A 70,844-nucleotide genomic window follows, 5' to 3' on the forward strand; every position below is an offset into this window, starting at 1 on the left:
TAGCTGCAGTGGTCTATAAGGTTACTGCTCCTGCTGTTTGCTGTCAGCTCAGTGCCAGAGGTTTCTGCCCTGTAATAAGAGTCGGATGATTCAGTTCACATTGAACATAGAAAATACGTGAAACGAGGCAGGCACTTAGAAATCTAAGAGATTACTGCTTTTTAGCTCATTCTGATCAACCAGATCAAGGTTTAGACTGCACCTTTCCACTTCTGCAATTCCATAGAATTGGTTCTGAAAGCTCAATCCATATTTCTTTCTTAATGTACTTCCAGTTTCCTCCAAAATTACCATTTAAAAAACATAGATATACCTCAGTCACTTACAGAGAAGCCAGACAGCAATTTTACTTATGCAAAACTCAATCAATTTCACATTTGTCGTACTAGAACGCAGGAGGTTTTTTATTTATTTATTTATTTATTTTATTTGAGACATTGCAGAGCTTTCTTACGATACACATTGATGGGGTTTCCGGTAGCAGGCTTTCAAAAATAATTAGAGTGATGAATCATAATCAGGAAGAAATGGCTCTTACATCTATTAAGACAGTTATTTAAAAAATGTTTTGATGAATCATGCAAAAACGCTCGCAAACAGGATTATACTTTTTCATCAATATATTTCTTGTTTTTCCTAAGTCTTAAGAAAAGAGCTGGTGCTTTTAACACTTCAATTGAAAAAATATTTACAGCAGACATCATAAATGCTACACTGCAATTCAGACTGGCAAAATGGTGCTGTTTCTCTGCTTTGGCATTCACAAACCTTGCTGAGGGTTTCAAATCTGTAAGCTCACAATTTGGATGTGTTCAGTCCTGGATCTTCAGTATGCTTCTTTTTTCCAAATCATTCATTTCCTTCAGTATAAGGGCAACATTGTATCTCAGTTCTTGAAACTTTGCAACAGGCACCTGAAATGGAAGATTCATTTTAGAAAACATGAAAGATGTTAAAAACTTTGGTTAAGGCTATGGACAGCGAACATCCCGCAGTGTCAGCCCACTCTCTCTCAAAATAAAGATTTTTTAGACTTTAGACAAAGGATTTTAAGTAAATAAAATTCAGTTAATTCAACTAAACCATCTTTGACCACTGGGGTGGGAAGAGGAGGAGAGCAGGAAAAAGATCAATTCTATCAATACTGAAACACTGTTCCCAAGGAGTTACATTTGTACTTTGTAAAAGCAAATCCTCTCACTTCTCCAACAGGCCACAAGTTTGAAAGTGCCACAAGAAGGTGGCTAAAAAGAGTGGACAAAGGAAAGGAGTCCATGGAATCATTTGTTTAAGGAGCTCAAAGGATTTGCTATGACTTTTCCTTTCAAGTATGTGGTCATGCAATAAAAGCAAGAATACAGGGCAAGAGGCGAGTTACATTTTTTTTTAAGAGGAATTATGCTGCAGAAAGTGGGAGATCTATGCTAGTGATCCATTGCTCTAGAGAACATACCAAAATGTGCAACAGCATTTCTTTCATAAATAACAGGGCACAGGAGAAATAGGAGAGCAAGCTCCCCACACTAGTAAACAAAAGGAAGAATGAAGTGACAGGAGAGTCCTGTGCAAAGTGTGGTGCTGAGTACCACTGCAGCTTTTTAAAGCTAGCAGTGATACTTGGTAGAGAGAAGTATGAAATTCAGCGATACTTCCAATAGTGTAAAGGCAATGAGTTTTCACTGTCTGACTAAAGAAAGGAAGCTGTGTCATTCTACAAGGACAGGAGTTTTTAAATGACCAGGAAGAGAATGAAGTTGGAGAACTCGAGAGGTTTACACTATAATAGTCAGTTAGCAGAGTATATGAAACTTTGCTGCTGCTTACACGCTGCTCATTTACATCAGGTCATTTGAATGTTCTGTTTTACTGTAAGTTAGGAAGAGAGTTTCTTTAGGATTTCATAAACTGGAGCTGCTATGACCTCCACAAAACCTCTTATTTTTCCTGACTTTTAAAAGCCCTGAAGTTATTTCAAATTTCATGCAAGTTATGTTCAGTTTGCTTGCCTATGGCTGTGTTGCAGAGCAAAGAGGAGTTTTAGAAAGCCCAGCTGTGGACCACATACTTTTAAGTAGAGGGAGTTGGTAAAGCATGCTTAATCAGATGGTTCCTTTGCAGATTCTGTAACTGGGTTGTTAAACCCTGAATAAGCCAAGTGAGAAAGACTTGTTCGTACAGTAGGAAGCTGCTAACTACCCTGTCTTTGACCAGCTTTGCTTCCTGAAGTTCTAAAAAATAAATCACCTCCTATTAGAGTAGCTGTTAAATAACAGCTACTAAAAATGTGACTGGGTGAACAGAAGCAGTAAATGAAGGTGTTTCACAGGTGGTCTGCATGTTGAAGGAAGGCAAGTTTTCTGTGCTTAATACTATACCATCAGATATGGAACAATTGTACTGGGTTACACAATGCATTTTCCATACTGTCTGATGCCAGGAAAGAATTACTCTGGAATGTAAAACAATGGCTGCTGTGATGCAGAAAGAGTCTTGGATTGGAAGGAGACACAAAGATACCCTGGAACATCATGGAGGCTACAGAAGTTTCAAGCAAATCCTAGACACACTGCTTGTCCAAACTCGCAGGAGAAAAGAATCAACCCTCAAAGCAAGAGGGAGACTACTGGGGAAGAGACTCAGCAGCAACCTCAGAGGCAAAGAGGACACGGCACTACTCTACATAGCTGCCATAGCTACTCGAGATAAGAGAGCCAGGAATTCTTTCATGAGGAAAATAAATGTGTTAGTAAAGTGCTCTTCAATCTCAGTAAACAAAATACATTATCTATACACTGAAGGTAAAAGATTTAGATTAACTATATAAGACACGTTTTCAATTGTGCAAGTAATTAACATTTGCAGCAATTTATTAAGGGTTATGACTATCACAGGCAATTTTAAGTCAAGGTTTGATGTTTATCTGAAAGATACATTGCAACTGACTCATTGTAACATGAGTTGCTTCAGGGAAATCCAATGGCTTGTATTATACAGGGAATCTGGCTGCGTGATGGCCAGAGTCCCTTCTGGCTTCATAACATATGAAAGAAAGGGAAGCGCCTATTGCTAAATAACAGCAGGTACATCTTGTACACCATGATTTAGGATCTCAGGCATATCAAACTCCTGCAAAGTCCCAAAACCCAGTACAGAAATGTTAAGTCTAAGAAGGTATTTTGCTTTGTGAAGCATGAAATAAGTTGGGTGCTCTTCAGTTTTAAGAAGACTGGAACTATTTTGCTGCTATTCATTTTTATTTTAGAACAGTGAAACAAACATCTGTCCAGATGTACAAGCATGTCTATAGCTTAGAGATCTGAAAACAATCATTTGCCACTACCCTTGTTTTCCATTAGGAAAAAGGGGCAAGGTTCAGGTACGTAAAGTTAGGGCTTGAGTGAGATTTGTGGAACCAGCCTTTCAGACCCAACTCTGTCACTTAACTTCTGTCAAACCTCGACTCCTTTTCCCTTTAAAGCACTTCGAGGTTTGCAAAAAGGGCCATCCAAGAGCTAATTACTGTTGCTTTGACATGAGGGCAGAACTCTACCTAAAAAGCAGCTACAGGACATTCTCATTTTACACGAGAAAAGAAAACCGAGGTGGTCACTACACTGTAGTAAAAGTTAGAGCAACGTGCTATAGATTAGGTGAAGCCAGTGTGAGAGAAGAACTCCAAAAACAAACCAGAAGCCTAAACTGAAGGAACAGAAATCACAGAGCTGACTTCAAGATAATGCCTCTATAAAGGAGACTCTCCATTCCTCACTCTGCTCCCCCAAACACTTGTGACTAACACAGGGAATACTGGACAGGCTACCATATCCAGGTTAACGAAAGCAACAGATGCATATCAGAAGTGAATGTTGGATAAGCACGTGGCTGACGCAAGGAATTAATGCATGCCATGCAGCAACATGGGATGAAGTTCATGAAGCGGCAAGTGCTGTGTAGTGGCAAGTGTGTTTCACTGCTCAAAAGTACGAGACTGAATTTCATGCAAACACTTGAAGTGAAAGAATTTCCCACATCAGCTTACAGAACTGGATCAGATGTATACTTGTTTTTACACTAAAGGAACAAATGGCAATGAAAGAAATATTGCCAAATTCTTCTTACACTGAGGTCAAAATTTTGACACTAAATCATCAAATCCAAAATACTTGACCTATACAAACACACGCTGCCCTGCCACACCCTCTCCCCAAAGTTATGTTTACATAACTGGTTGGTCACAACCAGGAGTCTGACTTTCTGAACAGTTGGACTGTTTGGGTACATTTCCTTTTGAAATGCCGCACCACTGGCAGGAGCTGTGGAGGCAATGCTTTGGGTAGAAAAGTCTGGTTACATTGTAGTTACTCTCTCCACACACACCTGATTTTATACAAAATGTATTTTCAGATTTATTACATCTTAGAATCAATTTCCTCATTACTCTGACTTGCCAACGTGAATATTTTTTGTTGTGCCAACTAGCAGAGCATAAAATATCCAGCATACAAAAGCCCCACTTTCATCTTTGGAATTGATTATGCTTGAGTTAATCTTCTTTTTTGCAACAAATATATAAACAGGACTTCCTAAGATGCTTCCATGTTTCAAACACAAACTCTTCAAGCTTGCGTACTATTCTGTGAGCCTCAATATATCTCCCAATTTACAAATGGCACATCCAAAACAAAAGAGGCCTTGAATTCAAGATTAATTCAACTAAACACTTGTATCAAATGATACAGACATGGTGAGGTGAAGATGAGTGTAAGAATTATAGTGTCATTTATATGAGAACATTACCGTGAAAAGACTATTTAATGCACACCAACTATGGTTTTGCATTCAAACTGGATACAATACATTTTCTTATCTTGCCACCTAGTCCTGGTTAAAACCTGGTTTTACAAGATTAATTGCGACTAACTGCTAAGACATAGAAGAGGCCTCATGCTTATCTACACTGATCATAAATTTACATTCAGTTTCATAAATTGGGACTATTGATTAAGAGGCTAACGTGATAATAGCTTCAAAGAGAAGACAAGCTTTAGGAAGGAAAAATGTTGTTGCTGCAACTCAGAATTGTAAATGCTAGGAAAGTAGCTGGACAAATGGACAGCAGGCATTTATTCATGCACAGATTTCAAAGATCAGCTTTTCAGAAGGTTAAGAGGTATGGTCGAGTTATAGAAATACGAAGTCTGGTCTCTGTGGATCATGCGAAAATTGTACCCATAGTCATTATTTCCTTTGGAAGAGACTCAACTGGTGGGGGGGGGGGGGGGAGGCAGAAGATTAGTGGACTTTCCTTTACCATTGCAAGCCTGAGAAGCCAAATGGATGGAACAGCCTATTAAGTGCTGTTAAAACTTCTGAGAGCACATCTGAGCGCAGGCACAGACCTGGTGACAGAGTAACGTTAGAGCAGTGCACAAATGTGTGTGCTGGCACGGGTACCCACTGCACTCTAGCCAGTCCCATGCTGCTCTGTAGAGCACAGGCTAATTTACTCTGCTTCCTTGTCTACCCTGAAGACACAGACTTTTTTTTGACAGTCTTCTACCATGCCAAATTACTCTCAGTTATGTGAGAGTAATCCACCATCTCATTCGCAATTCCCCTATGGATCAGAAATGTATAAAAAGTCCTAAAAAAGCATCATGCTCTTTTCCCTTATGATATATATGCTACAAAACTCAAAATGCTGCAATACCCATTGCTCTTTCAAAATCTTGTCAGTAAACTCACTATGATAAAAAAAGATCAAACAGTGTAAGTTCTCCATGTGTGAGACATTTTAAAACTGTTCATAACAGAATTATCTTCTGGATTTATGATCTTACATTAACCCTGCTAGTTAGCAGGACATTCTGTATGTTTGTGAATAAAAGGAAACTAAAGAGGTGAAGACTATGGTTGCTCACATATGATGCTTTGAACCAAACTACAGATTTATCCTAAAGAGGTACTAACTGTAGGAGACAGACTTATTGGGTATAGAAATCCTGTTTACAGCCAGATCTTTGGTATCCAGGTCTAAGCAGCAGCAAAGAGCTGATATAAGAGAGAGCCGCATGGCTTGTCAGATATCTACAATTCTGCACGCACTGGACAGGCTCACCAACACATTGCTGCTGCAGAGTAGCTCCAGCAAAGGGTCCTCTCTTACAGACTTAAAAACAAAAACCAGCAACCAGCCAGCCAAGACCAAGAGTTGACATTACACACCAGGAAACAAAGTCCCAGACCAAAGCAATAAAGAAGATCTGGTAGTTTTTATTTTCTTAAGTGAAACTCACTGTGCTGTAAAGGGTTAATTTGAAATCCACGGCATCATTTAAGTTCCATGGAATCCCTCGAACAGGACTTTGTGAATAGTCCAGTTCTGAGCAGCACACAGGAGAGAATGTGATCTTCTGTGAAATGACACCCTAAACATTTTGTAGTGTAGCACAGAAATTATGCCTGCCTCAACAGCTGTCTTCTTGTGAAACATTTTAACAGTAAAATCAATCCATTCCTTTCAGCCCACAGCCCTTTGGTGCGTCCTCCAGACTACTACTAACATATGAACTGAAGCCAAAATCTTTAAAGACTCCAAATGTAATGCCTGTTGTGCACTGAACTCCTGTACGCACCACCGTGTTATTTATAGAACAAACAGCATTCCTTCTCAAAGGTTAAAAATATGGATGAATTTATGCCATTTTCTGGCAAGCCATTATGTACAATGTCATAAATACTGCCACTGACTAATTTTGAGGTAAAAAGCACAGAGGTTTTTTACTTTCTTTCTAGCAGCAAGGTCTATACTGAGAAAAAGAGAATAAAACTACCTCTGCCACAGAAAAGAATGTTGTCAGGTAGGAGGTTTAGTAGTTATCATACATTATATAAACTACCCTGGTAATTTTCCTGCTATCAAATACCATCATCAGGTCTGAAGGTTAAGGTTGATAACAATACTGTAAGATTTAATCAAATCAGATATTATGGAACAGCAATTAATATTCTTCTAACAAATGTGGTTTCAACAAAATGTGCCTAGAAACAAGATATGAAATTACTTTGGTTGGCATTTGGTTATATGTTGTGTGTGGCTACACTGAACTTGGAGGATTCCAAAGCAAACCAACCAGTGAAATGCACTGTTTACAAAAGCTTTAACATTTCTTATAGTAATTCAACTTTCTAAAAAGAACATCAAGTGGTTTCTTTTTATTTATTACAGCAATCAAACTTACTTCAAAGCGATGAGCTGTCCCATCTGAAAGCTTCAACAGCATTAAAATGGATGGTTGAAGTGCACGGGCCAATGAACTGAAATTAGAACATTATTAGTATTACAACAACATATATTGGCAGTGTGATTAGTACAGCATTATGCATTAACAATTTAAGGTGTTCATGTAGGCTTTACACAGAACATATGAATAATTTCAATTATACAGTCACGTATCTGGCTGAATAGGAGACTCAGGAACACAGAATTCCTGTCCAATTTACCTCAGCACTGAGGCAAAAAGAATCTTTTATTGTTTAATAATTGCAGGCTTAAGAATATTTTCATTTTAGATAACAATCAATTTAGTGGAACTGTGGTAGGAGTGAGAGCTGACCAAGTACTACTAGCAGTAAAAATAATGCATGCTGTTTTCTTGTGCAGTTTACCCTGTTGAATTAACCCTCCCCATCCCTTCATGCTCTCAACTGCCATCTCAGCTGGGGAATAAAGCTCTTCCAGACTTCATCCTAAAGTTTCCCCCCCAAAGAGGGGAAATGAGTCATTCTTGTGCAGCTTCCGTCAACGGATGCTGCCAAAGCCTGCTCAGGTACTGACAGGCATTAGAGCCGGAAACCGTACCTCTTCTCAGAGGCTGCTGCTGGATGATAAACAAGAATTCCCAGAGGGAGGTTGGTTGGAAAGGAGCATAAGAGGAAGGAAAACAGAAAAGGAAAATGTAGCATTTCTGTGTTGTTTGGAAAGTGAATCATAGGATTTGCTTGCAGCTTGCAGGCATTGTGCCTAAGGACGTTTATCTGTACATTTTGCTCTCTTACAGGTAAAGATTTTTCTCGTGTGGTATTTCTAGCACTGCTCATCTGTGAGTCAGCTGAGCTTGCAGCCATCATAATTTTCACTTAGGAGCTTTTTGCTTGGTTTCAGACTATCCCCAGTCACGATGGGCATCTCAGCTGTAATGGTGATGAAAGTGCACCTTCTCTTTTGTCCAGCTGTTCAGGAATGCACTAAGAAATCACCCATGCTAACAATTTAAGCTACTGACAGATACTGGATCATCTTCCAATTTCTTTCATTCTGGTCAGTCTCGGTTAGACCTAGACAAAGACCAAGAACCGCACTGATAACAAGCTTCTATTTCTTTACAGCTGTAGCCAAAGATCCATCTCCTAGCTGCCTCTGCTGTGGCAGATGGCAAGAAGCTGCTCAGAGGACAAGAGGAGCAAGAAGCTGCCAGAACAGGCAGGAGGATCACAAAGGCCTTTACTCCTGTTTTATGAAGAAACTAGGAGGTAGATCAATGACCAATTGCATGACTATGGCAATGTAAGGGTGCTGTTCTGAAGCCTCTTTTTGTAGAGTCTACAGCAGACTGTAAGGGTGATAAAAAGTCATTTTAGTTAAAACATATGCAACGTACAAATGATAGTCTACTGGAAAAGCTGAATAGATGATTTCCCTCCCCCAGTGAAACCAAAAGCTTGGCTGGCTGGCTAGCTGGCTGAGGCTCAATCCATCTAATTGCTTCCATCATCTCCGAGTACTGGTTGAGTTGTATGAGCCCATCAAACTTTAAACTGTTGAAGAGGGACTCAGAATTTGAGTGAAGTGTTCTAGCAGAGGTTTTAGAGATCATAGCAAACAATGGGCATAAAAATGTATCATTAGAAGAAGATGAAAACAGCAGCCAGTTGGCAAATATGTGCAACAGCAGCAACCTTCTGTATATAAATTGACTTCCACACTTTAAAAAATTCTTTCTGTTTCTTACCATTTAATGTTGCATGCAAAACCCTAACAGAAAGATGCATTTTAACATTGTTAACATTTTAAGCAGCACAGGTCAGTTTAACCTTTGAAAAGTCTTTTCTGTGGTCATGCAAGATTCCTTTCTTTACCTTGTGGATATAGCCACGTCCACTCTCCACTTAAAGTCCTGGACACTTGGCAGCCTACTTCTTTGTGCTGTGCCTTCAGAAACAGGACGTCTACCAAGTAAATCAGAAATGGGAGATTAAAATGCAAATTCATAAAAGAAACATCAATCTAAACAGAAAATAAGATTCTTCATAAACCTGGACAGAACTGATTTCTCTTCTATATCTATCCTCATTTAAAGAAGCTTGAATGAGTGGAGGTTTTGTGTATTTAGGATGTTTGTGCTCAGATTACCTGTTTTTCCTATGCTTAACTATGGTCCCTGTTTAAAAAGACAAAAAGACAAGCCACTATTTCCAGTAAACTGAGGTCACTATAGAGTTTAGTAAGAATCATCGTGGTGGCTGGCATATCTATTATTTCAATTCTAATGAAACTAGCATAAAAAGGGATCTTCATGCAAACCCAGCACAAACAGCAGGAAGAAGCAGGTGGGAACAAAAGACAGATGACTCTAAAGCAAAAGTTGGAATAAACTCACTGTGCTCCTTCAGCAGAAAGCACCTAGTATTAGCTAGCAGCAAAGCTTTAAATATAATGATATGAGAGTGTACTCTGAAGCATATAGTAAAAAGTCACACAGTGGTTCTTGCTAAAATCTTACATACTTTACAAACTAAGTTCCTTACGTAGTGTTCACTGCCAACCCCAGCATAACCTTTACAATTTTTGTCTAGTCTAATGTGTAATAAGCCAAGACCTTCATTTATTACTCATATTGCAGCAAGAATTAGGCTCATCAAGCCTCAGTTTATTTCTACAAGGAAATGCAGTTGACAGTGATTAAACTTCAGATGCTTGACAGTCTTTAAAATTTTAATAGCATCTTAAGCTCCTGGTAAGTAAACAAGCCAAATCTGATACAAAGACATAACAGCCACCCATTTTTAAGTATACATACAGAAATATCCTCAGAATGAGGTCACTCTTCTGGTCCATTAGGGAGCTAGTCTGGACTTCGTGTTACTTACCATACAGATAGAGAGGTACTTTTTTTTTATTTTTAAAGCATCCAGTGTCTCTGTAAGTTATTTACGGTGCATTTCAAAGCTACGCCAGCTAAAGGCAGGATAAGAAATGGTACATCCTTTATCCATGGTGCTAGACATAATCTAATTACAGACTTTACATCAGAGAGGAATCTTCGCTGAACAAATCAAGAACTGCAGGAATGATAGTCTAACATCCCTGCTTAGATTCTTGTGTGCAAGTTAGCTGATGCCTTTAGAAAATGCCTGGAAAGATTAATGATTTGATAAAGTGCACAGTACTGACAGGCTAAGATCCTCCAATACCCTTGCATGCAATAAAGGGAAGAATTTATCCTTTTCTTCTTTGGGGGGTGAGAGGGTGTCATAAATGACACACATTCCTAGTAGTATGGCAAAGGAATAAGCAGAGAAAATAGATCAGCTCATTCTTACTCACTGTCGGCTACTGGATAGGAAGTAGGTCACCACAGCTGGGTGCAACCATGAGAAGTGGGAGCCCAGAGCTGTCATTAGCAGGATTAAACAATAAGAACAGGCCTTTCCCTCAGTGGTGAGTTGCTGCCAGGGTATTGCTTAACTTGGGGAATGCCTGAAAATAGCCACACTGCTGCCGCTTCTGTAAGTCACACTAACTTCCATCAATGAAAGACAGTCCGTTCAGTTCAGCACCAGCAGTTTGGGGGAAGGAGTACAGAGAACAAAGATATTCTAGTTAGGGGTGGTGGGAAAGGTCAGCAATGCCTGAACACAGATGGAGTTTCCAAATTTTGTTAAGTTATGGAATTTCTGTGGCCAAACTGCAACGCTTTAGTTCTGGTCAGGACTATACTTCAATACCAAGACAGGGTCAGGCCTTTTTCAGCTTAGTTTCAGCTTCTGTCAGCACCTTCCCAGTTTGGACAGGATTGCAACTGGAACTGCAAGAATTCTATAAGGATGACAGAAGGTGCATTGTGGCCAACGTACAGGGAGTTATACAGGCCATTAATCAAGCCACTGACTTCTAATAGGAATGGCAAAATGGAGCAGAAGAGACTCAATGGGTCTTATATCCAAAACTAATGGAATATAATTATATTATATATTACCATATTATACGGTAAATGCTCTTTGCCAACAGCCACAACACACTGTCAGCATATGCTGCAGAATGCAGGACTTAAGAGTGAGTAAGGCAACATGGATCAATTAGAGATGATCCAAATTATACTGGGAGAAGGATGATACACCTGCAGACAAGAACAAGAATTCACCTGCCAAAAGATGCAACAGAAGAGCAATTGAAAATGAAGCATTAGAGAATTTGGTGCAGCAACTGACCTAACAAGATCAAAACTGAAGACAAATTCTGGATGGTTCCCTACACACATGACAAGGTGTACCTAGCAGGGCGCTGAGCAGGGAGAATGTATAAATTGGTATGTTTTAAACTCTCAAATAGTACACAGAACCCACCTCCATGGTAGAAACTAAAGCTACACTATTAAAAACAATTGTAGTACATTTATTACAAGCTTTCAAGGGGGGGAAAATTATGGTACTCCATTTCCTTAAAAAAAAAAGTTTTAATTTCCTGCAGTTATTTGATAGAGTCAATTTGGTAAGATGTATTTCTTCTGTAGTCTATATAGCTTGAAGGATCTGGAATTGTCGGGACACTGAAATACAAATGTTAACAGCTCTGAAGTGCTGGAAATTTATTTAATGAACAAAATGGGGGGGGGGGAGGGGCTGGAGAGAAAAGGAAAAAGAAAAAGCCAGGAAAGGATTAAAAAGCTCTGAAATTGATTTTTCTAGGTTTCATAGCTCGTACTGAATTTTTGATCAGATGCTAATACTTCCCTTACCATCACTATCATATATATTTACAACTCAATATGCATATGTATGATTCAGTGTTACACTTAAGATCATAAAAGCAGATCTGTCTGGAAATCAACTCTGAGGTGCTCTTCTCTGTTCTCAAAACACAGAGCAAGATTACATTGGATAATCACAGCTTCTGAAATGAGAAAAAGCTAAATTTTCCAGCATCGTGATTTCACAGCAGAAAACAATCATGCATGCTTCAACTGACATCTAAATTTATCTTCTTTCTCCACTGCAAACAATATTTCACTTTGCAACTATGAATTTTGCATTCTTAACACCTATAATTCAAACAGAAGGGCAAAGAAGAGAAGAGAAGGCTAAATTTATTTTTGCTACAAGAACCATTAGCTTTAAGCCAAGATCCTAACCAAACAAATTAAATATATTTTTCATTTTGGTAGCACCATTCAGACGCTTGTGAAGGTAACCAAAGTATCATGGCTATGATTATGGGGATTCCACGCAGAACATCCAGAGCAATTCTAGGCTAGTGATGCTATATGCTGAGTGACCTCAACTCTCAAGGAGGAGAGCTTTGCCTATGCAAAAAGTTCAAGCAATTTCCAGATATAAAGGAAACTAAATACAGTTGAGCAGAGAACCATAGAGAAAAAAGAAATCCCTAGAAGGGGCACAAGAGAGAGGCTGTTCAAAAAGTTATTCATTTAGTACACCCTCTTGAGCTACTGAGGTATATTACGTGGTAAATGAATTCCAGCTAGCACAGCACTTCATATCACATATGTATCATCAAGTCACCCAGTATGAACTCTCAAGTCAATCATACATTAAGACTTGATGATTAAATGCAACCTGAGAAAGCTTCCAAGAACCATAGCATATGTAGCTTGCCTCTCAACAAAGCAAGTCTTTCATTTTCACTCCAACTTGCAATGGTAATGATAAAATACTTAATTCTGCAGTGCATTTTTCATCTGTAGGTATTCCTGCAACTAACAGAGGATACAAGACATCAGTATCTCCATCCTACACAAAAGAGAATTGATGGAATTAATCAGAAATCTTTCTTGGTCAACCAAAGAAGTTGTTTGTGCTCACTGTACTGAAAACAGCCCAGATCTGGAAAATAACTGCTTGCCCCCCAGTTATATGCACACCGATTGGAATTTTCAAGCCAGTGAAAGAATTCAACAATAAACATCCCATCAGCCCAGTTGTGGGTAACTCATTTGAAATCACTACTGCTGCATATAGCTTTTTGTAACGTGTATACACCTCTGACATGCCTGAATTTGCAGTATGACTTATAGTACAGTCAAAATGTAATCGTATTGAACAAAAGAAATCCAAACAGCATAGTGTTGGGACCAAGTTTTTACAGAAGCCAGGAATTTATTTTTCTCTCTCTATAAAAGATAACCTTTTTTTGTATTTATAAAAATATTTGCTTACTTTAATACTACTGATGGCTGTTGATCACAGAAAAATTGAAAAATGGCAAAGACAGCTACTTGCTGCATATATGGCCATCATTTTATGTTGAATCAAATTTATGGAACAAATTTTGTTCTTGTTAATTTAGAGAATTTTGCCATTCCTTCAATAAGCCTCAGGTTTTGCTAGCAAAGGTCTGTGCAACACTGCTGGCTGCACACTGCATGAAGCATGAAAGTACTAACCTGTTACCAAAGACTATACTGGAAAAGTCCGCGATGAAATCTTCTGGTATCCTAAAGAAAAGAGCAACAATACAAATCAGTTGTGTTTCGTAACCACAAATATATGGCCTTAGCTGCAAAAACTACTATAGAATGCAAAAAGTGTCAGCATTTTCCATTTTCCCTAGCTTAAAATTGCCATCAGTTCGTAAGCAACCACTTCAGTATTGATTTAGTCTAGGCTCTGTTCTGCTCAGAATGGTTCTACTACTTTTTTTTTATATCAGGAACCTTAAGAGCTCCATCTTTCTTTCATACCTAGGACAATCTTTTTTTGTTAGAGCAGACAGCTAAAATGGCAAGAGTGCATTTCAAAAGAACTCAATATTTGCCTAACTGTTCTCTCGGTAAACTCAAGAGAAGTTTTATTGGTGGCTCTATGAGCCAAAGTGGGCCAGCAATGCATGCTTTCAAAAATCCCAGCCTACACATTTCATTTCACTTTTACTTTAAAGTTTAATGAAAAGAGGACAGAATGAATTGCTTCCCAAAAGTGAAACCAGAGACCCTTGTATAGCTAAGAGTGCTTGCGAAAGAATCGTATCTAACATGGGGAGGACAAGCATAAATTTGATTGGGACCATGAATTGAGAATTGGTTGAACAAACTAACTTGTATCTCATGCACTTTTTGCCTCTCCACTACTTTACTATTCCTCTGATATTGTGGCTGCCTTATAAACAAGCTGTTGTTGATTTTCAGTTCAATATATCAGGCTGTGAACTGCAGAGACTGCAGAGTAAACAACATCCATTCAGCTGCCTTTGCCACAGGGACAGTAGTCTCCCGCAGGGAAGCAGGTTGGACAAGTGCGAGAAGTAACCACTTCAGTTGCCACCGCTAAATCCAGCACTCATCATGAATCAGTGCCCAGAGACATTACTCACCACTGCCTTGAGGTACACAGCAGTATATCAAAGAAAATCAAAGCAAACAAGGCAGTGACCTGTCCTAAAGGACTTAGTGTCTAATGATGGGAGAAAAAACAACTCATCAACTCACAAAGTGGGAAAAGGAAATGGTAGTTATTAGAACTTGAATCCTTAGTGGAAGAAATAGAGTTAAAACAGATTTTTAAATGAGACTTGGATAAAATTGAATTCATATTAACCAGGTAGTTATCTGAGGCATACTGGGCAGTGAAAAGGAGGAACTAGACAGTGCTTTTTTGGCTGCATGCATCTTTCTCTTCGAAGAGACAAGACTCTAGTTCTGCAAACACTGCTTGTGCAAGCATGTTCCCTTACCCACCCCTAGGATGACCAAATATCCTCTTTATTTAGTGGAATAGCTGGAGAAAGGAGGTTGTAATACGATTGTTAATTATCACCATACTTGTTCAATTGTAAGAGTACGTATTACTAAAATGGAAGCACTAATGCTACCTTTAAGCTTGCATCGTTTTTGCTGTGCAGTTAACAATTCTGTGGAAAAATCTGCTCCTGGCTCAAACAGCTTATACTAGACCAGTCACAGACTAAGCAGATCAGGTACAGAGCATGGTGGGGTGTAGGCCCAACCTACAGATGGTGATCTATTTTCAGAAGATTTTCTGAAAAAGAACATTCTGAAGAAGGGATTCAAAGGGTGAAGAAGAAGGTACAGGGACATCCCAATCGCATGTTACTGGCCTGAGCCATAAAGCTATTAAATATCCTGAGAAGGAAGGGAAAAGAATGCACTCACAATTTAGAATGAATTTATTCACAATAGCTCAGCCAGTTAGGCAAAAAAGAAAAAAAAAAAGAAAAAAAAAAGAAATAAAAAAAGAAAAAGTTTAATTTGAAAGACTGCTACTATTTCTGCTGCATGCAGTGTGCCTGGAGAAAAAGAGTATGTTGTGATATGAGACAGCAACTCAGGGAAACCAGCAGTACTGATCTAATTAAAGAGAAGTGGGCATGTCTCCCAGCTTCTCTCTCCACTAGAACTACAGACCAAGACCAGTTATATCACCAGGACACTGAGAATGACAAGACTTTGTATGGATGGAATAAGACAGGCCAATCTTTAGCTTCACTGAACAAAACAGAATGCAGAAGAGGTGGAAACAAGTAACATGGCTCAGATTTCAATCCTCTTAAGAATGTATATGACAAAAAAAGAAAGAAAGAAGCACTTTTTCCTCCCTTAAAATGCAGAATGCCTGCCCAGACACTGGGTGCCAATCATGCCAACAAACTGCTGTTCAACCAACTCCACATGTTCTTCATGCACATGATCACAGGATGACCCACAGAAGTCACTGCAGAAGGGTGAGTGTCTGAATATTAGTAGATGCTTTAAAAATAAGTAGGTGTTTCATCTCCAGACCTAAGTGCATTGGGAAACACAGGAAATGACATTTCCCATAGGAACCAAAGATGATAAAGGTGCCAAAAAATTTACAAAAGTGCCACAACTTGAGAGCAGAATAAGCTATTTACTCTTCTAGAAGTTTAGCCACAAGGTGAGAACTACTCACGTGTGTGTGTGTGGGGGGGGGGGGGGGCGGCGGTGTAGAAATGGAAGTTAGGGAGAGTCCAAATAACTTGTAAGAATCAAGTGGATGTACCAACAATGAGCAGCAAATAAAACATACAAGTCTGCAAACAGTTCAAACATACAGTTACCTGAACTACTGCTACTATATGCAGTCACATTAACCAGAGCAAGAAGGTGTGCATACTACTGCAGTCAAGTTCTTCTGGTAGTAATCTAGGCTAAATCTATAAAAAGATCATCCAGACTAAACAGTGTCTTCATATTAACATGAATAATCCATTAAAGGGAGAGAAAAACAAACAGAAATACAAGAGTACAAGGCAATAAAATGCAGTCAGATGACAAGGACAGAGGCCTGGGAGTCTGTATTTTTGGATACAGCCATTGTGCACAGCCAGCCCTTCCAGGGGCTTGTGACACTCCTGTTTATCAGCTTTCTCCACTGTTCAACAGAGGAATATTCACCTACCCCAGAGACCCTGGCATGGAGCTTTTACTATTCTTCATTATTCCTTGCGCACTCTGAATGCACTCTGTGTACACCACAAAAACCCCCAACTCCCACTGGGTCAAGAGAAATCCATCAGTTTCTTACTGACCCAATTTAACCTGGGTGTGAACTCTGTCATGTGCCAGAGGAAGCAGCTTGAGTTTTAGCTCACAAGGCAAAGGGGAGGCCAAACTCCAGCAGTGAGCTGCAGACAAAATTCTCCCAACAAGTAAGGCACCTTTTACCATGGGCCCTAACTACACCTGGCACGTCTGTCTAAATCTGCCCCTTTAATCTGCCTGAAGTTGCTTGGAATTGCTTATGACTGCAGAGCAGAGTCTGAGGAGAAAGCCAATTTGCAGGCCAACATAAAAACAAAGATGAAAAAAGGCAGATTTAGAGACGTATCTATCAATCTGTATCTCCTAGGCAGTAATGAGAATGCTAAGAATCTCAGGAAATTAACAAGTTGCTCTACAGAGTAAAACATCAAGTGCAGTTCTCATTCTCTCTTGTTATTACCAAATGTGGAAATAAGGGAGAAAAGAAAAAAAAAAGATTGTTAGTGTCTGATGTCTAAGTTTTAGAACATGAACTTCTATTCAGAGATGCTCTGAATAGACTGATACCGATTTTGACTAAGTCTGTGTAACAAATGTTATGCTTTGTTGGCTAATTGGCACAAGAGATCATAGCTGAACAATGTGGTAGGATTTCACTAGTGTTATATCATTGGCCTTTCAAAGGAAAAAAAAAAGTAGGGCAGTTTCTTAGCTTCTAAAATGTTATCATTGTCTTACCAAACATGTTAAAAAATATTGCGGGACCAGGTGGGGGTGGCAGAGAGAAGGTCAGTCACATTTGCATTAACCTACATTATGGACTAAATTAGACCGATCTCCTGAGCATGTGAAATTCGTTGCTCATGTTTGGTGCCAAATCAAGTCTTATACAACACCTGTCTTTTTCCTCTAGCTTCACATGACATTTGGTAAGAGATGTATTACGTGCTATTTACATGTAATTTGTATACCAAGCTTGTTGTGCAAAAAAGTTGATTTGGGGAAGTAGTTACATAAAAACGATGAAAAAAACAAATGAAATAGACGGGCATACCTGAGCTCCTTCAGGTCTTCTTTAAAAACCTAAAGACAAGGAAAGTAAAAAAAATTTTATTTTTATTTTTATTTTTTTTTTAAATAGGCTGTAGTCCTGAAAGCTGATTTCTTATAAAATGAATTAATAGTGGTTACTTGTTTGGTACTTCTCCCCAAAAGTCTTAGTCTCAAGTGGTGGTAGGTTTGACATTACAGGTTAGATTTTGAAAACAATTTCCATAAACATTCAATCAAATTGTGAGAAATTAAAATCATAAATCTCTTGATAGCTTTTAAGTTTTAAAACCAGTGTCCCTGCCACTTCTTTTATGTATCTATCCATAACACATTCTTCTTTTAGAGTAATTATGTGACCTTATTCTTGCATATGCTTTGCAGTAACTTATTTAAATAATGGGAACAGAAAGGAAGTTGCGAAAGATAAGCTCTAAATGCTAAAAGCTAGCAGATTTCACTATGTCTGCTGCAACATGTGAGCTTTTCCATTATGCCTGTGTAAATATGAAAACAGCATCTTAAACAAGAGCAAGGTGCCAGAAGCTCATAAGTGGCTCACTCACATAAAAATAAAGTGAAGAAAGAGTGTAAGGTAAAATAACATAAAAAGGAAATAAAATAGCCATAAAGAAGGAATAAGGAGTTGGAAACATAGCAGGTGTATCTACAGTCACACAGAACATCAATACCATAACCACAAATAACACTTTCTGCCCATTCCCACTATATTGTTCTGCCCATAAGACCTTCCTTCCTCTATGACAAAAGTCTGAGGAAAAACAGACACACAAATGTGAGAAGCTAAGCGTAAACAAAATAAGTGGTAGTGCGACACAATTATAGTACGAGAGAGTTGAGCCAGAGAAATAAGATTTTGCAATGCTTGCTTTTTGGGTTTTAATTCAAGAGTGAAAACAAACACACACAGTAAACAAAGGTTCTGGAGCAGTAAAAGACATGGAAACCTCTTTCCCATAGAAGAAATACTCTTCTGACAAGTCCACTGTAAATCTATACAACATGAAAAGTAATCATCTCTGGATTTCTAACAGTTTCTTCCACCTGCTTTAATTTGGAGTAACATTTTTGTGCGGAGCTCCCCACCCTTGCAAGTAGGGTCTAAATGGTAACTCATTACTGACGCAACTTCAACTGATCAAGGCCCTGAGTACTCCCAGAACTTACTTCTTGCTTGAAAGTTGATAAGGGGAGTCTCAAAGCTTCTCGAAGAAGGGTGTACATGCCAGAAATGAGGAAAGCAAGCTGCTCTTCTGAGAGATTAGTGCTTTCTGCAATCAGCTTGACAGATTCTTTGCAATCTTTTCCTTCCAATGCATTTACAGTGACTGTAAATAAGAAACCGATGCAAGATTCTTTTACAAAGAGGAAGACTCAGATACTGTGAATATGAACATAAATATGTCTATAATTTTACTTGACCTAGTGTGTTGACATTTTTCCTGATATGAAACTGTCACTCCAGGTCTCTGTAAATACATCCAATCATTCACCAAAGGTCAGTCTCACAATACTTTATCAAGAGAATTAAATGAATTATGCTTTTGCCTTGTAAAATTGAAGATGTTTTCACTGTGGAATTTTGTTCCAGCGGGATACAGGAAGAAAGTTTTTCATCACTCACTAGTTTAAACTCAACTTGAGCTTGTATCAACAAACCTGCTTATATCAGAAGTCTGCTTGCAGCTTAACTACACTTTCTGATACACAGGATAAGAGAGGACTGAAGACAATAAACAATTCAACACCGTTCTTCAATGTTTCACGTATTAAATTTACATTGCAACGTCAGCAGTGACTAAATATTAAATGAGCAAGCAGGCAAAACTAAACCTCCGAGTCAGGTAGTTTGCACAACTGCTGATGGTACAAACTTTTGAAGGAAATGACTGTTAAGCCATGTAGCAGTATCAGACACTATTAACTGGTCTGGTTTTATCTCAAACTGCTGCATCCAATTATTCTTCCTTCTTCCACATACACACTGACTTATATTAATTTCTTTTTGTTGTGTCAGCCTCTGTCCTGCAGTCTGATCAGTGTGAGTGGACTGCTGGAGCCACAGAAAGCCCCACTGCGGAAAAAAAAAATGACTACCCACTTGGTCCCATTGCAGGATCATGGAATTAGATTGGTCAGTTACAATGTGACATTTACTGTTGTGAATAAAACATGAAAAGGTAAAAGTGGCTAGCAAGTCTTACTAAAAGCAAAGTCTAAGAGATTAGCTTAAAACTAAGGTTAAAAAAAAAGAGTTTGAATTGAATTGCCTTCTTTTCATATTAGGTGGGTTCCAGTGACTACTACCTTCTATTTCTGGATAAGTTTTCTTCCTTTTTCAAATTTTTAAGTACACAAAATTCAGTGCTGATCCTGGATCACTGATATAGCTGGCTGAATTCATCTGACATGACCCACAGGGCAGGTTTGGCACAAATCTTCTAGAAGGTGCATGATGCTAGTACCAAACTTTCCACACTGTCTGAAAAAGGTGCTGCCCTAAGCCCAAGCAACCACCTTTGAGGAGAGGAGAGACTCAATTTACTGGAAAGGCTAAACACAGATTAGCACTGAGGTCTGTCTGTCAGATCATGCCCAGAGCAGGAAACAGGTTACTGTCTACTTAAATACAACGTTGATCTGTCTCTACAAAGAACAGCATTTTGGTTACAGTTTTTAACCAGGCAGCTTTACAGTATCTGTTGTATTCTTCCTATTGACTGACCTTATGAACTGGCTAAAAATCCACATCTTCTTGTGTAACCAACTTCTATTATCCCAGAATACAAGATTTATTTACTTAGTAAACCTCAGGGAACTTAGAAATATCAGCTGTATAAATATTTCTCACAGTAAATCTGGGGGTGGGGGGGCGGGAAACACCCAAAAACATCCTGTGAAAATCTACTTGCTGGGTTGATTTCTCCCTGTAGAAGAAAATATAAGGAAACCAGGCTTTAAAAATGACTTATTAGGTGATTTCATCACACCTAGGATAATACCAATGTATAAAAAAATAACTTGTGAGGGAAGTGAATTAAGTATTAGCTGAGCTCAGTTAAAGGAAGGAGCTACAGAAGCGCAAAGCATTATCTGCAACAGAAGACACTGTAACACTCCTAAGGAGTCAGAGCTCACAGACCTTTTGCTTGTAGTCTCAAACTTGTACTTGCAATTCAGCAGAGCCTGTAATAACACTGGCTAGATAACCCCGAGACTCTGCTACATGTGATTTTTATATGTTAACTCAGCAGGCATATGAAGCAGCACTTTTTATATTAGGTACTGTTTAGTGACAGTGTGACAGCAACTGTCTTAAAAAGACAACTTGGTGCAAGTTCCAGAGCAATTTAGATATAGTCTATTAAAATCCATCACATCTTCAATGGCAACCAGTCCTTCAAAGGAAAAACTGCTGGGCCCTGCGAGCTGTTTATTGCAGACCAAGAAGAGCAGAGGACAACTGGAGACTTCTGCTACCTCTGCTTAACCTGGTTTCCACTGGCTCTGGTGGAGACAGACTTGGTGAATCAACAGGGCAACCTTCACTTGCTCTAGCTTCAGAAATTTTTGAAAGAAGCTTCAAATATTTTTGAAAGCTTGCTTGCTCCCCCTGCAGTAAGAAGCGTTTATTGCACACTAAGTTTAGGTGATAATTTACAGTGAAATTAAACCCACATGGGGCTTAGGAGATGATCAGACTTCCTGCCATTAATTATTAATAACTTCTTTGTCTCCATTGCCCCTGCACTAGACTGTAAATACAGTTCTTCATATGTATTTACTCCTGCCCCAAATGCCCTGGTCTGTAGTTGTCTTACTCTCAATTATTGTAAAGAAATACTAGGCACATTGCTCCATTTCTGATCCTGTGCAGCGACGCTTCTAAAGAAATACATATATATTTAAAGAATTGTCAGCTCTCGGATCCTTTGAATCCTTACTGACTCAAATCAAGAAGAAAAATTCCTGAAGTTAAGTTAGCTGGGAGGAATGCACGTAAGAATCAGAGAGCTACACCGTACTGTGGAGCAGCTGGTCTCATCCCAGCAGGCTGTCCTGCAAAGAGCTTCGGTTCTTTTACTCTTTTAATCAACCCTATTCTGTGATTAGTTTGGATACTATAATTTAATCAAGGTGAACAAGTGAAAGACAATAGGAAACAGCGATTCTGATTTAGGTGGTCAGAGGCGCCGTGAGAGCACCTCGCCAGTCCTGCCTTACTGCAGAGAGAAGCCTCACAGATAGCACCAAGTCCCGGCTTCAGCAGGAGACGCCTTCGCTTCGAGGTTCCCTTATTTTTTCCTGCACCTTACAAAAACGTACATGGGGCCTCTGACTTTCCCATCACCTAAACAATCTGCAAGGGACTCAGCCACGGCGCGAAGCCTGGGGAGGGGATTTCGGTGGTGCTTGGGAGGGCTTTGGGGGCCATCCACAGCCGCCAGAATCAGTGCCTCAGTCTCAGGGATTTCAGAGGAACACAGAATACGACCAAGGAAAAAAGCCTAATTTTATTCAACCCCCTGAACACGGGCTGAGCCTTCCCTGCAGCGAAGGCCCTGGAAAGGCCCCAGGAGAGGGGCAGCCCCGCCTGCGGGCAGCAGGAGGCGGGGGGGCGGGGGGGGGAAGCGAGCAGCGGCCCCCCCTCCCGCCGCGCCCGGCCCCGCACGCGGGGCGCCCCTCGCCTCCCCGGGCTCGGCCGCGAAAGCCCCGCCGGCCCTCGGGGGGAAACGCGGCGCTGAGCAGCGGCGCTGCCGCGGCCCCCGCCACCGCAGAGGCTCCGGCCAGGGCGGGCGGCGCCAGGCCGGGCGGGGGAGCGGTCCCCGCCGCAGGGCCCCCGCGCAGGCCGCAGCGGGAGGGCCGGCCGTGCTCGGCTCCTACCTTTGAGAAGCCGCCGGAAAGTCTCCTTGTCCACGTCCCGCACGGCCCGGGCCATGGCCTCCACCTCGGCCGGCACCCGCGCCCCCAGGAAGCCGCCGCGGCCGCCACCGCTCTCGCTGTGCCCGTAGGCCATGGTCTTGCCCACCGCCGCCATGGCGGCCTCGCCCCGCCCAACCGCCGAGGCGCGGCCGTTGCCGGGCAGCCGCGGCGGGGGCGGGGGGCGGAACCGGGGGCGCGGCGAGGCGACGGGGGGCGTGGCGAGGCGGGGGCGAGCCGTTGGCCCTCCGGCGCGGCAGGGGGCGCGGCGGCGGCGGCGGCGGCGGCGGCGGCGGCGGCGGCGGCGGCGACGGCGACGCGGGGCCGGAAGGCGCCCGGCGCGCGGACAGCTGAGGTAAATCCTGGGGCCGGCGCGGCGCTGATGGCGGCGGCGTCTGTGGTTTGGCTGCTGCGCGCGTGAGGCGCTCCCGCCGCTGCCGCCATGACCGAGGAGTTGTACGAGAAGTTCCTGGCCCCCGACGAGCCGTGCCCGCTGCTCTCGCACCAGCACGCGCCGCGCGGCGGCAGCCTGAGCCTCAGCGAGGAGGGCTGCCTGGACGTCAGCGACTTCGGCTGCCAGCTCTCGTCGTGCCACCGCACCGACCCGCTGCACCGCTTCCACTCCAACAGGTCCGGGGGCTGCGGCTGGGGGGCTGCAGCGGCCGCCGCCTCCCTGCCCGCCTCGGGCGCCGCCGGGCCCGGGCCGCTGCTCGCTGGCTGCCGGGGCCGGGCCGCTGCGGGGAGGCCTCCTGGCCCCTGCCCGCCTCCCCCCGGCGCGGCCTGTGTCCGCCCGGCAGCCCCGCGGGTGACGCTCGCCGCGGGCCCCGTCGTTTTTACGGTGTATTTACGCAGTTGCGGCTTTCTTAAAGCTCTGTGCAGCTCTGAGCGCTGCAGGGGGGTCGCGTTATTCGGGATAAGGAAAAGCAGCCTTGGCGTGGAGATGGAGCGGAGCTGCGGCGGCTCGGGATGAGTCAGGCGGCGTTGTGACTGCACCGGCTCCTGCAGAGACGTTTCCATCCCCTGCTGCTGATTGCGGGTGGCTTGGGCAGCCTGCAGCTTATGCAAAGTCTGTACTCTAGAAATTCAAATGTGCTGCTGCAAGGAAGCGCTAGTTGTGCTTATGGAAACAAGCCCAAACCGTTTTGCTTACCCAAGAACCTAATCCTGTATCTATTAATGTATAGAATTAAATGTGTATATATCAGTAGCTTTTTTGAGATCCATTAATGAAATTTAAGCCTTGAATATACATGTGGGATGCTTTCTGCTCCTGTTTGAGTCACAAAATATTTTTGTTGGTTGGCTGTGCTTCCAGTACACTGCAATGTGTAGCTGAGTAATAATGCAGCCTCTCAATTGAATTTTATGAAACTATATGAAAATTACATTTTAAAAACATTGTTTACAAGGGCAAGCTCTTAGTTGTAGGTTCTTAAAATGGTTCAACACAAAAAGTCTTGATGAAATCCAATGCACCTTCGTGCTCTGGTTCTTGCACCAGAAGACTCGCATGTAGCATGAACACTAAGATGTTCTGTATTTCTAGCAAATCCGTAATATAAATGTGCGATGCTGGTCAAATCTGCCTTTCACTCGCTTCGTAGGCTTCTCTTTATATGTTGCCTTTCATTTCTGGGTTACCCAGGCTTGTTCGCTTTACAAACCCAGGCACCGAAGGCTTCTTAACTAGGTATTTTCCTCCTTTGGGCAGGGACATGCCCTGTCTTGCACCGGTTAAGCCCTTGCAAGTGTACTGCTTTACCTGTGGTATTTGCAAAGGCTTTCTGTTTTTCAAAGGCACAGGTAGTAGTAAGATAGTTCCCACTTCTGCGAACCTGCTTCACCCCAGCAGCTGCAGCAAGCCGCACTGTGGATGAGAGGGCTGCCTGCCTGTAACAGCAATGGTGGTGCATACCTGGGGCATCTGTGCACAGCCAGGTGGCAATGGGGCTCTCTACCTCATCCTGTGTTTTAACAGGTTCTGAAACTTTGTTCCTCCTATCTTTCCTTTCACCAGTATCTAATAATACTGAAACCGTACTGGTGTCCAAGCGTGTACTATGTCACCACTTCCATGTGCTACTATGTACTGATCGATTGCCCGGCCCCCCAGAGCAGGGGGATGAGGGATGCCGAAAGGGAGAGCAGGAGCTCCTGGAGCTGCAAAGAGAAATGTCTTTGAAATGATGTCTTTAATGTTGGATAAATTCACTGCTGGCCAAACAGGAGTGGAAGAGAGCGCATCACTAAATGTATTATTTATGTAGCCAGCCAGGTATGCAGTTTAAATAACAAAGCTGAGTACCAGTCTTTCTGGATAATGGCATTGTTCAGCTTTTGCAGTTGGAATAGGGAAGTGTTTTTCTAGTTAGCCAGATCACAGTGGCTAGACTGATGGAATAGGAATTGATTGCATGGGTTTGTGTGGTGAATTTTCAAAGCCCTCTTCAAACTGTTTTGAATTGACCATATTGCAGTGCTCTGCTGACTCATAGTTGTCTCAAGACCTACTTTTCAGCAATATGTAAAACAAATCCAGATATGGAGACTGATTTCATGAGCTCTTTAAATTCTGACTTACTGTTATTGAGTGAAAACTTGTTCTCTGAAGTCTGAGTCCTCAAATACTTTCCTTTAGCAACAGCATTAACTAGCTCCTACATTAAATTCTGAGGAAGAAGTGTTCTGTTTTGACACAGTAGGGCTTTCACATAGGTCATTTTTCCATCTGGCACTGTTCCATTCCAAAGGCGTGTCCAATATTCTTTGCATTCAGAATTAAAAATAGCAAATAATGGGCATGGATATATCCATGCCATGTTTCTCTAAGTATGAATTTTGTGTGGGATTATCATTGGAGAATTGCTCTTTGACTCCTGTTTGGATTAGCAAGTATTATACTGTCCAGAAGCCCAACTGATTTACTTCTTAGCTTTGCTCATTTCAGTTTATTTTTTTCAAAAAAAAAGGTTTAAAAATCCCAATGTATAGGAAACTGTGTTTTTAGTTTAGTGTATTTAAAAAACAATTTATGTGCTACAGGAACCATGGCCCTAGGGTGGAAGATCTTAATATATTAAGATAAAGGTGTGGATATACTAACTATGTATGGATTTTTACTTGGGCATTTTTAATGTCAAATTTCCTTTGGCTTTACTTATGGACCTTTTCAAAAATATTAGAATACTTCCTTGTACATAATTATAACTTATTTCAACAAAATCTATGTATAATATTGTTGACAAGTGAAGTGGAGATAACTTGGAGATTCAGAAATAAGCATTTTTCAGGATGAACAGTGCCAGTATCTTTGCTGATTTCTATTATTATGGCTTGTTTTGCAGGTGGAACTTGACTTCTTGTGGAACAAGTGTAGCCAGCTCAGAGTGCAGTGAGGAGCTGTTCTCATCGGTTTCAGTGGGTGATCAAGATGACTGTTACTCCTTATTGGATGACCAGGAGTTCACCTCTTTTGATCTGTTCCCCGAAGGCAGTGTCTGCAGTGATGTCTCTTCCTCTATCAGCACATACTGGGATTGGTCAGACAGCGAGTTTGAATGGCAGGTAAATGATTTCCATTGTAAAGATAAAATTTTGGATTGACTGCTAAATGCTGAGTTTTGTTTTAATTGAAAAATCCTTAGCACTTGTTTCTTGATAGATGCTGAAATCTAAGGGCAGATACCTGAAACTGCAATGATAAAGAAAATATTTTGTTTTATTTTGTTCTAGAGTTCTTGGTCTGCGGTAGGGGTAAGGTCAGTTTCTCAAAGAGGGGTCGTTACATATTATGGTTTCATGGTTTTAGTGACCAATGTGTACCTTGTAGCCGTGAGCTTAGATCCTGTGTATTGGGGATCTGCGCCGCTAATGAAGTGTTGTTATAGGTGTCTGATTGCAGTGATTTAGCAATATTGACTCTTCTTTGGAATGGAGCTGGCAGTAGATAAAGCAGAGAAGCTCTTGCCATAGCCAATATGCATCTTCTTTCTGTGCCGGTGAGAGTACAGAGTTCACTTTGCATCTCCCCAGGATGGGAAAAGCATGAAAGTGAATCTTGTGCTGCTTTCTGCCTGGTCTGTATTGTGCGCAGTCCTGGTCAGGTATCTGTAGTTTGTGGTTTTCTTCTTTGTACAGCAGTATTTCAGTTGAGATATGCAATTTTTCATATCATAGGCTTTGACGAAGTGTCAACATATATATGACTGAAATAGGAGATATTGTGCTTTGGGATGTACTGAAAGATGCTTTCAAAACTTGTCATGAAGGCATAGCTATGAAGTCTTCTAAATGTCGTCTCAAAGACTGAAAACACTGATTTCAAGAAAGTATGAATGCTGCTGCAGAGAAAATGCAAATGAATTTAAGAAAATATGTACTGAAATTAGTTCTGAATTTCTTACTGTTTTAGTTTAACTGCTAGTCTCTGTATGTATGTTGTATCAAAGAAGTTGCAAGTGCACTTATATAATGCAGCCCATAGAAACAACTCAGACTGGATCCCAATGATTCAGTGCTTCGCTGAGTTGTGAAATTTTAATTGCCTGATAAACTGTGGGATTATTTTGAAAAGAAGCAATTTCTCACATCTTCGTTAGCTGACATTTTTTGATTAGTAACTAGGTTTTTTTTTTTAAGCAAGCATTTGTTATTAAGAGATGTACTTGATTGGATTTGCAGAATTTTAGAAAGACTTTTTCATAGCTTTTTACAGTGTTATCTGGCAGACTCTGAGTAATCCAACTGCCACTTTAACTGGAGGTGCATTCCTAAATTATGTGTTAGTTGTGTAAATGAAGCTAAAGTTCTGCAGTTGCTTCCAGGAAAATGATGGTGATTTAATTCAATTGTCTTGTGCAATTACTGGATGTGGTGTAAATTAGAAACCTACTTTAAAAATGATCTTTCTTAAACTATAGTTATGTTTTAGAAAGGGAGGTTTATATTTATTTGTAACGGACAATTTACACCCTTCATGGAGAATGGACATGGTAAAATGCTTCATTTTTTCTGTTGTTTCCTTGAATGCAAATTTTCAGAGGATTGATAAGTATAGAAAGTATGGCTTGAGTTTGCTGTATGTCGGTTCTAGAAATTGTTGTAAGATTACTCATAACCCTGCAGTACTTGTTTTAATTGTTAAGAAGTTTGACAGCATGCGTAGATAACCAATGCTCTGCTAATTTGACGGTACGTTTTGAATTGTTAATAGTGTTGGAATGACTTTAAACGTGCCTGCTGTATTCTAAGGCTTTGTTCTGTTTCTCTTGCATATTACAAGTTGCCTGGCAGCGACATTACAAGTGGGAGTGATGTACTTTCTGATGTTATACCTAGTATTCCAAGCTCTCCTTGTCTGCTTCCAAAAAAGAAAAACAAGCATAGGAATCTTGATGAACTTCCATGGAGTGCAATGACAAATGATGAACAGGTGAAACTGTCTTTTTCCTATGCAAGAACTGTAAGACACGGAAGAATTTTTAATTAGCACTGCATCTTAAGACATACTGGTTGCTGTAGATTTAAATGAAGCCCTATAGAGTAGTACTTGATTTTTTTTTTTTTTGAAACTGAATTTTCTTGTCTGTTGCCTCTGTAATAGGCAGTTTAACACGTACTTTTCCAACCTGAGTTTGAAGATACTCAGAAATGAGGCAAGAATCATAGGAAGTGTGATATCTGAACGTTCTGCACTGCTGGTTCCTTCCTTTTATTTTTGTTATTCTTTTAGAATCAATAATACTTTAAAAGTGACCTGTCTTTCTCTGGATCCTAGGTTGAATATATTGAATATTTGAGTCGTAAAGTCAGTACGGAGATGGGCCTTCGAGAGCAACTTGACATTATTAAAATTATTGATCCTACTGCTCAGATATCACCTACAGATAGTGAATTCATTATTGAATTGAACTGTCTCACAGATGAAAAATTGAAACAGGTATGTTAAGATTTGTATGTGTGCCTCTACATGTGTCTGTCTCTTTTTTTTGCTCTCTGGCATCTAGTGTTCTTAAAGTCTCCTACAGGTTCATGATCAATTTTTTTTGCGTAATCACTAGATGCAGGTAGATACAGCAGAGCACAAACTGATATTGTCAAGGAGAAAACCAGAGTTCAAAAGCGTGTTGTAGATATTGGAGCTTTACATGAGAGACTTGATTATATAATCTCAGTAAGTGTTAGAAGTCTAGCACTTGGTTTTGAAATGCTGGCATGTACATAGTGAGTTATGCCCTGGGGCCAATAATACTTATAACTAAATTTAATCCCCTTCATAAGCAACAGCTAGTTCAGGGTTTTAATTTCCTCACTGAATGTAAATTAGAGTTTAAAACTGCAGTGGATTGGAATTTGTTGGGGGGAGACCATGAGCTTCATATAAGGGATATAAAACAATGCATTTAAAGATGTTATAAATTGCATTTTGTAACAGAGAAGGATTTTGTAACTGTTTGGTATTAGAGATATGCTATTGTCATCTTAGTTTTCATTAAGTTGTGATGCATTGTTGGGGAAAGACAGCATACAGAATTCAGGTGGGCTGAACTCCTCTGCATATCTTTATTTTTTGTGAATATGATGAAAGCAAAGATTGAAAATAGCAAATGTTTACTGCTTTTATGGACTTGGCCAATTTCATGTTTCAAGCAGTTTATAAGTATCATCTTAAAGTAGAAAGGTACTGCTTTCCTTATGGCCACTTTTGTTTGGGTATACCTAGCAAAGTAAAGGTTTTTAGTATTTGCCTAAGTAATTTAATTCAGTTGAAATTGACTGATGTTCCTGTTTGGTGGTGGTGTTATAACTTATTATTACCTAGCAGAAAACTGGGAGCAGGGGGAAGGGGGACCCTCCCACTCCCACACAAAACCCTGCTACATAGTTTTCTTCTATTTAAGTTAACATTGAAGATGTTAAGCCAGTAGTCCTCTTGATGATTGTCAGATGGCTTGGGATTTAATGAGCCACAGCAAAACGTTTAAAAAGTTAGTTCGTTAGTTAACTGAACTAATCCAAGAACTTGATCATTATTAATAGGCAAACTGTATTTTAGCATGAAGCAGAGTATCCCAATACAGTATTTATCAGGCTTTAGTAATTCTGCTGCCTCTGTCCTGAAGGTGAGAAACTATATCAAGGAACATGGACCTCGACAACGATCTGCCAGGGAAAGCTGGAAGAGGAGTAGCTACAGCTGTGCGAGTACCAGTGGTGTGAGTGGTGCCAGTGTCAGCAGCAGCAGTGCAAGCATGGTCAGCTCTGCAAGCAGCAGTGGTTCTAGTGTTGGCAACTCTGCTTCAAACTCAAGTGCCAACATGAGTCGAGCACACAGTGATAGTAACTTGTCCACAAGTGCTGCTGAAAGAATCCGGGATTCAAAAGTAAAGTTTCTAATCATGTGCATGTGTATTAATCTGTGTAACTTGTTAAAGTCACTTACGTGATCTTGCTTGGGATACTTGTACGGAAGGCGTGTGATTAGTAGCTGTGGATCTGCTGAAATTATCTAGCTAAATCAATGTTGACTGCTCTCTCTGACATGACCATAAGGAATTTAAACTTTTGTTCTTCTCATCATTTCTCCTGTAAGTGAAAGTCTGTTGATGTTTGTATGTGGTAGATCTTCTGACTGCTTTTGGTTGTTCTGAATAAGATGAGTGCTTGAAGGGCTGATGAATCTAATCTCATTCGTTGAATGAACATGCAGTTTTATCAATAAAAGTTATTCAAGATTAATCAATCTCATCTAGACATAATTTCTGGATAGTAGAGACTCTCTTGGTATTTTCAACTAGAAATTTCATCGGGCTTTTTGAATCTTCTTCAATTTACTCTTCCAGCATGTCTCATGAGATTACTTGGTGAGGAGGGACATACTGAAGCATGATTCAATAAAAGTAGTGCTGTGGCACTTGTCCTGTCTCCATAATTTCAGTTTCAAGTGTGGAGGAGAGGAACAGTTCCTGCTTGCTCTTCAGCATCCCAAGTTGGACTTTGGTTCGATCTCTTATTGTAGGATTGTAACTTTTCTTCTGTAACAAAGATTCTCTGATCAAAGACTCAGCTATGCAACATAACAGGATGATGTTGTGCCATATAACTGAGACATGGTGAACAGTCTTGATCTACAAGGTAGAACAGAACTTATATACTCATCTAATGCAGTCAAAGCTGATTCAAGTTATAATCAGCTTATTTACTTTAGTACCAAATATGATTTTGGATGAATGCTTGTACCACCTATGAGAACTCCATTTCAGTTGTTTTTCAGAGCAGATATTAATTTAGAGGTTAATGTATGCTTTTATGTTTAAAAAGCAATTTCTAATTTACAGAACAAAATCTTATTTTTTGTCTTGTCTCTATTTTGGCAGAAACGTTCTAAGCAACGGAAACTGCAGCAAAAGGCTTTACGCAAGAGACAGCTGAAAGAACAAAGACAGGCTCGTAAGGAAAGACTGAGCGGATTATTTCTTAATGAAGAAGTGCTTTCTTTAAAAGTGACTGAGGAGGACCATGAAGGAGATGTGGATGTTTTAATGTGACAGGGGTGAATTTATCAGTGTTCTTTCTAAGCCTTAAATGTATTATCCTTATTGTTTACATATATTTCTTGACCAAATTTTGATTAGTATTAACAATATAAACCAGATCCTTTCTCAACTGTAACTTTGGTAAGACGCTAAGTGTTGAGTAACTTGAACTTTTTGAGGCTAATTTTGCAACAGATACTTCAGAAACTTCATTGACTTCTGAAAAGCTGCTCAATAGATACTATTTTAAGGAGAAATGAATTTGGCTAATATGCTACTTACCTAAAGAAATCAATCTAGGGATGCTTTTGGATGACACTAAGCATGCAGTAGTATGCTCCAGCTTTTTTTTCCCCCTAGTTAACGTTACACTTGGCTTATTCTCTCTCTTCCTTATTTGTTATTGGGAAGGCTGTTCAGCATGAGAAACAAGTCTTTAATTATATAGGGTTTTCTTTGATCTTGTTCTTGGATCATACAAAATCAAAAACACTGTGATAAATCTCCTTTCTAGAAGTTGTTATTGTGATTTTTCTCAAACTACACAGAAAACAAGAAGCAGGACTTCTAATGTAGAGAACGTGTAATACAAATGATACTTAGTAATATAGTTCTTTAGGAAGCATTTACAATTAAAAAAAACCTTGCAAACTTAGTATTTAAAAAGTTATTTTGCTGCTCAATATTCTATAGTCTGATTGTTACTAATGGTTAACCAGCACATCCCTAGTATTGCTATTAAGAGATTCAAATAAAAGCATCTTTATGCATTAGAAGTACACTAATCTTCAATTAAATTGTCTAGGACGCTATTTGCAATAGTTAAAAATGCTACTGGAAAAAAAAGTGCAAACAACTTTGGCTTTTTTTTTTTTTTTTAACCCAGAAGTATATCTAAATATATTCATTTTGCTGGCAAGAGAACTTAATTAATGCAGCTGTGCTTTTTAATTATATGTTAAGTCACTTTACCACCTAGCAGAGTATAGGTTTTCTTTGTTGGTTGTTACATCATTACTAAAATGTTCCAGAACTCTGCTTTTGGAATATCTCTTTTTAAGAAAATGGGGCGAACTTGGGGCTTTTGGGTAGGGAGATAGAGAATTTCACCCTGTTTACTAATTCTGTCAATCTGTGAAGCGACTTGTCTTTATTTTGGAAGTACTCGCTACAGGATTCCTCCTCTCTCCCCTCCCCCGATAAAATTGATGCTTCTAAATTTCAGTGCCAAATTCAAAGGGTTACAAAAAATATTTTCTAGATTTGAATTTAGGTGATTGTTTATGATACTGGTGCTTCTTTGCTTCCATTTCACCCTTGTGAAGTAAGGAGTTCTTCAGTTTGGGGCCACAGGTACTTGTAAATGCAAGATATAACCTAATCCTGTTGAATTGCGTGATTGACTTTATATAGGGGTGGGACTATTCACGTCCATTTCATAAGTGCTGCACACACTTAGCCCTGATGGTGGCATTTTAGTGGGCTCCATTTAAATTTCATTTAAATTTACATGAAAATTCATTTAAATTTCAGTCTAGGCAGGCTGTTAAACTAAGTTGGGGAGAAACAGTATTCTGTGAGTGGTGAAGTGCTAACTACAATGCATTTGAGATGTACATCAGAATAAGACCAAAAGTGAAAACTGACGTGTTTGTAGGAGATAATGAATCTAACTAGCACTTCTAGGACCTACCTTACCATCAAGGTATGGGCATGCAGTTCTGAGTACAAACTGCTGGTTGACAACCACTTGTACACTGTTGCAGGATGCATTAGATTTCCAGAATGGCTGGAGCATGTTTATTTCGGAGGTGGTATCCTATGTAGCCTCTGAATAATCCGAACAGTAAAATATTTAAACTGTAGCCTCAGAAAGGGCTTCGATAAAGAAATTAATGAGGTCCATGGTCAAAATAGTATATGTAAATTTGAGCACTCTCAATGCCACTAGACCACAGGTACGCAAACTTGGCCAGTGACCACTTAAAAACTAAGTAATGGTATTTTAAACTCACATGCTCCCTATCCCATATTGCCAGTCACTTGGCCATTAACCAGAAGCGACTGTTACTTGGTGGTGTCCTCCTTTCCTCCTGTAGAAACAGTATTAAAAACTTCTTAACAGTGTACAAATTCTTGGGAATGTAGATTGACTTAAATGTGGAGTTTATCTTTAGAGTCTCAGAGGAAAAAAATTGTATTGCTGTCAATTTGGCTAGTTTCAGGGTCCAGTTGTTGAACTCTTGCAACTTAGCAGGGCAGTTATGGAGGAATTCATCATGAAGCATTTCACTGTCTTTGTGCTGTTACAGTTCAGCAGAACCTTTATTTTCTGCAATGGTTTTGAAATATGAATCTCTGTTCTCCTCCAACCCCCCAGAAAAAATGCACACTTGATACTGTGGAGCACTGAAACTCTGAAATGAATTGTAAGAAGGGTGCAACACCTCAGTGTGGTGGACTGTGGAAGTGTCACTTTATTCTGTATCAGCAGCTCTTCAGAGTTTAAAATCCCTCTGGCTTTGTTGAGACCCCTCTTTCTGGAGAGGTACAGCTCTTTCTGGTCACCTATCTATCAGCTTCCAGGGAATATGAAACGAGGGAGGGATAGTAGTTATCCTGATACTGGCGTGAACAGGTAATTAATCCAAATGATTAGGTGGTTCCAGTCACTGATTATTGTATTGGATGAAAAAGTCCTGGGTGCCACAGTAGCTATTAGTGGTAGCTCATCTCCAGCTGGGTGCTTCAGTCACTTGTTTAACAGTTCAAAGGAAAAAAAAGTGAATTTCCAGGAGCACTGCACAAACAACTTACAGCTTTGTAGTCTTCTAGTTCCAGGAGGTTTATAGCTTAAGAATACAAAACTGAAAGTTCTGATCAGAATGCAGATGATCTTTATGTTCTTGCTTGCCTGAGTGTTGTCTTTGCCAAGTACTTGGCATTTCAAAAAATCGGACCTGAAGTAGCTGTGGTATTCCAGAGTGGTTGCATCCTTACTTTCCAGAGTGCTCAATGTTATATCCGATCTTTCGTAGCTCTAGTGACAAACTTTGCCCCCCCGCCCAAGGTGTTTTTGTCAGATTCTGGGGCCTTTCCTTGCAATGTGCTGGATGCTTACAATTTGTGCTGGATACCTGTGGCGTCAGTCTAGCAGTTAGGTTTAGCAGTCTGTTGTCATTCTATAGCTATCTGAACACGACAGGTTCCAGATAGCCCTTGCTGCTCCTGCTCTGTTTTACAGGAGGCTAACAGCCAAAGCAGCAAAATAAGATTTAACTAAAATTCTGAGTTCTTTGCAGTGCTTTTTAAAAAGGAATCAAATCTCTGCTTTTTCAGTGATGGAAATGTCAAGCTTAGAAGTAAAATAGAGACAAACAAAAAGCTAGTAGTTGTATGGCTCCACGGTACTGAAGCTATGTATCTAGGTGCTTTGAACCCACTGTATTATGAATGTAATCAGTTTACACTCTGTAACATTAACCGTTTGCTTCCATGGTAATTCTTTCTCTATAAAGGCTTAGAAGGAGCACTGAAAGTCTGATTGCAAGAGGACTGTAAACAATAGAGAAGATTCTTTTTTTAATATGATTTTAAATATGAGGAAGAAAACTAGCTGCCTGACAGACCTGTTTAATTTTTGTATGTATATCTAACTTCAGAACCCTTCATCTCTGTTAAGACATTAACTATTTTTCTTTATATGGAAAACTTATTAAAGGGTGGTTATATGTTCAGCATGGGATGCTTACTGCGAAGAGCAAGAAAAGTCTTGCAAGACTTGTCTGGGTTTAACTTTTAGTTCTTATATTGTGGTTTGAAACCTGTGAAGATTACTCTCTGGGGAAGAAAGCTGCTTAAATTTATTCATATATGTTTACATCAGAGTGCATATTAGAGAAGCATATAAAAATGGCAATATTTACTATTCATCCAAGCTAAATGGCCTGAGGCCATTACTTTTTCCTAGACTCTGTGAGCTTTGAAATCAGTTGACACCTTGCTCTATAAATAGTAATAACATGACTGTTTGGGGGTGCTCTTGAAGTTCACTTTTTATAAGCCAGACTTTCATGGCCAATATTTTTAGATTTATTGATTTAATGTTCTTGAGTTTACTGTTCTTGGGCACAGAAAATATCTGGTCAACATGCAGTTTTCCACTTAAGGATTGGAAGGATTGCTTATTAATATACCAAGTGCAAATGTTAGTGAAATTCAAAGCTTGTCTATTTTGACTATTAAGTCTCATTAATCATACCTGCATTTCTCTCTTATCTGGCAAACTTTAAAACATTTCCAAATTGCAAATAAATTCTTAAATACAAAGGAAAAATGTGATGTTGAAGCCTTGAATATAATTCATAACCAAAGCAAGGAGAAAATAGGGTTTTGTGGCGTGTGTGGGTTTGGGTTTTTTTGTTTTTTTTTTTTTTGCTTTTTTTGTTTTTTTTGGGGGGGAATAGGAGGTGGAAGGTTGGATAGGTAATTAGAGTGAATGGAACTGATTAAATCGAGGCTTCTCTCTCTCTCTCTCTCTCTCTCTCTCTCTCTCTCTCTCTTTTCCTTCTTCCAGGTTCTCTGCTAATTGTACGCTACAATGCACTTTTGTATAGAAAACTGTCCTCTGTACATTCTGTACCTACTTTCCACAATGTTTATAAGAGACTTTTTTTGAAGTTGTGAAGGATTTACCAATAGCTGCAATGCTGGTGACTGATGCTGTTTATTTCAAGCTTTCATTGTATTTGAAAATAGTCATGTGCATATCGAAGTACGGGTTGCAATTAAAACTGACAACATAGCAAAGATGTTCTGATGAAACTATGTGGTATCTTGCTCAGAGCAGGAGGGGTTTATGCATAGGGCTTGTGTACTCACTGCTTAGGCAGAAAATACAAATAAATGTAGCACATATCAACTATCCTTGGTGTTGGAAAGTAAACCAGTCCCTCCTCACTAGTTCAGTTTTGGTTATCCACAACACCTGGTCAGAATTGTTTCATAGGAAAATACTTGTTTGTTCTGAACAATGTAACCCAAGATCCTGCACCAGAAGCTCTCTGCCCTTAGTTGTTGATTTTTATGCTGAAGGATTTTTTTTTTTTAAGTTTTATTTTATTCTCATATTCTTCCTCCTCCCTCCCTTTTTTTCCCTCTTTTTGTCCTCCGCTCCTGGACATAGGAAGTCTAATCACTTCTGTTTCCAGTGATAACTCTAGATCTTTCCTCAATGTCACTGTCAATGTCCGTAGTCATCGAACTCTCACTTATCCTTTAATACTTAAAATCCCTAGTGGGACTTTCTTGTAGGCTGATAACTTACCATGCTCTTGGAGTTCATCACACGACTCCTGTGTGTCAGTGTATCATAAATCTGGATCTCATTTGCTGGAGCAGAAGCAAGTATGCTCGGGGGTTTTGGAAGCTGCACATCAGGACCGGTGGCACCTGCGAGCACGAGGCAGTGGCTGCGGCTCTGTAACAGCCAGTGGTTTGAGTGGGCTGCAGTGAGGATGCCCTTGCCAATGCCTCTACGTTCTGTGATGCCTCTGAACTTGCGACAAAATTCATCTTCTTTTGCAACGTCAAGTGTAACATCATGAAAATTTTTTTCGCCCTTGGAATTTGGCAGAAAAATCCTGAAAATCTGGTAAGAGAATAGCTAATTTAGGGATGTATTTGTCAGTGATTCAGACAGCTTCTTGCGTTGCTTCAGGCATATGAAATGCCTTGTTCATCCTAGCGAAGGCTCTGATTTTTGTTTGAATTTTAACTTCCGTAAGTGCTTGACATTTCCACCCCCAGCCTGTTTCTGGAGGTATTAAGGGATGGAGGGGGACAGATGGGGGCAGAAACACTGCATGTCGCAGCCAGTCTTGTCAAACTGTCAGAGACCTCTAATTGTTGTGGAGGTTGTGACTGGGAAGCTGCAGAATTTAACTACAGAAACTATTGCTCTGAATATGCTTTGCATTTGCTCCAGCACTGTGCTCATTTTTCCTCTACTTTTACCCAAGAGGGAGTGACAGTGGAGGGTGTTTTGCAGCAGCAGAACAAACTGAAATATTGCTAAGGACCTTGACCTGTTGTAGTGGTCCCCAGTGTTAGGATTTATTGCGCCCTGGATAGCATCTGGAAGCTGCGGGGGGGCTGATGCCGGCACTGCGTGCACCGCAGGCTGCCAGCGCGCTGGACCGTGCCAGGCTGCTGGGCCATGCCGTGCCGTGCCCGGCAGGCGACTCCTGAATGGACTTGTGACCTTTCCCGGCAGATCCCGCTGTAGCGGCTCCTCACTGAGGTAGCGGCTGTTGGGCTGCGCTATGATCCTGGCAAGTGGCTGCCTATCTGCCAAATGAGGTCACGTAGGCACAACTAAATACCGCGTTATGAGACTCCTACTACCCCTAATTAAAACTCTTCTAGTTCCTCTCTCAAGTGTACCACGTTTCAGTACCATGAGATTTTCTTCTGTGGCAGTCAAACGTTATTTGGGCACAAGCTGAACTGAAACTTCCACGTTGACAAAAAATTCATTAAACTTTGTTTCAAATTATAGGGAAAGATGGCATTGGTTATGAGCTTGCTGTCCTCAGCGCTCTCTTACTACTGGCCTGAACTATATCCAACCACTTCCTAGTGCTGAAGTAGCTCGGACTTGGTTCTTAGATCCCCCATCAAAGGTGAAATATCTCTGATGTTAACTTGTACATCCTACCAGATGCAGAAGGAAACGTTTATCCGCCTTGTTCCAGAGCATTCATCCCTTCTGAATAGTTTCTCTGGTGCCGAGATAGAATTTAAGTTCAAATCTGCGTCGTGGTCTGAGGGCGCGTTTCCCCTGCCCTCGTGCACACCGCGGGGGCTTGCGCTGGCCACGTCGCTGGTGTGAAAACTTGTTTCTTGTAACGCAGGCGACTTTCCTGAAGCTCGGTTGTGGTAATTCACGGTGGCGGTGGGACCTTCCTAGCGCTGCCGGAGCTGAAGGAACTGCCACATTGCTACCGAGTTTCTTTTGGAGGAAGAATATTTATTGCTGTAGCTGAAATTTGGAGTGACTACCGATTTGCTGAACTATGCTTTTAAAGACGAGTCACTCACCAGTGCGTGTTTCCACTAGAGGGAGGGCTGTGGTCATGTTACCAGCCTTGGAGACCATAGCCGCTAAGCTTGCTTTGCAACGTGCTTTTAAATTTAAATTTTAAATGCTTTTTTCTTTGTTCCTTTATGTTCCATTAAAAAAATTATTAGGGAGATTAATTTCTACTCTTATGCTGTTTTTTCAGGAAAAAGGTGCCTGTAAATAATTAGTTTTATAATAAAACATTTTAAGTGACTAGGGGGAAAAGATCTACTTTTCCTATTAGTGGTGAATGCTACTTTCTGTCTGCTACTGCTTATTGCAGTTGAAAGATGGAGATATATTCCTGTTTAATGTTAATTTTTGTATACTTACTGTATTGCTACTTTAAATTTCCCAATCTTTGTTTTGATTTCAGCCCTCTTCGACGTGGACTGTGAGTTTTGCTGTTGAAAATCATAAGTGCTGCTAGAAAATGAGCAGTCAGTTTTGAGTGCAGAGTCGCAGGAGGCAGATACCTGCCCGTCACTGTTTTGGGGAGGGCGGGGGGAGAGAAGACATAGCTTGCCTACCTTTATGTTTTTGAATGATAACTTTTGAATAGGGGTTTGGGGCTCCCTTTGGAGCAAGGGAAAGTGCTGCTTCTACTGGAGCTGTTTTGTAATTAAGGCTTCATTTTATTCTCTCCCCCTCCCCCGCCTGTCTGACAATCGTTCACTAGTATTAAAGAGCTTATTAATGCATATTACAAGCACAGAGAGCATGTGAGGTGTTCGCCCTGATATCTCGGGTTCAGTCTTGGAGAAGGTCAAGCTTTAAAAGGTCCTGTGCAGAATTAGGAAGGCCTTGAGCACCCAAATGTGACTCTGCAGCCATGCCAACAGCTGTCATCCATCAATAGCTGCTGTAAAATGTGAAAGAAAATAAAGTTCTAGTCACCAAGCAAAACACTTGTTCAGACAAATTGTTGCTCGGTGCTTTATAAGCTATTTGGTTCAGAACTTACACATCGCTCAGGCGCAGAGATGCTGTCTTACGTGCTGTCATCGAGCCTCGAGTGTGCTGGTTGTCTGGCAGGGTGGTCTAGGGCTGCTCATGTCTAGCTGCTCGGTTAGCCTGGCTCCCTTAAGAAAAAGCAGTGTCTTCCTTCTCAGAGGAAGCACCATCGTGCAAATCCTGTGACCCAGTTAAGTTCAGCTTCACAGCATATTTGGCCACTGTTTCTGGAGTATGGGGAGGACCTATGCCAGTGGCTGAGTCCTTGTGAAATCCTGGACTCTCTAAGCCTTTATGCTATCTTTCTCTCTCCTGATTAGCTATTGCGTGAGCTTGCAAGAAGATGACATTTTTCTGCCCATATCAGATGGTTAAATGTTGCTGCCTGAGTTTAGCCTGAGTTTAACAAGCTACGTTGTACTAGTGCTTCAAAAAACCCCTTGCCTGGCTTCTAGCAGCGGCGTGCTGCTTTGGCTGTGGAGGAGCGGAGCTGGCTTGCCGCTCAAATGCACTGTTCCTCTGAACCTGGGGAGAGATCGAAGGGTGGCTGGTTCCTCTGTGACCACAATGTGAAGTTTCTTGGGAAACTTGCTTTGCTTATCCCTCCTTACTGATGGCTTGTGAATGGAAAAAATATAGAGCAAGTGGTGCCAATACAAAGCTAAGGTGCCAAGTTTAAAATAGCAGTTTAGCAACATCTGTATGGATGTTGCTGTTGTAATGTGGCTTCTGTTAAGGTAAGCTTCCTACTCGGGCTCCCAAGAGCAGATTCTTAAATCAGTAATTCCAGAATAGCTCCCCTAGGAGAAAATGTGTGCCCAAGTAATCTTGTAAGGAGGGAGTAAACTTGTCAAAGATTGTAGAGTGAAGTGCTTTCAAAAAGCAATATACAGCTGTTAACAGCTACATAGTTCCCTTAATTTTTTTGTTCTTGTCCCCTAGTTCCTGTCTATCCCTATTGAAAATAAGTAGCAAATACAACACAGCAGTGATCAAGACTGCATAGGAGCTACTGAAAAGATATTCTTAATTGATCGTAGACCCTCCTGGTTACTCGGGCAATTCTCATTTCTTGGTATTTGTTTCCATGCTTAGGTAGCTGGGAGGCAGTTAATCTAGGTCTCAGCTGTCTTTTGTTCAGAGTATAAATTGTTCAGTTCAGGAATAAATTGATTAGTTACAGGGTTTTGTTTCACCCTCCGTTTCCGTTTGTATGTAGTAGGAGCAAAGGAAAAGCTGAAGCACGTTCTTTCCAATAGCTGGTTAATTCTCCTCTGTGGGTGACTTCTGTTGGACATAGTTTAGGTCACTTTGTAGGTCTGGTCGTTATCTCCTGCATTTAAGGGATACCTAAAGATGTAACACACCAGCTACTAGCTGGAGGAGTAGCGGAAGTATGCAGGAACTAGCGAACTTAGCAGCAGATTTATGCGTTGAGCAATAAGTGCCTCCCATATGGGACAGGTCTGTGTTTATCCCAAGACCTTGTACTTTACCTTTTTCCGGAGCCAGAGCACTGTGCACATTCACCCTCTGTTGGCTGGTACCCTCTGGCGATAGCATGAACTGCTTGGCAATTAGAGGTCATTTTTGCTTAGGACCTCACAGCTCTCGGGTGGTTGTGCTTGGCAGTGCCTGCCTGCGCCTCTCGAAGAGCAGAGCTTGGGGGTTTTGCCACCAGGTCCCTTCGTTAGTGCTGCTACACTGGAGAATCAGACTGCAGTTCTGGTGTAAACCCTGTGTTTTCCAAATGACTATGTGATTCCTGGTATTACAAACGTGACAGATCAGAACAAAAAACATTTTTTATGTTAGGTGTAAAAGTTGCAAGTTACGGTCCTGATTATGACTTTCCCCATAGAGTCAGGAGTACATTTATCTAGTCAGCTAAGACTCCCTTCTGAGAGCATATCTGATCACTAAGGCTGATCAAATTGTCATGTATTTATTTAATGTTCTTTAAATGACTGATATTCAACCAACTCTGCTTTAAATTAGTCCCTGTTTGGTAACACATGGATCCAATGCCTGTCCCATCTGCGACTGGTGCAGTCTTCTGCCCTGGAGAATTACCCTTTGCAGGCTGGAAATGATCACTCCAGAGACAACTTATATTGATTAATTTGGTGGGCAGATAAAGATGCATGCGTGAGTATAGGCAAGCATTTAAATTCATTAAATTGAAGATGAGGGAAAAAAGTGTCATAGCGCTAGCAAGCCTTTATGAAGCCTGGAAGAATATTTTCATCTGTTTAATATTTAAATAAGGTGATTTTTATTTACCAAATAAAGTATCATAGTGTACGTATCACTTACAAACATGTTACTCAACAAATCCATGCACTTCCTCCCGAAACAATTTAGTTCATAAAACTGTTTGTAGAAGTTACAAATGTTAGTCAACCGAAAATGAAGCAGGGTCTAAAATCTTAGAGCAAACCCATTTGCAGACTGATAAACCCATTTGCAGACTGATAAAATGAGTGTAATTTATGGTCTAGATACCTTATTGGCACATGTATTAAAATTCTGGAATATATCTATTTTTCTTAGTATTGCATTAGCTGTAATTTCTATGTAATGCTTCAATTCATTTATATATTTGCACAGTATGTTATCAGATAAAAAAGTGCCAAAATGTGTATAAGGAGGTCATCACTTTAGCTTAATTGCATACAAATTTCCTGCAGTCTCTGATGCTTAAGACCAATAACGAGACTGCTACAGCTAGAATAAACGCATTAGCCTATAAATTTAGAGCTTCTACCTGCTTTGCAAAGGGAGAATCATCTCTAAATGAGCCTAGTAACATTGATTTGTGATTAATCATTTTACTTAGTGAGTCATCTATGATCACAGTACAACAAAAATGTCATGTTTGCTTAGTGGCATTAACTCCATTTATCTTCTCTGCATTCGGAGAATTGCCTTGTTGTCAATGTGGGACTGGGAATACAGCTGAACAGTTCTGTTGTTAAAAGACTTATGATGTCAGTTTACCTAAAGCTGAGTTTAGACAAAAAGTGATTGATTTTTTTGGATAACCGTTCCCTTCCTTGAAACTTAATTATTCTATCTGGTCAAGTCAGAACACTTACAGTAATGATCTTGCATCTGCCAAGTCAAAATAATTTAACTCTGAAAATGAGTGTTATTCTGCTTGCTTCCAAATTTTGCTTTTAAGGCTATCTTTGCAAGTTAACAAATACTCTTAACTCTTTATGTTTGAGACTACTTTGCTTTATGTTTTGCAAAGTAAACCCAAGTCTCCCATTCTAGTAAGGGGTTCAGCTTTGCCATGTTAACACTGCATTTCTGGTTGGATGCCATCAGAATGGTTTTCTGAAAATACACTGTCAAAGAGCGTTTATGGGAAGTGATAGGCATCATCTCTAAGAAGACTTTTCTAAATTGCTATACATTATGACATGTTATCAAGCCTTGCCATCCCCCCGCTCGTTCGCTCCTTCCCTTCCATCCCCCAGTAAAGACTAGAAAGAATTATACTGTTATTCAATAACACTTGCATTGTTCAATTCAGGACATCAATGTGCTAGGAGTTTTTTTGTTTTTTGTTGTATTTTTGTTTTTACAGTAACTCTTGTTCCAGAATGTCGTATTGGCAAGGATCTGTCTCCCTCGTCCAGCAAATAGAGCACTAGGTCTACAAACTAGACGCCTAATGTCCCGTGATCGTGTCATTGCTCCTTTGCTCTGTCTCTTGGCAGTGTGCTTCACTGGTTTTCCTCTTCTACTGTTCAGCTGTTGCGTTCAAAATGAAGCCTTTCGCTGGATTTGTTTGTACAGCACTCAGCATTGTGGCACCCAGATCTCAGCCAGGGCCTCTGCTCGCTGCCAGAAGAGTGAAGGTGAAGGTGAGTCCCACTTGTGCGATGCTGCAGCCTGATAGACATGTTTGCTGTGAGCGTGCTTGGGGAAGGGTAGGGGTGTTGAGAATACCAAACATTTTAAAGGATTCCCAGTGAAATGGAACTTATAAAGGAGATGAACGATTGCCCCGTAACAGCTGGATGTTGTGTTTTGTGCCAGAAGTCCAGAAAGGCTTTGCTAGCGTAAATATGCCCTAAGTAATACTGAGGATTATTCAAATATCAAGGAGTAATATCTATATAAACTATAATTAAGCTATTTTTTTGTGCCACAGGGTAGAGCAGGCAAGAGGCACAGTATAATTCATGTTTTCTGAAATGCAGAAAATACCAAAACCAAATAACAAGCTACATAACATAGGCAGTACGGCAAAGCAAAATTGTAGTTAACTTGCTAGACCAAGATCCCTGATTTTGTTCAGGCACCAGAGAGACATTCTTAGCAAAGCAGAAACCAGCACGTGCAGAGCAAGCCTGCTCTGTAATTGAAGGTTGGGGAAAGATGAGTTGCAAACGTTAGTGCAGCTAGATTCTATTTTATCCAAAATAGTGTTTTTGCTGATCTGCATACGTCGCTCAGATGACAGGAGGGAAGCGTGTTGAGTATCGGATGGGGGGTGGGGAGCAAACCTTGTGGCAGCTTTGGTTTAGAGAGCAACATGTGTGCACAGAAGGTGTAGGGAGGATGCAAAATTCTCACCTGCCCTGCATTGCCCACTCAGTGTTTAAAAAAATTGAGTTAGATCTCCACATCAGAAAATTACTTTAAAAATCACTAATACTTGCATGCGTGCATAAATATAGCTGGCCTCTGGTTATGGATTTAGAATGTGTGCTTTCATGGTTTCTTGCAGCTACGAAAGCTGAAAGTTATCTTTAAAGGAAGAGACACAGTCCTGCAATTTAATAATGGCATCAGTGAAGCTTAAACAAAAATACTGCTTACAGTGAATGCTTGCAACCTTGGATAATGTGTCTGGAGAAGGGCATTTCAGTGTGATAAATCTTGAATTTGAAGAAAAAAAAAAAAAAAAAAAAAAGAAGAAGCCTAGGACTAGTTGCTGCTTCTGTGGTAGCAGTGTTTGTTTTCTCTAACTTCACAACTATGATTGCCTGCTTTCTGTGCAGTTTTTAGTGATCAATATGAAAATTCTGGAGTTGTTTAGCTGAAGTAAGCTGAGTCATTGGACCTAATAGTCATTTGTTTGACTAAAAGGAGCCTCTTGTGATCTGATGACTAATGTGGCACAAAGATGCTAATGCTCAGTGTATACATAAATCATTAAATGCTTAATTTGGATTTGGAAACCTGAGGCAACAGTATGCTCTATGGAGAAATATCTGTGTTTATCTCCTTATATCCTGAACCAGCTGTCTACAGAGACCTGGAATTCATTAGAAAGATGAATGAAAATGCTGAACTAAATCTGGGTCCTCTGTTCCAGGAAAAAAAACAACAGTTCTTAAAAGTGGAAAGGCATGGAAAACCAGAATATGGTCTCCTCACTGAGACAGAAAATTTTTCTCTTAAGCAGGAACATCTACTAATCTAGACAGAGGTTTTACAGTGCTGGCAGAAAAATAAATGAAAATTAAGAGGACTTTGAGGCCAGCTGCAGACCTGAAAGCCTCACTTCAGCAATATTTCAGCAATATTTCATAATGCATCTTCACCGCATTTCTGTAGTGAAGTCTAGTAGCACTGATGAGGGAAGTACATCTTCCAAACTGATAATCTTACCTAAGTAGACACACATGGTGTGAACAATTTCCTGCCTTCAAGAGCTGACTTTCCTGATTGCTGACACTGGAGCTTCATGGAAGGTGTGCAAGGGATTCTGCCTTTGTGCTGGTGCAGTGCAGTGGACTTTGAACTTCACAAAGAGACATTTCGAGATGAGTGCAATTTTTAGACACAAAAATGGAGAGAGAAAAGCATATGAGATCAGTGAAAGAACTCCATCCTGTGAAACTTCTGTGTATCTCGTGGTACTTAAATGGGGGTGGGTGGGTGTATTTTAGTATGTTGCATACACAGAGCACCATGAATGAGTTTTCTGTACCAAAGCTGGTTGATCCTACCATCGTTCCTGTGAGTCTGAGAGATGTTATTGCCCTGTTTCGTAGAGCAGGAAACTGAGCTATGAGCTAACCAGGATTCTGCCACACATTGAGCAGAACTGGAGGTAGAACTCTCCGTCCTTCCTGACTTCATTTTTTATCTAACCCTTCTTTAATACTACAGCACTGTTAGACTGGACCTTTTCTTCCTCATTCAGATTGTTCATTTGACCAGTTTGGCTAAAGAGTATGGTAAAATGGGGATCAACTGGAATGTTACCAAATTCTTTTATTTGAGCCACATTGCCATGCAGCACATGTTAGTGATGACTGTGACTGTCTCAGGAACAAGTATTTCTGTTGATATTTCACTAATACATTGTTTAACAGAATAGAAAGTTCTCTCTAGTGAATTTGTTAACCTAACTTTAGATACTATCCAGGTATTCCACTTAATAAAGCAGACATTAAAACAAATTTCTTTTTTTGTTTTAAACATCAGAAGAACTTGCTCATTCTTCAAGGCAAGTATTACTTAAGTATTTAATGGCAACATTTTAAAGTGTTTTCGCCCTAGGTGAAATATGTTTGTTTCATCTTTAAATACGTTGCATCTGTACCCTACTCATTTAGATCTTTAGGGTGACAGAAATTTGGAGAAGTGATATGCAAAATAAAATACAACTTTGAAGGGCAAATGGGAATTACCACAGATGCTTCAAAGGAATCAAAACCACTTCAGTATAAGAATCTTAGCAGTGTGCTTTCATTTAGCTTAAAAGCTGGAAAATGAGGTTTAAGGGGCAAGTCAATACTCTCACAAGAACTTGTTTTACTTCGTGTTATAAGACTCAGTGATTACTTGTCAGCTACATTAGCTTTTAAGGTCTGCGTCTACAATGACGGACTTATTTGGAAGAAAACATTTTTTTCAGGGACAACATTTTAATTCTATTTCAAATATTGAGTGGATGAGGCTCTAAAGAATGTAATACAATAACCTGCTGCCAGGTTCAAGCCAGTAATAAGTTTTTACAGTTGCTAATAGCAACTTATGTGGCGAACATAAGTACAGCAATTTAGAGGGACACTGTGGTAATATGAATTTCTTCAAGTAGTTAAATACTAATGTCTTTCACCACAACATCAATGTCAGCTCTGCTCCCAGTCAGAAAGCGAAGGACAAATGAACTCACCATTTTTATTTGCTTTTTTTGAATGGAAGGTTTTCAGAAAACTGACAGTAGCTAGTCTAGTCTGTGATTTTTAGCTTGATTTATTTGAATTAGTGAAATCTTCAGTAAATACATCTCAGTGCACTTAAATGTTTCCCCTTGGAGATTAAACATCCATTTACTTTAACTCTGCCAGCGCTCACAGACTTTAATTGTGGTGCCTGACAGACTCCTTAAAGAAAGGAAAAGTGATGAAAGAGGGAGAGAAGGTCACTCGGGAAGAGCCGCTGCCGCCGCACTGCGCAGGAGCGCTGGCGAGTGCCCTTCAGCTGCGCATCCGAATGCCAGGCAAGCGCGTTCGCACCGCGCGAGGCAGGGCCGAAACGGTTATCCTATGGACTTTTTTTTTTTATCTTGATAGGAGAGAGTGTTTGCCTGCTGCTGAAGAACTTGCCTTCCTGCGTGGTTTTCCCAGCTCCTTGCTGCTCCTGTGTGCAAATAAGAATGGCTGCATTTATGGCACTCACTTTAATCTATTTTTGGGGCTGCTGGTTAATATGAAGAATGTTTAAAGCCAAACCCTGGATAGGAGTCCTGTGGATAGTGTGATCAGAACCGACCTGTCGGAAGAGCCTGCTGACTTGTCAATGTGCATCCTCAAGGTGAAATTGTACCTGTGTTGAAATCGATGGCAACGTTCTGATTCCACCCTTGGTTTTATTTGCCCTCTGCCACGGGTAACCACAGTATAGCGTGTGTTCCTAGAGAAGACCATGTGCCGTCATCTTGGCTTGAGACCTTTCTGCAAAGGCTGCGGACTTCTGCCTGCAGAAAGGGCTGGACTTGGCCGTGTCAAAATGAAAGCGTAAGGCCTGCGCCTGTCAAATCTTTTTTTTTTTTTTTCCTTTCTTTCTCTCGTATTCAAGCACAATGGAGCATTTTCATACTCTTGTTGGAAGGCATCATTCCCAGACCCTTGATCTCCCTCCTTCATCTTTGTCTGTAATCCCACTCTAGCTCTCCTGAAGTGTCCAGGTTCAAATGGTGCAGACAAATGCATGTGACCCTTCCCGACTTCCCTGTCCTTGCAAAAGTAATCTCACTGGGCAAACGTCTTTAACGACCCCAGAAATATTTGCCAGAGTTCACCTTCTTTAATTCTTTGTTTTCTGCCATTGCTGCTACTCTCATCCCAGGAGTCCAGACTTTACAATAACAGTGTCTGGGGACTTCCCTGATAATCTGAGCAGTGCAACTGAACAGGGTAAGACACATCAAGGATTCCTTTCAAGACACAGAAACAAGTTGCTTAAGAAACAACTCTTCCAGGCTGGAGGCTTCTGCAGTGCCCTCTGACTTGCTTTTGAGAAGCATGTTTACAGACTCTGGTTTCAAGGGGTGAGGAACAGGCCTTGCCGATTCAGTGTGCTAATGTAATCGTCCTTGAGATGTCGCTTGGCTGCAGTGTACTGAGAAGTGTCTTCTCATGTCCTTCTAGTGTTTCTAAACAAATCCAGGCTTAACTGGGAACATCATTGCCTTTATGCCGGTAAAGTTTCCGGAAACTTTAAAAAGGGAAAGGTATGGTCAGTATTTTGAAAGATATATATATTTTCTGCTGTAATTAGGGTAGAATATGGACATAGCATTATAGATTCAATTAAAAGCATGTCAATAAAAGGCAGTTGTGTGCTACATAAAAGATTCTTTTGTTGAAAACTGGCCTGAGTTACGACTGTTTTATACACATTAATTTGCTTTGTACATGCAGAATGGAGCTGATTGAACAGCACGATTGTCTGACAAGAGCTGAAAAGCAGCACTTGCTGTAGGTAATTTAAATTGAGCCCTATTATCATTTACGGATTTATTCTGTTTAGAATCAATAAGATGAAAAAGGGCCTGAAAGCTTTACGCTAATGCTAATCACTTTTGGTTCAGTAGCTCCTTGTGTTTAAGTTATGTATTTCTTTCCTATATTCACAGTCAGAGCTGCTTGGGAAGCGAAATATTTAAACTATGTTCCACTGAAGAGAATGCCCCCACCTCTTCTGCTTCACAGAGAATGCAGTACTGATAAATCTTTTGTTGTACCAGAAAGTTCCTTGAGAGAGGGAAGTGACACCAACCAAAAAGACAAAAGAGATGATCTGTGAAGAAGCTCAGTGCAATGAATGCCCTGGAAATCTTGCTTTAAAGCAGCGTTCATGGCGGCAGGAGATTCCAACCTAACCCTGGGACACAGAGTGAAGCCAGGCTCGGGGAGCTGAAGTCACTCCACCTTCTACTACAGCAGAAATTTTAACCTGAAAGATAAGTTATCCAGCAACAGTGTTGTCAATGGGTCTAAGACAGAAGAGAAAAGACAACAGGGAAGGCAGAACCTAGGTGACGTCAGTATAATGATGCTATCAAGGGGGAATACAATGGAAGGAATTTATATGTATCAAAAACGGTACGCTGTTGGTTAACAAGAACTGATTTATCAAAAGAAAAAAAATCACTGAACAGTATTATAGAGTCCCATAAGTCCTTGGTTGTGGTCTTCAGGGTACTGGGCAAAGGGCAGAGGTGTGCTGTGCTGAAAGGCTGTGTTTGGTGAACTGCAGAAGAGCTGGCAAGTCCTTATGAGGAAGGAACCTGACCGCAACATCCCTCTGAGCAAGGTGCTGGGCTGGAGCTCCCAATCCTCCAAACCTCTTTTGCTCCTTCTGAAGTTATGAGCCAGTGCCAAAAAAAGTCTTAAAGGGAAGATGAGGGAAAAATTGACCCCTGTTGCAGTCAAAAAGCCTACTTCACTATTAGCTAATTTTGTCATTTATTGACCATGCAGTAGTGGATGGACCGTATCTCCTCCAGAGGAGCCAGGAAGACTGGGAAGAGAAGTGTATTGAACTGGATCTCTGGAGTCTGATTCATAATGCTGCGACAGAGCCTACTGCTCTCTGAAATCAGTGACTTACGGCCCGGACCGGCAGAGCAGAGCCGGTACGGAAGGACTGCTGCTGCGGGAGGGGCCCTGCACGTCTTGGTTCTGCTGTTTCTGCTGCCTCAGCCCCTCCCCGCTCCGATGGGAAAGATCCCTTCTGGAGGCCGAGAAGGATCCCCGCGCGGTGCCTGCAGGCGACCCGTGTCGGGGATTGTGCCACCGTCGCGTGGAAGCGCGGGGTCCTGTTGGCGCTGTACGGGAGCAGGGCGAGCGAGGCTCCTCTCCCTACGGAGACCGCGCGCTGCAGAAGGACGAAACGTCTTGCCCGATGGGTGCGGAGCGGCAGGGGCTGAGTGGAGAATAGAACTAAAGTCTTTCAAGTCCCAGGCAAGTGTCCCAGCTGCAGCGCCCTGCTGCCTCTCCGTTCAGATGCAGGAGGGTTAGTTCTGGATGATTAAACAAGGAGTGTTATTAAGACTGTAGTGTGTCGTGTATGCCACGGTTAGAGATGATTGCCAAATCTTTGCTATTTCATCAACAAATTGGCTTTTCTTCCTCACACTCACTTTCCCCAGATATCCAGGACTACTTCAGAGGTTCAACTTTTTTTTTAAAGTGTTTTTTAAAATGTGTTAAACTTTACTTGTATTAAAATGGGCTGGAGCAGCAAATACAATTTCTTGCAGTAAATAGCTATAAAAACATCAAAGGTTTTGATAACTGTTAGCTGTATATTTTGTAATGCCTATTGTATTTCCATTTTGTTAGTTCTATTTAAAGAGCGGTATTATCATGCCCCATTTCCTGTTAGATAGTTCTATTTGTCTGCTCTACGGGAGGCAGGAGATCTTAGGTCCAAAAGAAATTATCTCTTAGTAAATTACTCCTAACTCCATTACTGAATACTAAGCACTCTCCCCTTACTGTGTGAGCAGCTTGAAGAGATAACGTTGCAATTTATTTATTTGTTTTGTCCTGTGTATATGGGTGACACACGGACTCATCTGAGCAGAGATGGTGATAACTGACAGGTACATTAGATCAGCCACCTATAGCAAAGTTTACTTTGATTATGTAGTAAGTGTCAAGATGTACAGTAGCTGATGTCAGTTTGATCTCATAGTATATAATGGCTTGTCTTTTTCATGGTTGATTGGACACTAATTTTTGTCTAATAAGTAAGCTATCAGTTCAGAGTGTTTTAGAGAGTAGCAGAGTTTTTCATCCTCCTGAAAGGGAAACCATTCGTGAAATTATTTTAAAATTTGTTTGGATTGCTTGTTGTATTCATTTTTCTCCTTCTAAAGTCCCTTGTTTACTCAAAGCATGCACTGAAGGTACAATATTTTCTAGGGACCTGCTGTGAATCTATTGCATTGCATAGGAGACTTTTCCATAGTAAAATAGTAGCAGAGGACAGAATATTTTTTTGTCTGTTCTTGATGTGTAGCTGCCAAACTGCAAAGTCTGTATGTAACACTTTTTAAACTTTGGAGAGGAGAAACAAAATGTTCTGCTATGCAAAACCCCTTCCTTTTCCCTTGTAAGTAAGGTAGGAAGGATATAAGACTGTAACATTTGTAGATGATATATTTTCCTATTGTTCTGCAGCTATGTTTTACGTAAAACTGTATTTACAAAAACAGCTTATTAAATACATTTTGCATGGCATAACATGAACTCTGATTAATAATAGAGTTGCAGAAAAGAAAAGAAAGCTAGAAAGCTAATGAGCTCTGGAGTGAAGAGTGATGTTCTGGGCCATCTACTATTGCTTAGTTTCCTGGCACAAAGGCAATTCCAGGAAAACAGGCATAGAGTGAACAGGAATTTCTGAATTTGGGGGAATGTCTCCCCCCCCCCCCCAAACTTTTTGGTACAAGAAGTATAGTAGTAACTAACACTATCTCTGAGCCCTGTCCTGTTAACAGTGATAGTGGGCTAGGGAAGATTGTTGTTTGGCATGCTTAGATCTTCTCTTGGGTTAGGCTTTCTTCACTGATAGACTGAGCTGTTTTAGTTCTAATTTAAGTGATCCGTGGCTCTTATTCAGCAGGATGCTGAGGCCTTTGCCTGGTGCACATGGAGCTAGAGTTATTTTCCTGGGTTTTTGTTTGTTTGTTTTTATTTTGAGGTTTCTTTCTTTATTTTTTCCAGCCTCGAAACATTTGTTGCTTTTAGATGATCATTATTAGTGTATAGGAACCATCCATTAAAGACACTGTTTTACTGGGGATGCCAAGGAGATTCAGGGTGAGCAGAGACCATCTAGTCAAATTCGGGGAGTGAATAACTAGTTTTGGAGTTGTAACAGTGGGGATTTTGGTGGTGTTTCTAGATTTGCTAAAATAATTAAAACTCCACTGGAGTTTTCTTGTTGAGTTAGTTATATTCCATGTAAGGAACTGTCTATCCAAATGTTGCTCCCTTTCGTTGTCAGGTATGTTATCCTCAGATATGCATGTCCAAGGCTCACAGGACTGCGATTTGCACAGACATCTGAATGGATTGCTCTATTTTTGTTTCTCAGTTTGATCCAAGTGTTCAGTTCTTCCACAAGCAAAGTCACTGAATGCTTCAGTGTTGGGGCTGTGACTAATTTCATTAATACGACTTTGTAATCCAAATGGTCAGGTAAGACAAAGTGTCAGGAACCTTAATAATGCCAAGGTGTGGTGTTAACTAAATCAACACGGTCCTTTACAAGGAAAAGATCATTCGTTAAAAATGACTGTTTCTTATAGCTGTGACAGATGGTAAACATTGAAAATCTGTGTTGAATTAAGAGATGAATCTTTGTATCATTTCTGTACAGGAGTAAGAGATTTCCTAAGACATCACCCCATTTCCTTCCTACATCGCACATGTAAAGTGTACCTTGATGTGAATTTAAGTAAATTATTCATTACTTTACACATATCACCTGCCTAAAGAGGAGGCGTGTTTTACATGCTTCAGGCAAGGATGGTGGGTTTCCAACCTTTTCCAGCTTACAGATTATGGACAGTTTCACAACTGAGAGTGATCACTTTGGAAGCGGTGCATAGATTCACAGGCACCTGTGGATCACGGGGGCAAACCAGTGGACTAGAGGATGCTTTCAAGGCTGAATTGGAGCTGACTCTCACCTGATGGTGAAATGTTGCCCAGTTTCCACTGGGATGTGTCTGTTGTAGCCATGGTGTGACTGAAGTTCCCGTACATGGATACTGCTGGCAGCATAGCTTCAGGACCCCAGACTCAACGTGGGCTGCGGAAGTAAGCCAGGGCAAAGATGTCAGTGGCTGTACTGTGTGAGCTGGCTAGGTCACCATGTGGTCCTCAGCTGGAGCTTAACACCAGTTCACAGATATCTACAGAAACTGCAGTCCTGCATTTGACTGCAGTGTAGGCGCACATTTTATACCTTAAATGTGTTCAAGAATAGCTGCTTTTGAAATAGCACCTTCATGAGGTAAAATTCTGTGAGAGTCATTAGTCATGGCCATGTCTGTTCTGGAAACAATAAATGAGGTTCTTTCCTGCCTTTTCTTGGACTTGGAACAAGAAATTTAGATGCAGATTGAGTTCTTGTTAAAATTAAGAATTTAGCATATGCCCTAGTAATACCTGGAACTGCTGTTTTACGGCCTCAAGGCTGAGCTTCGGCAGTCCTTGGCACTTGCCATCCACTCTGGGGAGCATTACTTGCACCCAGAGCTGGGCTCAGGGCAGTGCATTCCCTACAGTCCCAAAGCAGAAAACCCCACTGTGGAGCTGGGAACTGAGCATGGATCTTCTCCACCTGCTCCTTGGTCCTCCACATACAACCCCGTCGCTCCTTTGCTCTCTACAAAGGAGGCAAGGGCTTACAGGGCCATTGCTAAAATATCAAATGAAAACTTCTTTTGCTGCAGTCAGCAACTTCTCTACTGGTCCAGTTTGAGAGAGCACTAACAAAGGCAAGGGGACTTAGATGTTTCTGATATTTACTGCTGAGAGACTGTCTCCAGGCTCTTCTTGTACATTAATGTTGCAGCCTGCTTCACTTCTTTTCTTATATTCACTTTGGGATATATAGAAAATAAGGCTATAATAATGCTGTCCTTTCTTGTCTTCTTTCACAAACATTAATCCCATGATTTTTTATCTGTACAAAATAACCCTGGAGATAGGGCAGTCTGTGGATCGGCTTCTATGAAACTAGAAAACTGAAATTATTTTGTTTAATTGTGTGTGAAAGTCAACTTTTGTCAAAGTCTCTAGCTGTGACTGGGTACTTACAAAATGTAATATATTCTTTTCTTTAGCAGATCACCTAAACACATTTTACTAGCAACCCTTTTGAACCAGATGAGACCGTAATTCAAGCTGTCTCGTCTGCTTCTGCTTTAGTTCACAATAATGTCACTGTGCTGCTCACACCAAAGACTGTAACAGCTACATCAACTATTTTGTCCCAGTTTTTTCTGCAGATCATCACTGATAGGTAGCTTTTCGGGGGGGGGGGGGGAATCTATTCAGTATATATTTTTAATATTAAAGTTTTGTTTCTCTGTCAATGTGACTTTGCAAGCTTTTCCAATTTTTCAGTGACTTCCCGCCAGCTGTAGTAAAGTGATTCCTCTCCAGTTATATATGAAAATATATATAAGAAATGTTGCTGCAGCCCACAAACTAAGTTATTTCAGAATATTCTGTTCCATCCAGGAACTGTGCTTTGGCATACTGCTTGGCTCAACATCTTCAATCCTTGGAGGTCATCCTTGTCTTCTCTAGTAAACAGAATATGTTAGGGGATGGGAGACGATATGGCTGAGCAGTGAAGAGACGAGACAAGGAGTTGGGAAAGTTGGTTTCTTCTGGGTATTCTGCCACTGTTATTAGGTAATGCATTAGCTTCTTAACGCTGTGGCCCTTTCATCTGTAAAGGGGATAGCCCCTTCCTTGTTTTTTTGCAGAGTGGGAGGGATGTCTGTGGGACATCTTTGAAACCTGGAAGTAGTACACAGGCAATGAATGCGAGAATTTTTGTATAGGCAGAAGAAACAGTTTTAAATAAAATCAAATATTTCTTAAGTTGTGGAGAAGCTCTAGGTTTAGGTGCAAAAGTGAGCTTGTTACACATACCTTCTCATAAATATTCATCAAAGAGTTTCATGCCACTGGTGGGGGGGGGGAGCAGGGGGAGTGTATGTTTGGGCCTTTTAGCAGCAGGATTTACTTTGAATCTTAGATCTGTTCAAGGAAACACTGGCAGATGAAAATGCAGATAGTGGCCATATTTAACCTTCAGGAGCAGCCTTGCAGCCCTTGTTTACCTCAGTCTGCTGTGCTGTATGGGAGAGTATGGTAAAATCAGGAAAGGCTGATGGCAGGATGAGAGTTCTTACACTACCTTCGTCAGATATCTAAGCTAAAAGCAATGCAGGGACTGGAGCTGGGAGTCCCCCAGCGAGACAGTCCCATCAGGGGGAAAAGAGAGGGCTAATGTAGGACATTGGCTGCTGCCAGACTCTGAAGTGTCAGTGTAGGATGTTTATAGACCTGTGATTGCCAGTACCTGTTTCCCTCTGAAGACATCAAAGCAGAGGAGATGTATCTTCTTTATCAGAGATACTGGCTTATTGACTCTTGGGGTTCTGGTGAATTCAGCTGCTTCTTGACTGAGGAATTTATGCCCTGCCATATTATCCTAGATCCTGGTGTATGCTTGCTCACTGAATGTGTCTGCAGTTTTCCTGCAACAGCAGATTGCTTGGACAATTGCCCATCTCCTCGTTTTGGGAGAAATTTGCAGGGAGATGAGAAGCTCAGATCCGTCCTGTGTGCTGAGGATGACTAATGTGTACTTCAGCTGCAGGCTTTATGTGCATGTGGAGCAGCCAAGCTAAATAAAGGTCGCTGGTGCATTTGTGTAAGTGAAGTACAGTTGTGCTCTGATAGCCTCTGTGTTGGTGAGTCATTCCATGTACACATATCAATATAGACTGTAACACAACCTGCCAGCTTGATTTATTTATAATCCAGATGTAGAGCTGTTTTAACATAAGGTATATAGAAATGCCCTGTCCTTAATTGTATTTTATGCAATTGGTGTGGTCGTATAGCTCAAATAAGTGAAGTACAGCTGGCATGCATGTCATCACATTTCTTATTCTTATGTGTAAGCAATTTCTTTTTTTCTTTCTTGGTAGCTTTATCTGGTTGTGATCTATGCTGTTTAATGACAGGGCTGAAAACTAACAATAGCAAAAAGAAAGCTCTGAGTTGAGGAAAATCATCTCAAGTTTGGGGATCATGTCCCTTATAGCCTTCCTTTTCCTTTCATTTCAGGCATCTTCTGCAGGATGAACAAGTGGAGCAGAATTATTACCTGGCTGGAGAGAGAAGCTTCACAGAACTGGGTACAGACAGCAAGCCTGTAAGTAGAGAGATTCGCATTTAGCTGGTTTAGATTCAAGTCAGCAGATCTCTATTTCCATGTGGCAGCGTATTCAGGTTTATTGTTGGGAATAAGGAAAAAAGTAACATCCCATTCTGTAGTTGGCAAAGTTGCAGTGAGGAGCCCATTGCAAGCGGGTGGTTTACATCTCATATAACTTGAAATAAAGGAATTGCTCACACATTCATGATCAATACAATTACCACTACTTTACATGAATTAAGTAATTTGTAATGGTATTGCTGTTTGGGGCATTTGTACTCCTATTCAGAGCAGTTCTTCAGTATTTCAACCCCACTAATGGTAAAGGCAGGTGCATGCCAGTTACCCACAAAACCAAGGAAAAGCTCTATGGGGAAACTCTTTTATGTCCATCTAGATTTGAATTTGTAGTCCTTTTTCCAATTACTGTGCTAATTGTTTAAGAGATTGTTAGACTAAAAAAGTTTTTAATCACTAATCTGTTTTTGAAAGGAACTTAAGGGCTCAAAACTTGAGCTACATACTTCTTAAATTAATTTTCTTCATGAATACTTCTTTCTCAATACAGATTTGTGAGTCAGAACACCCTACTGTGCTTGTTTCTTTGTCTTTTCTTCAAACACCTGGCCTATTATTCTCCCTTTTCCCCCCCCCCCCAACAAAATTGCTCTTTCTTTGTAGGCAAGGTTCTGATGATATTATGCCCTTGGAAATACGGAAATTTACCCAAAGACCTGTGTTATCAGAGCTGAACTTGGGGCAGAGAACAAGCTAAACAAACCTAACAGTTTAGCCAAATGTGAGTGCTCCAATAGAAATATTTGTCAGTGTTTCTTGGAGGGATACCAATATCCTGCAGAATCTTCAAACAAAACTCCTCAAAATAATTGTGACATGGAGGATAATGTCAAGAGGTTTAATTCTGAGGTTGAGCTTTTTTCAAAGTGGGCTAGAGGCCGTAGAAAGTCAAGGTGTGTGTGTATATCCAGATCTTCTGTGCTGCTTTGAAAATCCTCCGCTACACTTTTGAATTTGGGAAAACCAGACAAACCTAGTAAAATAACCAGGGCTTCAGGTCTCCTTCACTTGGAGTCTATGCCAAGAATCCTACGGATGTTACCCAGAGAAGAATTAGGCTGCAACCTTGACAAAAATCCTTATTCAGAGGAGAGGCATAGGGTCAAATCCCACAGTCTTAATCCAGATCAGTGCAAGCCTTGCCTAAATCAGGACTAAGGGATTTAGTGCATAAGGCAAAATAAAGTATCTAGAAATAATTGTGAAGTTCAGTGTGAAAAGCGCCTCATGAAAGGGCTGGCCTGTTTAGAATGTGCGATGCTGCTCTCCTTGCACGGAAAGAAACCAGGAAAGTAAATATTTCTACATGGTTCATAAGAATTTGGTCCCATGTATAGCTATGAACATAGGCTGAAGGGTTTTACAGTTTAATGCTTCTTTAAGAAGCATTACAAAAAAGTCCATCCTTTACTCCACCTAGGAAAAAAAACACCCCCTCCTCCCCCCCCCCCAAATCATAAATAAAGCAGCTCTGATGGGGTGGTGGTGGTGGGGAAATGCTTTCTTTTTACTACTCAAATATTTGTGCTTGCAGTTCCCCAGCAAGGGGAACTCAGCTAGGAGAAAACATCTGAGTCCTAAGCCAACAGGAATCTATCTATTGATAATAAGAATCTCTGCATCAGCTCCTCTAAGGCACCGCAACATGTTTATTGTCATTTTAGTAACTATGCCCATGATAGCTTGTATTTAAGCCTCTTTATTTAAATTTAAAAGAGAAGAACATTTTTGACTAAGTAAACCTTCCTCCCTTGGTGTGATACTTTATTGAAAAATAATGATAATTAATATGAAAAGCTTGTTGAGTTTGAACCCAGCACAGTTTTGGTTACAGACACACTTTGATTTCTAAGGTGATTTCAAGTGTTGTCCTCTGTATTTATTTTCGTAATATCATTAGCTCTCACAGCTGGCTTTTCAGTTCACATGAAGGAACAGAAATTTCTTGGAAGGACTCATTAAAGCAGAGAAAATGAAATCAGGCTAAAGAAAATCTCTCTCTCTCTGCATTTCAAGCTAAAACAGGATGAAACATCAGCAAGTTGTGTTCTCTACTTGCACCCATTGAGAGATGCTAATGATTGCAGACACCATCCTCCACCCAAATGGCATGGGAATGGCAGATCTTATTTAATCCATACTATAACAAAGTAGGTAATGAAGTTATTTTTGCAATGATTTCTTGTATCAGATAGGACCCAGTAGCTTGAAGCCCCAGAGCCATACATGAATACACACCAAAGACAAGACAGTCCCTGCCTCAATGACAGCTTCAAGAGAAGCAGAGACCACTGGCTGGGGTGGCAGGGGAGTGGTACCAAGCAGGTGCTTGGCAGTGGTCACAGCAAGAGGAGAGCGTCTTGGAGAAACGGTGCCTTCTTGTAAGGGGAACCTGGGAAGAGCAATCCCAAATCAATCTGGCAGGTGTTTAAGCCGGACCCCCTCCCTTGTATGCAAATCTTCATGTGTGCGTTTAGTTTTACTTAGTGATAAAACTGCAGTTAACAGAATGATATCATTGCTTTCTCTCTGCTTATTTAAAAGTGAATTGCTATCTCCGTTTCATGAACACTTATGTTTCTGTTGCTACTCTTGCGGCCCAGGCAGGTTGCAGTATCAGCTCCTCTGTGCTTCTAGGAGCTAATCCTGCTACAGGGCTGTCTAACCGAAAAGTTCCCTGAGTGAAGCCTGGGGCTTAATGCTAAAGTAGTGTTGTGCTAGGCAGATGCAGCAGCTCCTCGCTCTGGCATGAGCTATAGTGCAAGTGAGCAAAGTTGCTGCCTCTGCATATTAATTTCTGTCCCTGAAATGATTCCCGAGTGTCTACAGCTGTGGGAAAGACTTCGTTGTTATTGGACAAGAGTTATCGTTGACGTAACTGCTGAAATCAAGGGAATTTTGGCTTGTGGATTTGCTCTCCTGTGTGAAATCTCTGCTTCCCTGTAGTCAGCAGTGACATTTCTGGTGAATGCGAAGGACCTGATGTTTCATACGATGTATTGAAACTGCCTCCAGCAGTTACTTTTTGTGTGTTAACTTCTGGTAAATTCTTCTGGGAATATAATTTGGCAATACAATTACTGCAAAGTTCTTTTCTGAATGGCTCTTAGGCTCAGCATCAAGACACTTCCTGCTACTATAAAATAAGTAGTGTCATGGGCTGCTTCCCTGCAGAACCTCCTCGCATTGCAAGAGACTTGATAGTGATGTCAGGGAAAGATGCTGCAGAAGCATGTACAGAATATAACATGAGTTTGGTAATGACAGTCTCCAAACTGTTAATGTACTTAACTAAAGGTTAATTCAGCACAAACCCAGGGCTTGTGTGGATACTGTGCTGTGCTGCTAGTTGGCAGTCTGGGCTGGTGGAAGCGAAGAGCCATTGTGGAAGAAATGCACTCAGATTTTGTGGGGAGTGATGCAACCAGGACTTCTCACAAGTCTGCTGCTTGACTCAGAGTGGGACTAGTGTTAGAAAGCTTGCTTTTCCTAACAGTAAAATGCCACCACCTTCTACCTGCACTACTACCAATGTCTATGAACCAGAAATACTTCTGGTCATGCAGTAGGTTATGACTCAAGAGCAGTCAAAGCAGTTAATGGCTGGGAGGAATGATTAACTTATCCAGCAAACTGCCTTCTGTGTCATGTACCTACGTTAACAAGCGATATCACAGAAATCTACAGAAACAGCAGTTAAGGACCTGGAGTTCTATACTCAAAACTAACAAACTTGAAAACATCTGTATAGTCTCAAGAGCAGTCCCAGAGTTGCAGATATGTGACTGGCAGCACAGACAAGCTGGAAAAGTAAGTTCTAAAATACACAAAACCTTCTCTGTATGAGTTTAGTGCATAAGAATAGTCTTGAGGGACCAGCACCATCAACAGACGAGCTCCATGGTGTTCTATCAGCCCACAAAAGCACAGCTTCCTTGGAGGGCTGCTAGGGATGTGGTAAATCTTCAGGTAAAGTCAGCTGTTGGCCTTTCTGTTGTGATTGCTAACAACAGAATTAGCATTTCCATAACTACTATTTGCAGTGTCATGCTTGTTTAATCAGTCCTCACAACAGCCCTGTGAGGTAGGCAAGTGAGCTGTAAAACAAGGATAGTGATACTTACCTTCACTTAAGACCAGAGGATCAGACATATAGGCAGGATAGTTCTTCTTGTTCCCATCCCACAGATGGGGAAGTACAGCAAACACTTTAAAATGACTTGTTTGAGGCCAGAAAGGAGGTTAGGATTATCATGAATTCTGCTCACTGGGGCCTCAGTTTTCACTCTTTCCAACAGCAGTCCAAAGAAAAATTTAACACCTTACATTTAGTTTCACTTAAATTCTGAATCTACTCAAGGCATGAATCATCTGGAAATGTACAAGTGATCTGTTAACTTACTGGTCTGGTATTATGTGCCACTAATGATGCTAAAAGTATTCAGCAACCTTCTATTTCCAGCTATTAGCTATTTACTGATAAGTATATATACACATATAGAGGACTATACACAATTTACTGCACACTAATAACCTATTTTCACAGGATACAGTTTTTATATACAAAGGTTGAATTTTTTTAATTATTAAAACATTGCCACCCTTGACATAAAGCAAACATTTGTTTATTTTTTTAGTTTGAAACAAGATACTTCATACAAACCTAGTTCTGAATCAAAAATCTATACTGAAAATAGTCCACATCTCGTTCTTGCTAAGTTTGTCTAAAATGCGAGATTTCACTAGCATTTTTACTTCAACATGAAGCATGACCTCCAAGTTAGAAACGTACTGTATACCAATTCTCATGTCTAAAGTACTGCATCTAAGAGTTCCTCCTCAGAAATGAGTTAAAGATTTCTTATAAAATGTAAGTTATTCCTACAAAGAATTGTGAACCTTTATACTAGCATCCAGTGACTGTGGGGATTTCAAAGCCTCAGTTTCACGTTTATGAAGATGAGATAGTTCCTGTTTATATTTCTGTAATGTCAGAAATTTACTGCCTATAGAAATAATGACAAGTCAATTTGCTACATGATTTCACATTATAATGAAGGAAACCTATTTTAGTAGGGTTATTTGCTTTCAGTCCATTTCTGAAAATGGAGGAACTACAACTTTAAGATGTGTCTCTAACAGGAGCTACTTATTGAAGAAAGCACTCACTTTCCCCTCTGTGGCTGTGGCCTGTGGGAGAGCTCCTAACAAAGTTCTTTGTTAGTGTTTGTAAGACTGGAGATGAGGTTTAATTGAGGGATTTGTGCTGAATGTTCTTTCGCTTTGAGTCTTAGAGCTGCAATGCTCGACGTTTTCCTTTCAACTGCTGCTGGATCAGTGAAGGCAGTGAGAGCAGGGTCTGACGGGGGTGCAGGAGCTTTCGTTAGTACTGAAGCTGTTGTCATGAGAGGATTTAAAGCATTCAGAAACCTGTATTTGAAAGAAGTCAATATTATCCAAACTACAAATTGCTCTGGAGAACAAGTACTTATTAATTGAATCACAAGACTTAAAGAAGTATTAGCAAAGAATCTGTTAAAATTTCCAGCTTCTTCTAAATGTATTTTTCTTTTTTTGTTTCCAGGATGTATTTTAGTTGTTTCATAGTACAGTGTTTTTCTCTTAAAATCACCCTCAATTAAAATAAAGGGAGAGAATCAGACATGGCATGCAGATACCTAGAACAGCACTGATTTCCTTAACTCCTAATGCTAAATTCTATCTGAACAAACCCTGAATGCTGTAAATCAGTCTGTATTCTGAAAACAGTAAACCACCTTGTAAAAAGAACAATTTTTTTATAGCTGTTTGTGCAGCCAATTTGTCTAACAAGTTATTCCGTGTGAAAAGCAGCATAAGTCACTGTGGCAGAAAGATCCGCCTGTTAATGCAGAACTACACACAGTATAGGGTATAATTTCAGTAAGAGGACAGCACTATCCTAACATATATTTAAAAAACTACATGTACGTCCTTGTCTCTATTTTATGGGGTGCACAAGAACAGCAGCAGCACTCTGCTGATGAATTTCAGGTTGCTGGGCAAGAAAGCCCAGGAAGCAGTTTCGGTTGAAATGAATTGCTGGTGTTCTAGGTACCTGACTATAGAGAAAGGAATGGAGGGTAGGTCTGAGTTTGCTCTAAGCACTGAGAGCGTACCACCTGCAGAGGAAACCAGGCTGGTTGTACTGCTCTTAGCAGCAAGTTAGGATCAGGAAAATCTCTCTCTCTTTTGAGCTTTGTCAATCTTGCACATGAAGCCAATCTCCTGGTCTGACCTCCTGTGAAGAAACATTTAATCCTTTACTCTGGCAAATCACCTAGAAGCCAGGTCTGTCTGCAGTCCCATCTTTACTGTGTGCAAACTGCATCAGTCGGCTGCAACCTACAGATTAGATTACAGCAGTCTATTGTGAAGACCAGAGTTCAATGGGACCAACCTTTCAAAAGCAGGCATAAGTGTTGTTCAAATAGTAATTACATATGACATTTTTACTATCATAACTTAAAGTCGAATCCTGCTATTCTTAATCTAACTATCCCATGCAGGAACTAACCCCATTTTACTAAGTTTATTTTTTACAGGAGTATATTTAACGAGAATGCATGCAAGTGTCAAACTAATACAAGTACAATAACTTTGAACAATTTTGAGATTTAGGAAAGAAAACACTTGATACTACCTTCCAAAATGTGGACTTAAAATTGGATTTCTGAAGAGAGAAGTCCAGGTAAGACTGTTGAGGCCAAAAGTCCCCAAGGTTGAAGGACAAAAGGCTGGAGACATGGACGGCACAGCCAGTGTTGAAAGAGGCATTGACCTCCATGTGTGGTCTAGGAGGGGTGAATGACTCAACGGAACATCCAAAAATAGACCAAGTGGGTGTGTTAAGGAGATTCCTGGAACAGTCCCCAGAATTTCATTTTTTTCGCGTTTCCTCCACTTTGCCCTTCTGTTTTGGAACCAGACCTTTAATGAGAAATTACAAAGGCATTAGCTGAACTCACTGTAGTTTGTCATACCAGCTACTGCATGCAGTGATACAAAATAGTAACTGTTAAACCAAAAAACATTTCTTAATATTAAAGATCCATTGATAAATTCCTTAGTGGGTTTATTAGCAAATAATCAAAGTTAGAAATATATTGTGAGTTTGACTAGCTTGTGGCTCCATTTGAATACAGCCCCATATGTTTTTAAGCCTTTGTAATATTTTAACCTATCACTTGAGAACTTAGTTATTAAAAGTGATCATTTATCCTTTCATAAGCTATTATTGAACATTAAATTTCAACAAAGCCATTCAAGAGGTGTCTATTTCTGTACGAATACTTCAGGAAGCGGTTTAGTCCTGACTGTAACAGTAACTAGGCCAAGTATGCCATGTGTGCTTTTTTTATCTCGATAGTTGGACAGTACAATTTTATATGTGGGGTTAAAAATAAAATGAGAAGCTTTTGTTATCTACCATGAATACAAACAGCATATAGTTATATGAAAGTGATCAACTGAATTGCACTAAAAGCCAATACTAAACTAGAAAATCTGGTAAGTAGTATTAGAACAGGGAATCCAACTCTTCCTAGAGGGGTTTTAGCCGGTATTGGTTTTGTGTTGTAAGCTATTGAGTATATTGCCTCTTTCAGCCTGACTAATCATTATTTTAGCCCATTAAGCATATTTTAAAGATTTTAGTCAATCCAATCTACAGATCAGAAAACTGACTCTTCACTGCTTTTTGCTGCCATCCTAGGTTCTGAAAGGTTCTGCTCAATTAATGCTGAAGAACAACAGTGTGAAGTATATCAGCTCTAAAACACATGGGAGAGAAGCCCTAAAACCAAGAATCTCAGAAATGGATGCTTCCAAGGTAGAACACTCAAAACCCAAATTTACTCAGCTGTTTGGATCTTCTAGCCCCCTTTGCAGTGGAGGTAGTTGGATCCATTCAAATTGGATTCTGAACTGAATCTGGATGTGGAAAAGGCCTTGGCTGTGGCACATCATCTCATTCAGCAGCCTGGTAAGTTACTACTTTTGAAATGGAATGAGCTGCTGCCAGAAGTGTCATCTGTATGAGACCTGAATGCTCGACTTGGGGTGCAATGTTTAGTAGAGAGTGGTAACCCAAGGAACAAAGTTCTCAGAAAGGCCAACCTCTGTTTTACGCAGAATTCTGACTTTCTGAAATTTGCTTCTGATTTAGGACAAAGGTAAAACTTTAAAGCTTAGGGTCATTTACCATAGAATACAGATTCTTATTAAGAAGATAATCACTAGAACAAACTAAAATCATAACTCAAAATTAAATTGCAAAAAGTCACAACAAAAAGATAGCAGATGCTAAAATTAATTAGTCCTTTGGTATTAGTCTTTCTAAAATGGTCAAATTCTATAGAAATCTATAATGACAACGGAAGACTGGCTTGAGTTTTTTAATAAATAGTTGCCTTTTCTATCTGCAATTATATTTCAGTTAAAAAATGTTTTTCAAGAGTTTAAAATTTCTATTGCATAACACCTGTAATAGTTAATTACTAGGAAACAGCTGGCTGACAATCAGCTTCTGGGGGTTACCAGCTCCACCACTCGCTTTAATCTCAGACATGCCATATAACTGTTCCCTGTGACTTATTTACCTTCAGGTGCTTAAATAATACCAAGTAGTAGAGTGGTTTGGAAGGAAACTGTCCGCTAACAGGATGCCAACAGCCCAAACAAAAAGGCTGTAGTGTGCCATAGCCTTGCTGTCCTGAGTCTGATGATGTTTCTACATCTATCAATGACATTTATTCTTCTAAAGCACTTCCTATGGGGTTCTCAGGCCCCAGCTGAGGAATGGCTTACTCTAGTCCTTTCATTGCATATGTTCTAGTGTTTTTACACTGGGGAATTGCTGTTCCCCTGGAGGAGGGGTTTAGATTGTGTTGTGTATATAACAGAGCCAGGTGCACTGTACAGGGAAGGTGCCCTTAGGAGAAGTCAGAGCATCAAAGTTTGGAAGTTGGTACTTGGATTCTTGAGTGCTCTGACTGGCTTTTTGGTCACTTGTCAAACAACCACACACTTTAAAGAATCAAATGTCTTCCATCTTAACCAGTGAAACACCAGCCAGCTATGCCTATGTAAGAGTGAAGACTACATAGTCAGTGTGTATTAGTCCATGTCTAGGGATTTGGTAAGAAAAAATGAGCTCAGTTACTGGGAATCACATGACTTGAAATCACCGTTAACCATTAATCCCAAATATCTGCAAGTGGAGCTTAGCTGAGATCTCACAAGACAAGACACCAACTCAGAGGTGTTAGTGTTTTCCATTAGAATAAAATCCAATAGAAAAAAGGCAATGTGAACCTTCTCACACTGTAGCCATGCAGGTAAAGCCTTTCCTAAAAAGGACAAAACAGGTGCTGCAAAAGTATGAATTTCCTTATAAATCTTAGCATTATTCTTCAAATTTTTCTTTACAAAGAAGTGTAACATGAGATGACGTGTGCTTTTCTGATTTTTCTGTGCTAAAGTGAATCCATTTGATCACTCAGATTTGTACTCTGACTGCAAAATATATATATATTTTTTAAACAGGGGTTAATAACTAGACTCATTTAGTAATCGCTCAGATTTTGTATTTATCAAACTGGAGGGAAATATCAGTGTAAATATCTAATAATTATGTTTAGAAAAAAAGCCAGCTTCCAGCTCCTTACTGCTACAAACTCATCAGCGCAAGTGATAAAGGGACACAGACATACCTCATACCTTACACTGATGTGACAAACATCTTTCAAAATTTAGCATGTATTAGTCATTAACATTCAGATTAGTCATTCTGAAGCTTTTGTTAAGCAGTTTTCCTTTGCTTTCAATAAAAGGCTTAAGTTGCCTTTATAAGTGTATTTTCAGAATCATTTAAAGTGCTAAACTAAACATAAGAGATACTGCTATATCAGTCTTAAGATTTTTATGATATAAGTGTAATATCAGTGAAAAAAGCTTAAAAATACATTAAGTGTTCAGGAAAGAAGGTGTGTTACACTCTCACATTTGATTTGTACACTAAGTATTATCCAGGTTATTTTTGTAATTACTAGCACTGCACATATTGGACAAAAGAAATTTGTCTTTTAAATGAAAAATAAACTGAGCATCTAAAATTTCATAGCTTTCTTGCTGTAATTTTTTTCTTTAAAAATGTATCCTATTTAATTGATGTAATACCCAACAATGATAAAGACTCATAAATGTTGCTACTGCATGTTTCTGCTGTAGCTGAATACAGGATCACTATCAGGAAAAAAAACCACAAGGATGCTTAATTCCATCAGATTAAGCTAATATTTTGATACTGATGCAGCTTATGGCACTGAATTACCCATGCAATGCTTGACTCTTCACATTAAGAAAACAAAACATTCAATAACTGTTTCTTAGTTTCCCTCTGGACCAACAATATGAATTATGGGAAACGGAATGGCAACAATAGATGTAAATACTACTGAAGAGACTCCCAAAATGAGTTCAGGTTATGGAAAGGTTTTGCAGGCTTTTAGACTACCCCTTTCCCAAGGTAAGGAAGGATACAAAGATTTCTGCTTCCATCTCCTCCCTTTATTTGTGTATCCTCTTACCTCCAGGGCTAAGTTGTCTCCTATTTACTACAGAACAAGAACACAGGCAGAGCCACTGAGATACAAGCTCACCCGAAGCCAACTTTGTGCTGGCCAGGTGCTCGTGTCCAGAAGCCTTGTGGCAAGATCTGACAAAGAGTATTGGAGGAGCAAGGCACAGCTCTCTGAGGTTCCTCCCACCCACTGGAGATGCACAAGCTCTGGTATTTTGCATGTTAATTGCTCTTCACCTCCATCAAACCTGAATCTGACTGTCTCTTCCAGGTAAGTCATTAGGAAAGGAGTTCCTCCTTGCCATCAACTAATGCACCATTCCTTCACAGGCCAAACTGGCTACAGAACAAGGACCCCATGAGGGGAATGGGACAGTTAACAGGTAAGCTAAAAGCTTTTCAGCCATGTCCTTTCTAATGGTAGAGGCAGTATATAGTTACCAGGTATTGCAGTATTTCAGTGACTACAAGTTTTAGTGATTTCTGGGGACAGGGAGAGGGAAGAGCACATAATTTCCTTCAAGTTCACAAAACAGACATGAAAGTACATCCAACTATGCTCAGATGAGTAAATTATGGAGCACTGGAAGTAGTGTTCATACTCACAAGGACCTTTTCTGAAGATGATTCATGTTTTAAAAAAAACAAAAAAAAAGGTAAAGAAACTGACAGCCTTACAGACTTCAGCTAGTGTGAGCCATCACAGATCCAGTGACTGAAAAAATGACAACTTCTACAAGCAGGGTTCCGGCACCGACAGTAACAAAGCTACGCAGTAGTAAGCAGGACTGACACACTGAGCAGCTGCACCCCTGTTCTCCAACTTCCATGAGTAGGCAAATGCCCAGAGTTGTACTGGAAGAGTAGTTCAGTCAACATCTGATATCCAGTACAAGCCAAATTTTGTACCATTTTGATGTCAAGCTTGCAAAACTTTGAAAGCCTTCATACCCAGTTTGAAATTACCTTTTTCAAAAACCTAACAGATGTTTTCTATAAAAATGAACTTTTACCTTATAAAAGAGCTGAACTTAAACCGCTCTTTAAAAGGTTAACTATGAATGTTAAGAGTCAGAAAAAGCTACTAGGGTTATTCTTAGTTTAACTCTGCTCTTAAGAAAACTGCAGACTGTTTGAGGAATTAGATTGTCTCTATATCTGTATGCCTCATGTTCTGCAGGAGTTGCCATTATTACAGCTCAGCTAAACCATAAAATTCCCTGGACAGTTTCTTACTGTCATCTGAGTATCAAATTATTCTTTTATTTATTTTAACCATTCATTTAAAAGTGCAGCTGTTCGAGTTAAGTTAGAGCAGGAGAACAGTGTAAGCTGCTCTGAACATCTATGTAAATTCTTCAATTTAGGATGCCCCACAGAACTGCTCACTTCTTCACACCATCTTGTAAAACGGTATATTTTTTTTTATTATCTCAGAACTCAGGAGAATAGTACTCTGCCTTTAGACCCCTGAAGACAGCAGCAGATGTGGATCTGAACTGTACTTCGGGAATCTTTCTAAAACTGCTTGCTTTCCTGCCTCCAGGTAACCTGCCCATTTCTCCTTCCTTTTAAAATTAATTTGAAGTAATAACCAAAACCGACAGAACCCACCCCACTCCGCACTTGCTTCACTCCCCCATCCTGCGTTATCGTATTGCCCAACTGAGGAAACGGGGATAGAGCGTTATTTTTAATAGCTACTTTCAAGCCTTGAAGGGTTTGAAACTCCACGAAAGCGTCTAACGGCCGGGCAGGGGCGGGAGCGTCTGCTGGCGTCAACGGCCCCAACGGTCGCGGCGGCCCCAGCGGTCGCGGCCCGCCACTCACCTGCACGCGGGCTTCGGTGAGGTCCAGGCGCACGGCGAGCTCCTCCCTGCGGGGCAGCACACCGTTAGCCGCCGGGCGCCCGCGGCCCCGGCCCTCCGCCCGCCCGCGCCCCGGCGGCCGCGGCGCCCCGGCCCGCTCCGCTCGGCGCCGCGCCGCGAGGGCAGGACGCCCCTCCCGCCGGCGGCCGGCGCCGCGCCGCTACCTGGTGAAGACGTCGGGGTAGTGGGACTTGCGGAAGGCGCGCTCCAGCTCCTCCAGCTGGAAGGTGCTGAACGTGGTGCGGTACCGCCGCTGCTTCCTCTTCAGCGGGCCCGGCGCCTCGCCGCCCCTCGCCGCCGCCGCCGCCGCCGCCGCGCCGGGCGGGCGCCCCCCCCGCCCCGCCGCCACCGGCTCCTCCGCGGGCGCGCGCGCTCGGCCGGGCCGCAGCGGCGCCGCGCGCTCCTCGCCTGAGGGGAGAGAAGCGGGGAGTTACCGCGGAGCGGCGCGGGCCGGCGCGGCGCCCCCCCGTGCCCCGGCGCCCCTCACCGTGCCGCCCCGCGGCGGGGCCGCGGCCCAGGATGCTGTCGATGAAGTAGGAGGTGAGGAGGTGCAGCGCCGGCGGGGCGGCGGGGGTCGAGCCCTGCATGGCGGCGGCGGGCTGCGCCCCCGCGCCGCGCCGCGCCGCGTTTTATTGGCGCGGGCAGCGCCCGGCTCCGCGCCCCGGCATTAGCATTTCATTAGCGCGCTGGCGTCAAGCCGGGGGTGGGACGCGCGGGGGCCGGGCCGGGCCCGCCGCGGCCTCCCCCGGGGCGGACGGGCGGGCCGGCGCCCGCTTCTGCCCTGCTCGCGGCGGCCGGGCGGGCGCCGGCTTCTTGAAGCCGCCTTCCAGGGTGCGGCTTTGGAGGCGCCGCGGGAAGTTGCGCCGGTGCCCCCGGGCATGCGGAGCCGCCGCCGGGAGCGGAGGGAGCGGGGCAGCACCTGCCCGGCGCCGGGAGGAAGGGGCTCGCCCGCGCGCGCCGGCGGAGCGCGTGCCGGAGTTCGGCGCTGTGTCGCTTCTGCTGAACTTGTCCTCGCTGAATTCGTCTCTTTCAGACGGGCGCTGCGAAGTGCTGGGTGCCGACAGCGCAGGGGAAACGCACAAGACCCTGCAGGACTGAGTCCTTTTTCCTGGGAGATCTTTCATTCCGCTCCAACCTGCTTGGATTCTGTTGTGGGTGCTATTACGGCAGTGATTCCTCAACAGGAGGCCTGGAAACGATTTCCTGCACACAGAGACTTCCAGGAGCTCTGTGATCCTGCTATGTTATAGTGCTAGCACCTGACATAAATTAGATCACAAGGTGACTTGGTCCTGCGATCTGGATTTTGGGGGATGGGAATAAAACATCAGTTTCTAGAGAGTCTTCTAGAGAATGCACCAGAGAAGGGCTTAAAGAAAATAAAATCCCCCAAACAGTGGCTGAAAGCTGAAGCCAGACAAATTTAGGTTAGAAATGAGACATACATGTTAAATCTTTGTGTTTATAACTGACCTTTGAAACAACATAGATGGTGAAATACTTGGTTCTCCATCTCTGAATGTCTTGCAGAGATGCAAGTAAAGTGCTCGCAGATGGGACTGTTCTGTTTCTGGTGCCCAAGCTGGCTTGTCCAGGGTTAGTGTGGCTCTTGCTTCCCTGGAGTAAGATCACAGAGCCATATAACAGTGGTGAGTGCTGAGGGAAGCAGAGGAAGGGAGAGGTCATGTGATTGAACTTCTGGATCCCAACACATGGCTGTAGTTTTCATCTGGAGTCATCACAGAAAGTGGGGTTCAGAAGTTATCTTCCCTTTTCAAGATCTGCATGGAAAACACAAGGCGCCCCTGTAGCCTCTTGGAGGGGCTTGGCCATGTGCACCTTTTAAACTCAGGCTGGAGTGAGAAAACGCTTTTTCTCCATCCCCATCCTAGGAGCTTACCTGGTATACAAAAGGAGAGCAGCATCCCCTGTTTTATGGGCGAAGGCTTCCTGCTGTGTAAATTCCTTAGGGGGCGTGGGCCTTTGACTGAGGGGCCGCAACATCGTTTGACACAAGAGGGCTTATATTAGAGCTGGGTGTATATTTTTTTCCATACAAAAGATGAAAAGAAATAAAATACCTCCAATTTACCCGTGTTCACTCTCGGTCAGGTGTGTTTCCCCTATGGTTTTAAGTGACTGTACGATTAATTTGCTTTTATTAACAGATAACCAGGATGTGTGTGCTGTAGGCAATGGTAGTACTTTGTGTATTGCCTCTGCCTTTTGTGAGTGACTGGCCCGTAGAATGGCTGAAAAATCTTCTGTCTGAATTACATCCCCAGTGCTTCTGCTAGCTGCAGAAGTTCTGTGAATTTGGATCCCAGGACATTTCTTCAGTTGTGGTGTTTGCTTCTGAGCTGTTTATTGTTAAAGCATTCTGAATCGCTGGTAAAGATACCAAGGTACCTTGTTTTGTGCTTCAAAAATGCTAGCTTTTAGTTTAAGAAATGAACA

General features: G+C 41.2%; 3 protein-coding genes and 1 long non-coding RNA gene across 5 annotated transcripts; 2 read left to right on the plus strand and 2 right to left on the minus strand.

Annotated features, from left to right (window-relative positions):
- Nucleotides 1-399: 399 nt before the first annotated feature.
- COMMD5 (COMM domain containing 5) lies at nt 400-22,911 on the minus strand. Its single transcript, XM_064518221.1, has 7 exons — nt 22,713-22,911; nt 18,996-19,156; nt 17,812-17,840; nt 13,683-13,733; nt 9,139-9,228; nt 7,242-7,317; nt 400-914 (listed from the first exon to the last, which is right to left on the minus strand). The coding sequence occupies exons 1-7, from the start codon at nt 22,864-22,866 to the stop codon at nt 813-815; spliced, it is 663 nt and encodes a 220-aa protein (XP_064374291.1). The 5' UTR covers nt 22,867-22,911; the 3' UTR covers nt 400-812.
- A 117-nt stretch (nt 22,912-23,028) lies between these two features.
- Nucleotides 23,029-35,982, plus strand: FAM199X (family with sequence similarity 199, X-linked). Its single transcript, XM_026123123.2, has 6 exons — nt 23,029-23,378; nt 26,093-26,312; nt 28,030-28,179; nt 28,525-28,686; nt 29,870-30,130; nt 31,124-35,982. Exons 1-6 carry the CDS (start codon nt 23,191-23,193, stop codon nt 31,292-31,294), a joined length of 1,152 nt encoding a protein of 383 aa, XP_025978908.1. The 5' UTR covers nt 23,029-23,190; the 3' UTR covers nt 31,295-35,982.
- Nucleotides 35,983-59,934: 23,952 nt separating this feature from the next.
- ESX1 (ESX homeobox 1) lies at nt 59,935-69,118 on the minus strand. 2 transcript variants are annotated; one of them, XM_064518223.1, is made up of 5 exons: nt 68,875-69,110; nt 68,552-68,795; nt 68,350-68,395; nt 62,581-62,867; nt 59,935-61,328 (listed from the first exon to the last, which is right to left on the minus strand). In XM_064518223.1, the coding sequence occupies exons 1-5, from the start codon at nt 68,972-68,974 to the stop codon at nt 61,103-61,105; spliced, it is 903 nt and encodes a 300-aa protein (XP_064374293.1). In that variant the 5' UTR covers nt 68,975-69,110; the 3' UTR covers nt 59,935-61,102. The 2 variants fall into 2 exon arrangements, with proteins under 2 accessions (XP_064374293.1, XP_064374294.1); XM_064518224.1 differs by lacking the exons at nt 59,935-61,328; nt 68,350-68,395 and having other exon boundaries at nt 62,775-62,867; nt 68,875-69,118.
- On the plus strand, nt 66,758-70,478 carry LOC135329548 (uncharacterized). Its single transcript, XR_010391031.1, has 3 exons — nt 66,758-66,902; nt 67,957-68,065; nt 69,421-70,478. It is a non-coding gene; the product is annotated as an uncharacterized LOC135329548 (long non-coding RNA).
- The last annotated feature ends 366 nt before the right edge of the window (nt 70,479-70,844 follow it).

This window comes from Dromaius novaehollandiae, chromosome 11, assembly GCF_036370855.1.
Source record: "Dromaius novaehollandiae isolate bDroNov1 chromosome 11, bDroNov1.hap1, whole genome shotgun sequence".
Lineage (NCBI taxonomy): Eukaryota > Metazoa > Chordata > Aves > Casuariiformes > Dromaiidae > Dromaius > Dromaius novaehollandiae.

Coding starts and splice junctions, on each gene's coding strand:
- ESX1 (XM_064518223.1), bottom strand. CDS start 68,974: ATGCAGGGCTCGACCCCCGCCGCCCCGCCGGCGCTGCACCTCCTCACC. Junction 62,868..68,349: donor TCACCGAAGCCCGCGTGCAG/GTGAGTGGCGGG, acceptor TTCTCATTAAAG/GTCTGGTTCCAAAACAGAAG. Junction 61,329..62,580: donor TTAAGTCCACATTTTGGAAG/GTAGTATCAAGT, acceptor TTTCAAATACAG/GTTTCTGAATGCTTTAAATC.
- COMMD5 (XM_064518221.1), bottom strand. CDS start 22,866: ATGGCGGCGGTGGGCAAGACCATGGCCTACGGGCACAGCGAGAGCGGT. Junction 19,157..22,712: donor TTTCCGGCGGCTTCTCAAAG/GTAGGAGCCGAG, acceptor TCTTATTTACAG/TCACTGTAAATGCATTGGAA. Junction 7,318..9,138: donor GACGTGGCTATATCCACAAG/GTAAAGAAAGGA, acceptor TTCTAATTTCAG/TTCATTGGCCCGTGCACTTC.
- FAM199X (XM_026123123.2), top strand. CDS start 23,191: ATGACCGAGGAGTTGTACGAGAAGTTCCTGGCCCCCGACGAGCCGTGC. Junction 26,313..28,029: donor ACAGCGAGTTTGAATGGCAG/GTAAATGATTTC, acceptor GCATATTACAAG/TTGCCTGGCAGCGACATTAC. Junction 28,687..29,869: donor CAGATGAAAAATTGAAACAG/GTATGTTAAGAT, acceptor TCTGTCCTGAAG/GTGAGAAACTATATCAAGGA.